The 60,948-nt window shown below is 43.4% G+C and overlaps 3 protein-coding genes and 1 pseudogene across 5 annotated transcripts in view; 2 read left to right on the plus strand and 2 right to left on the minus strand.

Moving 5' to 3' along the window:
* The window catches only part of POPDC2 (popeye domain containing 2), a 20,634-nt gene extending 20,475 nt beyond the window's left edge, over positions 1–159 (plus strand). Inside the window, exon 4 of one of the 2 annotated variants that reach the window (XM_059687747.1) lies at positions 1–159. This exon is cut by the window's left edge and continues 78 nt beyond it. In XM_059687747.1, the coding sequence (XP_059543730.1) occupies positions 1–8 (8 nt within the window). In that variant the 3' untranslated portion in view covers positions 9–159. The other variant, XM_059687746.1, reaches the window with a different exon arrangement.
* Positions 160–21,968: 21,809 nt separating this feature from the next.
* On the minus strand, positions 21,969–59,725 carry PLA1A (phospholipase A1 member A). 2 transcript variants are annotated; one of them, XM_059687766.1, is made up of 11 exons: positions 59,461–59,723; positions 48,789–48,990; positions 47,185–47,362; positions 46,609–46,717; positions 41,015–41,116; positions 38,709–38,798; positions 36,816–36,983; positions 35,337–35,426; positions 31,984–32,092; positions 22,970–23,134; positions 21,969–22,372 (listed from the first exon to the last, which is right to left on the minus strand). In XM_059687766.1, exons 1-11 carry the CDS (start codon positions 59,534–59,536, stop codon positions 22,288–22,290), a joined length of 1,374 nt encoding a protein of 457 aa, XP_059543749.1. In that variant the 5' UTR covers positions 59,537–59,723; the 3' UTR covers positions 21,969–22,287. The 2 variants fall into 2 exon arrangements, with proteins under 2 accessions (XP_059543749.1, XP_059543750.1); XM_059687767.1 differs by lacking the exon at positions 21,969–22,372 and having other exon boundaries at positions 22,994–23,134; positions 31,980–32,092; positions 59,461–59,725.
* Positions 23,143–26,233, minus strand: LOC132230385 (melanoma inhibitory activity protein 2-like). The gene has a single exon (XM_059687765.1). It carries the CDS (start codon positions 26,121–26,123, stop codon positions 23,976–23,978), a length of 2,148 nt encoding a protein of 715 aa, XP_059543748.1. The 5' UTR covers positions 26,124–26,233; the 3' UTR covers positions 23,143–23,975.
* On the plus strand, positions 49,060–49,777 carry LOC132231844 (ubiquitin-conjugating enzyme E2 variant 2-like; annotated as a pseudogene).
* Positions 59,726–60,948: the final 1,223 nt, after the last annotated feature.

Raw genomic sequence — 60,948 nt, forward strand, 5'->3', positions numbered from 1 at the left:
AACTCTAGGGATCCCTGGACCATGCTTTTCTCTGGCCATGTTCGTCTTCACAGGGCTGCGTGCACACCCTTTCCTCACCCCTGGAAGGCTCACAGGCAAGATGCCAGCACAACAGCTACACCAGGGCCCTGGGTGACCATTTCACCTCCACCAGCTCTCCTGCCAGCAGAAGGCATCTTCGAGGGCAAAAGGCACAGGGTCCATCCTTTACTAACGGCAGGACCTTGGCCGAGTTCCATAGCCTCTCGAGACTCATCTGCAAAGTGGGGACTATAAACCCACCTCACAGGGCTGTTGTGAGGGTCCCGAGGTGACTTAGGCAAAGCGCCCAGGACATGGCATGGCACCTAGGAAGCACTCAATAAATCACTCAGCTCCTTTCCCTGTGTTGTTTCTTTTAACTTTCTGAAAAGCTCAGTGAAAAGTCAGCTATCCAAGAAGTTCTCACTGTGATGTTGGTTTGTTTTTTAATTAAAATTCAATGTGCGGAAGTAGAAATTTTAAAACTTAGTTTTCCCTTAAGATTTTAAGTTCAATTTAAAAATCTATTGTTCTATTTATGACCCTTGTATTAAACAATAGTTTTTAGGAGGGATTTTTACAAATTCAGTTGTTTCCTTAAACATTTTAAAGTGGATTTATAGATTTAATGTATTCTGTTTAATTTCCCCCCTACGTACTTCAACCTAGACTCCAGTTACCTATTGCTGTGCACATTCATCCCTAAAACAGTGACCTAAAATAGTCACGATAATTTGAATGTGGGGCTTGAATGGACTCAGGTGAGCTGCTCCCACTCAAGGTTTCTCATGCTGTTGCATTCAGACAGTGGCTAGGGTTAGAAACATCTCAAAGGCTTCTCCATCCGGGGTCCAACCCCAGCGGGTCCAGGGGTCCCCAAAGGTGTGGACGGAGTCGGCGAAGAAGGAATGACACGGAGACAGCGTTCAGTTGATCAGCAGCCTAGCCAGGATCTCTAGCCCGGATCTCCAGCCAAGTTCTGGTCTGGATCTCCAGAGAGGTTCTGCTTCAGATCTCCAGCCAGGTTCAGTCACCAGGTTCTAGTCAGGTTCTCTTGCCATGTTCTATAGTCAGGTTCAGTCCAGGATCTATTGCCATGTTCTCTCCAGCGAAGTTCTTCTGTCTCCAGGCTCCGTGTAGGTTCTGTCTTCTGAATTCTGTCTCCTGAGTTCTGTGTCTTGCTGTCTTATTACATCTATATTTATACCAGTTGATTCAATCCTATCAATCTCTATTACAAAGGTTAGGGCGTTTCTTATCTCCATTCCAGGGAGTAAAGATTATGTAGCTTAAGCATGATTGTTCATAGTTAAAGTGATTAATTACCTGCCTGGAACTTAGTTGAGGGGTTTTATCCCCTCCCTGACTTCAGGGAAAAATCCCTACCTGGGGAAACAACCTTTCTCGGAGAGGTGACCTTGGTTAAAACATACAGCGCTAAGGGGAGCAAACATATTAAGAACAGTATGCCATATATGCCAGGTCCCTTGAAACAGCAAGGATGGACCGGCTCCCAGCAAATTCCCCCTTTTTTATTTTTTAAAAAGGCATTAAAAAGAAAAACCTGAAATGCTCTCTTGTATCCATTTTAAGAGTAGGATTGGCGCTTTCCGCTATTACCTGAGTCCTGATCTATCACCCCAGGGAGAGCTTGCCAATCCTGCACTTTCCCGGGGTGGAAAGGCTGCAGTGGGGTTAAGGATGAGGCTCCTTGGGCCTACCTTCTCCCATGCCTCTACATTTACCTTTCCAGCACCTTTCCTTCCTCAGAAAAGCATGGACGTATTTCTTGTATAAAATGTTCCATCTGACTGGGAGTAACCTTAATTCCTCTGCTAGCAAGCATATATGTTAAAAGATCAATACAGAGTCTTCTTTCTTTAGACTCAGTATGGCACATCTTCTTAATCTAAAGATTAATACAGAGTCTTCTTTCTTTGGACTCAGTATGGCACATCTTCTCAATCTAAGTTCTGTACTATCCACCTTCTTACCCTACTTATCCTCTGTAGGGGGGTTTGCAGCACCCTGGTGGAGTCCTATCCATCCTGAATGTGGGGGTTCTCAATGGGGGGGGCTTACCTATGGGAATCCTGTTCCAGGGGTTCCCAAAGGTGTGGATGGAGTCGGTGAAGACTATCCACCCTTTTCCTACGGTGGAGTCCTATCCGTCCCGAGTGCAGGGCGCTTGCCTGGGAGAATGGGGGGCTTACCTAAGGGTCCCTGTTCGGGCGCCAGATGCCGGGGTCCAACCCCAGCGGGTCCAGGGGTCCCCAAAGGTGTGGACGGAGTCGGCGAAGAAGGAATGACACGGAGACAGCGTTCAGTTGATCAGCAGCCTAGCCAGGATCTCTAGCCCGGATCTCCAGCCGAGTTCTGGTCTGGATCTCCAGAGAGGTTCTGCTTCAGATCTCCAGCCAGGTTCAGTCACCAGGTTCTAGTCAGGTTCTCTTGCCATGTTCTATAGTCAGGTTCAGTCCAGGATCTATTGCCATGTTCTCTCCAGCGAAGTTCTTCTGTCTCCAGGCTCCGTGTAGGTTCTGTCTTCTGAATTCTGTCTCCTGAGTTCTGTGTCTTGCTGTTTTATTACATCTATATTTATACCAGTTGATTCAATCCTATCAATCTCTATTACAAAGGTTAGGGCGTTTCTTATCTCCATTCCAGGGAGTAAAGATTATGTAGCTTAAGCATGATTGTTCATAGTTAAAGTGATTAATTACCTGCCTGGAACTTAGTTGAGGGGTTTTATCCCCTCCCTGACTTCAGGGAAAAATCCCTACCTGGGGAAACAACCTTTCTCGGAGAGGTGACCTTGGTTAAAACATACAGCGCTAAGGGGAGCAAACATATTAAGAACAGTATGCCATATATGCCAGGTCCCTTGAAACAGCAAGGATGGACCGGCTCCCAGCATCAAACAGCTGGAACAGCTGGAGATCCTTGGGCATCTTGCTCTGTTGATGGTTTGCTCACTTTTGTTGCTTTATGAGTACTATGTTTTATGAACATACCACAATTTATCCATTCTACCACTGATGAACTTTGGGTAAATTTTAGCTTAGGGCATTTAGTTTATAATAGCAGTAGTGCTGTTTTAAACATGCTTGCTTATATCTTTTAGTGCACATATGCATATATTTCTTAGGTATGGATCTAGGACTGGAATTACTAAGGCATATGTTCAACTGTAGTAAACATTGTCAGTTTTCCTAAGAGATTATGCCAGTTAATACTCCCACAAGCAGTGTATAAGAGTTCTAGTTGTTTTTCGTTCTTCCCAATAGTTGGTATTTTCATTTAAATTTTTTTTAGCCACATGGGTGTGTGTAGCAGCATATCATGTGATTTTAATGTTCATTTCCCTGAAGAATAATGAGGTTGAGTACCTCTTTGGGTTTTTATTATCCATACACATATTCTCTATTGTGAAGTGTCTGGTCTAGTTCTTGTCCATTTCTCTATTTGTTTGTATGCTTCAAGTTAAGTCCTAGCCAGTTTGGCTCAGTGGATAGAGCATCAGCCTGCGGGCCAAAGGAATCCCAGGTTCAATTCCAGTCAAGATGCATGCAGGAAGCAACCAATCGAACCAATCGATGTCTTTCTCTGACATGGATATTTCTCTCTGTCTTTCCCTTTCTCTTCCACTCTCTCTAAAAATCAATGGGAAAATATCCTCGAGTGAGGATTAAAAATATGTATATATTCAAGTTAAGAGTTCTTTGTTGCTTATATATTCAAATATTTTCACCCACTTTATGACTCCTTTTTTTCTCTAAATGGTGTCTTTTGATGAATATGAATTATTTATTTCAATGTAGCAATTTATCATTCTTTTTTCTCTATCCCAGTGTATTCTGTGTCATGATTAAGAAATCTTTTCCTCCCCTGAAGATATTCTATGTTACTTTCTAGATGTTTTGTTGTTTTACATTTCACAGATCTACAATCAACCTGAATTTGATATCTGTATATCTATGATATATGGATCAAAGTTGTTATTTTCCAGAGGATATCCAATAGACTGAGCACTATTACTGAGCTAATTATCTTCTCCCCACTAGTGATCAGTGCCCCTTTGCCACATACCTGAAGGTCTATTTCTGGATCTTTGATTCTGTTCCATTAGTCTATTTTCTATCCGTTGACAATACCACCTCTTGTAATTATTGAAGATTTACAATAAGTTTTGATATCTGGTGATCCTCAAACTTCGTTCTTCTAGTCTTTGTTATTCTTAGCCTTTCCCTTTGTCTTTCCATCAGCTTGTTAACGCCACACAATTATAAACTCTGCTGGAATTTTTATTAGAATTACATGCATATTGTGAATCAGGTTGGTAAATAATTGATATGTTTATAATATTGATTTTTAATCCATGAATATAGTAAAGCACTTCACTTACTTTGGTCTTCTTTGTTTTTCTCTCTCTCAATAGTGTTTTGTAGATTTCTATGTAGAGATCCTTGCACAGCTTTTGTTAGATTTACTTCTAGGTATTTGATTACTTTAATGCTATTATAAGTGTTATCATTTAATATTTTTTTACTTTCTAATTTTTTATTGCTGGTGTGCAGAAATAGAATTGATTTTTGTATCTTTAGCTTCCATCCAGTGATCTTGATAAAGTCATTTATCAATTCTAATCGTTAATCCATAGTCTTCAGAATTTTCTATAGATTCAGTTGTCATCTGTAAATAATGATAGTTTTATTCCTTCATTCCTGACCTATGCATACCTTAATTCTCCTCCTTATTTTTTATTTTTATTTTTTGGTTCCTTGTTATACTGGGTAGGACCTTCAGTATAGGGATGACTAAAAGGGATGGTGAAGACATTCTTCTCTCATACCTGCCCTTAAGGAAATATTTCACCATTAAGTATGATGTGTGCTGTTAGGTTTTTGTGATACCTCTATCAGGTTAAAGAGGTTCTATTCATAATTTGCTAAAAGCATTTTTTTAAGATCATGAATGAGTATTAAATTTTATCACATGATTATCTGCATTTATAGAGATTATTTTTTTCATTTATTCTGTTAATGAATTATATTAATGGATATGCAAATGTTAAAAACAAACTTGCATTCCTGGAACAAATCCAATTTTATTATGATGTATTTTCTTCTTTATGTGTTTCTGAACTTGATTTGCAAATGTTTTGTTTGGGATTTTTGCATTTATGTAGCTTGTAATATTGTCAGGTTTTAATATCAAGGTTATGCTGACATTATAAAAGGAGCTGGGAAGTATTCTTTCCTTTCTTCCTATTCTCTGGAAGAGATCTTTAAACCAAAACAGTGTTATAACTCTTGATTCTCATCCTGCCCACCTTACTGTCTACTCTCTCAGTCTGTTTCTTCACTCATTTGCCCATGCCCAAAACCTTGGAGTCTTTCCATGAGTCTTGTTACTTTTGTCTTTGAAATATATCCTGAATTCAACTCACTACCTCCACTGCCACCACTAATTTCAAGCCACTGTTATTTCAAACCTAGACTAACTTGAATAGTCTTATAACAGGTCTCCTGGTTTTTCCTGTCCCTCCTCCCCATAATCTATTCCACACACAGCAAAGTGGTCATTTAAATATGTATATGATCTCATAATTCTATTGCTCAAATTTTCAAATGACTTCCTATTACATTTAGAATAAATCCAAACTTCTTATCATGTGATATTAGCCAGGGTAACCTTATTATGATTTAACAGCATGAAGGTTTATTTCTCTCTTATTATTCCTGCATGACTTGGGGCAACTGAGTCCATGTTTCAACTCAATAATTCAACTTACTTTGACTTTCTGTTCTGTCATCTGAAAAAAGAAACATCTTGATATTTCTGTGCTAACTCTTTGATGCTTTAGCCCAGAAATTATACAGATCACTTCTGGCCACAGTCCATTGACTAGAGCTAGTCACTTGGGCACACTCAGTAATCAACTTTGTGCTTTGTCCGAAATGCAAATGCAAGGAGGCAAAAGGAATGCTTGATGAGTTCTGCTCTGCTAGCTGCCTATGACCCACAGGCCTCACCTGCCTGTCTCTTCAACCATGTTTCATTCTGTTCTCTTTCTTACTTATCGTGTTTTAGCCACACTAGACTTTTTGATATTCCTTAGTCAGACCTAGCCTCTTTCTATATTAGGGCCTTTACAGTTGTTTTTTCTCTCTGAGATACATTTCACTCCTTCCTTCTCCTGACTGACTTTTGTCATCTAGTTTTCAGTTCAAATGTCACCATCCCAGCTACAATACCCACCTCACCTCACCTCACCTCACCTCACCTCACCTCACCTCACCTCACCATCACCCACTGTCCCCTTGCCCTACTGGGACTGTTTTCAGAGTCTCCTCTCCTTATAGAATTCCAGTTATGTATCTCATATAACTCTATGTTCTTTTCTTATTTTTTTCTGAAAGTACTGTGCATTTATTTTCTTTCTTGTTTGATTTCTGTCTCTTCTATATATATTTCACAATAGGAGGTCCTGTCAGTCCTGAGAAATTCAATAGCTCTCTTGTCAACCCTTGAGAGCTGTTGTGAAGAATAAAAGGAGCAATAAACAGAAACAGAAAAGCTCATCCTACATTGTAAATTGAGACTCAACATTAGGGGGTCGGGGGGCCAGGGGCCACCCTCTAGCCAGAGGAATGTTGTTACATACACAGCAGAGGATCCTCAGTACAGGGACCTCTTTTAATGTGTGTGTGATGGTTTGTAAAAGGATCAGACCTAACATGGTGAAAGTTGTGCTTTTATTATCTAACTAGAGACCCGGTGCATGAAATTTGTGCACAGGGGTGAGGGGGTGGGAGGTGGGTCTCTCAGCCCAGCCTGCACCCTCTTGCAATCCAGAACTGCTGGCTCCTAACCACTCACCTGCCTGCCTGATCACCCCTAACCACTTGCCTGCCTACCTGATTACTCCTAACTGCCTCTGTCTGTCTGCCTGATTGCCCCTAACCACCTCTGCCTCAGTCCCGCCACCACAGCTTCATCAGGAAGGACATCTGGAATGATGTCTTGAAGGTCGTTCAGTTGTCCAGTCTAATTAGCATATTATGCTTTTATTATTATATCTAATGCTATAGGTAATGACAAAAGACATTTGAATTTTAAAAGGTTTTTAGATAAATTTGTTGACTTTAAAAACTTTAAAAATTAATCACAATAGTGCCCTGGTTGGTGTGGCTCAGTTGGTTGGGTGTCATCCGTGCACTGAAAGGTTGTAGGTTCAATTCCTGATCAGGGCACATGCTTGGGTTTAGGTACGATCCCCGGTGGGGAGCATGCAGGAGGCAGCCCATCAATGTTTCACTATCACAACGATGTTTCTCTCTCTCTAAAAATCCATTTTAAAATCTTAAAAATGAATTTAAAAAAATAAAAGTAAACAAAAAACTGTCACCTTTAATTTTCCTTTCAGTAAAGGGAAAAAAATTAAACACAATAGTATCTTTATGTATTTTAACGATAGCATTACATATATGTACTTAAAAGCATTGTGTTTATTCAGTCTACAGAAGTTATTGAGTGATACAGATTTGTTAACCTCTTACAGAAACCCCACACTAGAGGTCCATACATGTGAAAGAAAATCTTTACATTATACCTTTATATTTTCAGCAATAAAGCCTGACATATAGTCAGATTAGCTAGTCTTGATTTCGTGAATACTTACTAAATATCCACTGCTGTCAAACACTACACTGGCCACCGCATGCCCCACTAGGTGAGTCATGCACAGTATCAGTCCTGAAGGAACTCAAGATCTAGAAAAGGAGAGATAGGAGTTATAGGTCCGTCCCTACTCTGCACCAAGGCCTTATTACACCAAGCTCCGGGGCCTGACCCCTAAGGATTCACCTTTTCCCAGAAGACTCCTCAGTCTCCTATGTAAATTGGCTTAACAAGTGGCCCCTACCTAGTTTAAGATGAAGCGGCGTCCCTGACACACTGTCAGTCCATTGTGGAAAACATCACATGAGTGGTTGAAACCAATAGATGACCTACAGGCGCTCAGCAGATGTCACTTCCTATATCTGAGATCAGAAAGGGTTCATGGAGAAGTTGACTTTGAGCTGTTAGGCAAGGCAGAAGCAATTCAGAGGAAAGAAAAACCATCCGTCAAAGTGCCGGAAGGTACAGGAAGGCGTGCCTGGATGAGAAGAGAACTAGGGTTCTAGTGACCAGCGGGGGACTCTGAGCTCTGATCAAAAGGCAGTGGGGAGTGAATGGGGAAATGGGGCTCTCAGAGCAGCGCCGAGGGAGCCCGTGTTCAGGGCAGACTACAGAGTCTGGCATAAATATGCCTGTTTTGAAGGGCCTGAGTAGAGAGAACAAAGCCATGAAAACAGTTGAGACCACTGAAATGGTCAGCGGGGCTGTGAGGTACCAAAGGCCAGAACATATGTTGGCAATGGGCACACGGAGGCAGATGCGTAGTAGAGACCCTGGGGAGAAGTGCCTGGCAGGGGAGTCTTAATAGTCTGTATCTTCTTCCCTTTATGTTCTTATTTTAAAAATTCTCACCCAGCGGTATATTTTTATTGAATTTTAGAGAGAGGGGAGGGGAGAGAGAGAGAGAGAAAAACATTGATGTGAGAGAAAAATCAGTTGCCTCCTGTGCATGTCCAAACTGGGATCGAACCTGCAACATTTAGGTGTATGGGTCAATGCCCCAACCAACTAAGCCACCCACCCAGGGCATCCCTTTTATATTCTTGACACCGTAGTTTCCTGTAGACTCCCCCACAAATAGGTTTTTTTTTTTTAATGTTTTTTAATTTATTGATTTGAGAGAGAGAGATTGATTTCTTATTTCACTTATTTATGCATCCATTGGTTGCTTCCTGTATGTGTCCTGACCAGAGATCAACTTTGCAACCTTGGGGTGCCGAGACAATGCTCTAACCAACAGAGAAATGTGGTCAACACCACCAGGATCTTGATAACTGAAGAAATGTGAGTGCTCTAAAAAAAAGGAAAAGAAAGTTTTACTTTTACTTGTCATTAAACTTGTATTTCAACCCATGTTCCATGCTCAGAAATTCCCTGGAAATCATGAGATTTTAGTTCACTTTTAGTTCACTTCTCTGACGTGATTCTTCCCAAGAGTCCTCATTTGCATAGCACATGATTTCCAATCGCCAGCTGCCACTGGCAGATACTCAATAGCCTGGACTTGCCCTCTACTCTTTTTTTAAAATTGATTTTGAGAGAGAGAGAGAGAGAGAGAGAGAGAGAGAGAGAGAGAGAGATATTAGGCATTCATTGGTTGCTTCTTGTATGTGACCTGATGGGAGATCGAACCTGCAACCTTGGAGTATCAGGAGGATGCTCTAGCTACCTGGCCAGGTCCTGCCCTCTCCTTCTTGGCCCTTTGCCCTGAATCCTACTCATCCCTCAAGGCTAGTACAACTGGCCACCTCCTTCCACACTCCACACTCTCCCTGCCATCGACCCCAACCCTGTCAGCATTAACCTGTCCCCTTCGGTCCTCTCAGAGTCCTCGAGACCCCCCCCCCCCCCCCCGCCCACCCGCTGTCACCACCCTCTCTAGGCATCCTCTCAGCAATGTGGGCTGGACAGATTGTCCTGGCACTTAGTTGATAATTGTTAGATCTTTGTTAAACTCAGCTGCTCAACGTGGGTGAGCTTAACACTTGGAATTTTAAGTTTCACTTAAATTCTAGTTTCACTTTCCAGTTTTCTTTTCTTCTTCGCCCCCCCCCCCCCCCCCCCCCCCCCCGGCCATTCAAGCCAGAACAATTCTTTTTCACACTCATGTGATTGAGGAATGAGGTTCTTTCTGTCTGGGTTCTCCAGGTCCTGCGCAGAGCTCAGGCCGGATGTTCCCTGTGCCAACTCTTGCCCGTGGGCAGCTGGGCCTTCCCACCCTGCTCCTCCCTAACGGGTCTGAGAGGAAAGCACTGGCCACTCCACCTTTCTCCAATTCGGTTTCTCCTCTTTACCCTGAATTTTGTTTCTTGTAACTGATTCCTTATTATTCTTCATCATGTACCTCCTATTTTTCTTCTCCTTTCCCCCTCCCATAGTTTCTAAATTATGTTAACATCTGTATTATCTTCATCGCAAACATAAACATATTTTTTAAAAACCCGCACATTTATACTGTCACTTAATCCAAACTAGTAAACTCCACTTTAATGCAACTAAATAAATACAGTCGGCATGACAAAAAGCATCTCTCAGGCCACCAACATAGGAGAGAATGGGAGTCAGTTTATCACTAACCCTCACTGTTGTTAACGTCTTAGGAAATTGTGCTGAGAATATTTTGGTGATTTTTTTTCTTTGCCTTTGTTGCTGGCAAAATGGATGATCAGCACAATTTTAAAACATAAACAGGCCATCAAGAGTGCTAATGTGGCTACGGCTGTGAAGGAAACAATGATCACAGGAAATTGAAGAAATAGAAAAACTGCTGTTGATTTAGACGAACGGAAAGTAGTTAGTCTTTCAGAGGCAATGATATGTGAAAAAGCAAAGACGCCACACCTGACCTCCTGAAAGAGAGCCCTGGACTGAATGCTGAACGTGATTCATTTAAAGCTAATAAGGTAGTGACGGCGAACCTTTTGAGCTCGGCGTGTCAGCGTTTTGAAAAACCCTAACTTAACTCTGGTGCCGTGTCACATATAGATAATTTTTTGATATTTGCAACCATAGTAAAACAAAGACTTATATTTTCGATATTTATTTTATATATTTAAATGCCATTTAACAAAGAAAAATCAACCCAAAAAAAAATGAGTTCGCGTGTCACCTCTGACACGCGTGTCATAGCTTCGCCATCACTGTAATAAGGGGTGGTTCAATAAATTCAAGAAAAACAAACCAAACAACAACAACAACAACAAAAACACGGTAGATTAAACAGTACATTCGACATGCACTGTATATAAGAGAAAGGTTACAATGGAATCATTTGGAAGTCTGGAACAAATCAATTAAATGTATATCAGGTGTTTGGGCCGGTGAGCAGGCTGGGAAAGAATTCACAACTAAAAGAAGAGATAAATGCAGAGAGGAATTTTATTTTACTTTCCCTGAAGGGAAAGGGCGGTGCATTCTAATCACCGCAAAGGCAAAGAAATAAGCTTTGGCCCTGTCTTTTAAAGGGTAATGGCTGCTGTTGCTAGAAGGGAGGGGACTTGGGGGCTGAAATTGAGCAGACATCAGAGTGCTTGTCCTTGAAAAGTTTGCTGTTTTCAGTCTGGGCAGATGTCTTAGGGAGGTGTCTTTATCAACATTTTTACAAGCCTGTAAGACATTCTTAGAGTGAAAGCTACAAAGGGTTCAAAAAAGGGAGGGCAGGGTGGGTTTGAAAGGGAGGGAACAGAGCCCTTCTACTAACCAGAATACTAAATCCGAAAGGAGATAGGGTCTGCAAGAGCTTAGCCTTGAGAGTAACTTGTCTTGCAGTTTGAATAGAAGGGCTGTTTGAACCAGAGTTGCTAACAATCGTGGGGTACCAGGTGCTTCTCATAAATTGTGAAAGGCCACAGCAAAGAAAAAGAAAGCCCTCCCCCCCTCTTTTTTTTTCTTGTTCTCACACTCACAATTTACATTATTTCTAATGGGAAAAAATGATTCCGTTTTTTGACAAATCGCTTCTCAAACAGCCTTCTGAACGAATTAAGTTTGAGAACTGAGGTTCCACAATGTGTGTGTGTGTGTGTGTGTGTGTATATATATATATATATATATATATATATATATATATATATATGTATATATATATATATATATATATATATATATATATATATATATATTTAAGAAGGCCTTTCCCTCCCCCCCGCCGTCCCCTCCCCGTACATGATTCCAGCTTCTGGCGTGGGATCCAGGAAATCCTACCCTTTTCCCTCCGTGGTCAGAGTTTGTCATTCCCTCTCTCTGCTTCCACCAGGTTAGGTACATACCTCTGTGTTTGCAGTGATCCCACTGTAACTATTTCTTTCGAGCAGTGATTCTCAAGCCTGCCTGCATGCTAAAATTACCTGGGAAATTTTTAAAAAATACCACTGCCAAACACCATAGACAAAACAAGACAGCCGTGAGAATTGATCATTGTTGAAGGTGGATGACAGGTACCTGGAGTTTCATCTTTCTAATTTTGTATGCGTTTAAAATGCTCCATAATAAAAAAATTAAAAACTAGATATATAAAATATGTTTTATGTATTTTATATAAGTATTTATATATTACATATATTATTTTACATATAGTAATAAAACTGGGCCCACAGCAAAGCCATTAAAGCTGAATGTCTGGGGGCCCTGGCCTTAGGTCAGTAGTTGTAAAGCTTCCCAGGGACTCTGAGGGCTGGGGGGGGGGGGGGGGGGACATGGGGACTTGAAGAGGATGGAAGTGATCGTAGGAGCTACCTCTGGACTGTGAACTTTTGATGAAATGTTAGATGACTGCTCTGAGGGTACTTATTTCTAATTCGGATGGTTGATCAAACATTCCTAGAAGATAACTCATTTATCCCACAGTGTATGCTGCAGTGTTTTAAGTAAATTATAAACCACCAACATTGACACACAATAGCTCTTTTTATTTTTTTAATCTTTTTTTTAATTGTCTAAAGTTTTACATAAGTCTCCTCTTTCCCCAGTTGACCGCCCCCCGCCCCCCATCCAGCCATTCCCACCGCAGGCAAGCCCCCACCACCCCAGCGTCTGTGTCCATTGGTTATGCTAATGTGCATGCATACAAGTCCTTTGGTTGCTCTCTAACCCACCCCTCCCCTGCCATTTGTCTCTGGATCGATTCTTGGTCATCAAATTATGTTGATCATTACGTCCCTAGTAGCTCTTTTTAGTATTTGCCTACTAACGTGTGAGCTTCTGAAGACATAGTCCCTCCTGTCTTATTTGTATTTGCATTCTCAGCACCTGGCACCTGGACAGACACTTTACCAAGTATTGTGTGTTAAATTAAGTTTTTAAAAAAGGAGATGGGGTGACATAAGTAGGCATGGGGTTAGGATTCTCCGTCAACGTAGTGTGGGGTTAAGAATACAAGCCTCTGGAGCTGGACTACCTGGGTTCAAATTTCCGCCTTGCCCCTTAGCTTTGTGTCATTCATTGACTAGTTACTTAACTGCCCAGCACCTCAGCTTGTTCGTATGTAAAATGGCAATAAGAAAAGAGCCTTTCTCATATGTTTTTCGGTGAGAATTCAATCAATATACATATATGCTAAAGCACTTAAAACCACGCTTGACCCATAGTAATCATTTAATACATTGTAGTTGATATTTAGAGGACTGCCTTCAGATTAGTGCCTGGCACATAGTGGGCTTACAATAAAGGTTTGCTGAATGAATGAATGAATGAATGAATGAATGAACATTCTGGTTTTGTGATTGCTTGTCTCCAGTTTTACCCATTTTCCCGTACTTTCCAGATAAGAAATATAGCAGAGGACAGCTTCTAAATTTAACCCTAGGTTGAGAGTCACAGGAAGTGATCTTGAGGTTGGGGTGGATTGAGTTTCAAGTCCAAATCCAGAGGGCTGAGTGTTTATAGTTGAGAGGACTGGTAACTGTGAGGGAGAAGGGGCGTTTTTAGTTGAGTCAGCCTGACCTCAGTGCCACAAAGAGGAATGTTCACATATTGGGGTGCCTTTCCCAGCATATTTATCTAGATCTCTTTCCACCTCTCTGAAAGGGAAAAGAAGACATTTGGGGGGCGGGAGGGAGGGTGGCTATCGGAATCCGTGCCAGTAACCTGCATTCTGACACACACTCTTGCTTGATGATAATTAACCCCATTCTCATCTGTGATGCCTGCCCTGCCTTGCAGAGCCTGTTTCCTGGAATACTCCCATTTTACAGAGGCCCTAAACCACGAACCATATACAACCCCCAGAGGGGGTTGGCAGCGCTAGTACCAGACAGGCCAAGCCTCTGAGTGTAACCTCACTTCCCCCGTCCCAACTCACGGGGGGCTGCAAAGCCCGCAAAAAGTCCAGAAGCCTGATCCATATTTGGGGGACAAAGAAACTAAGGGGATAAAGGGAAAGCTTCATCCATAGTCATCACTCAGGCTTTGGAAACCGACTCCCCTGAGTCACCGCACTAGTGCATCTGCAAATAAAGGGTTTTTCCTGAGTGAATCTTCTGAGTACCAGTTGTGTGTTTTCCGGTCGCCTGGTAAATTCTGTAACATCTCCACCCTTCAGTTCTGTCCAAAATAAGAATCTGCCTGGCTGGTGTGGCTCAGTGGTTGAGCACTGATCCAAGAACTAGGAAGTCACAGTTTGATTCCAGGTCAGGGCACATGCCCAGGTTGTGGGCTCGATCCCCAGTGGGGGGTGTGCAGGAGGCAGCCGATCGATGATTCTCTCTTATCATTGATGTTTCTCTCTCTCTCCCTCTCCCTCTTTCTTCCTCTCTGAAATCAATAAAAACATATATAAAACAAAACAAAAACCTGTCTCCTGGCTTAGGCCTGGGCAGAGACCCAGAGCTTCAAAGCAGCAGCAGGAATTCACTTAAAGAACACAGTAATGATTATTATAGTAGATCAACCTAGTAGGGGCTAAGAATTTCTTTAGGGAAAGAGTAAGAGAGAAATCCAGGAAGAAAGACAAGGATCTAGACACAGAAATTCCTGAATTCCAGGTTAAGAAAGCCCTTGTTCTAAGGACACCAGGAGAATCCAGTGACAATGTTAGAGTGAGAAAATGATCCATTAAAGAGTTTGTAGAAAGAATTATCTGGCTCAGGTAAACTGAGTGGATTAGAGTGGAAAGAAGTTGGAAAAAAGAGACCAATTCAGGGGTTTGTGCCAAATCCAGGACCTTACTAGGAATCCAAGGCAATAGGCAGAAGGGACCAATATAGACACATTTTGAAGAAACTGAGAGACAGACTATCTGTGTGTAAATTGGGTATTGAGAGGGAGGAAAATGATGTCTCTCTCTCTATCTCTCCCCCCCACCCCCATTTTGCTTTCTTGCTTTCTTTTAAGCACAGTGATGTCTGTGTCAAGGATGACTCGGCTTCGAGCCTGGATATTGGATGATGGTGGTGGCTATGGCTGAAAGGAGAGGAGGAACAACTTTGTGGGGATGCTGATTTAATTTTGGATGGATTGGGCTTTGGCTGCTGTGAGGACACTGAATGGCTACGTAAAGCAAACAGCATAGTTTCATAAATGAGAGAGTGAATACTGAGGTCAGAGAGGATTTCTTGACCCTCATGGGGGCATGAAAAGACTCAAGACTGGGATAGTTGAATCACCTCTGAGTTCGTCTCTAAGTGGAAGAAGCCAACTTTCTCTGGGTAGCGGCAGGGCTGTGACAGTCATCCCAGGGCCTGAGTGTGCCCAAGAGTGAGGTTAGAGATGTGTTAAAAACTGGGGGGAGCAGTATGTCACTTTCAGAATGTCATTTAGGACCATTCAACAAGGAGATCCAGGGATAGATGAGAATTCAGCAGTTTGGGAAGATTTATGTTTCAATGTCATCTCTTTTATATACAACCAGAGGTTCCTCCTGTAGAGATTTTTTAAGGTTACAATGCAATGCTGGCAGGTGAAATGTTAAAACAAGATGAATAATGAAGACCATTCCTGACACTTATGAAAGGACACCAACCCCTCCTTTAGAGTTAAGCCGCTCTGTGCCTGGCCTTCTCTCCTTGCCGGTGTCCACATCATTAGGACACTGTCTTTACTTCAATGCAGGAGCTTTTATTGCATGCTTACAACGTAGAAGACACAGAGAATGAGAAAACACGGTCCCTGCCTAAATTTAAGGACCTTACAATCTCATCATAGAAGCCTGACAGACATGCAATAAGCTATTAAACATCCATTGCAAGGCAGCACAGAAATGGAATAAATGACATATGGTTGGTCAGACTTCCTGCAAGAGAGAGCCCGAATGACTGGTAGGATCTGAAAGGGGGTGGTGCAGGCAGCAGGTGCAAGGGCATAGGGCAGGCATTGTTCACAGTGTAATTTAGGGGAACATACTGGCTTCAGCACATTGGGGAAACTTTTAGTTAGATAGAGTGGGGCCAGACTGAGAAGATCTGGTAAGACATTTTTGTTAAGACAGCTAATACTAGAAACCAACTCAAGCAGGCTAATTTATATAATACTAGGGACCCAGTGCACAAATTTGTGCACCTTGAAAGGAACTGTGGGCCATGAGGCTGCAGTGGGCACAGGGATGGGTTTTGGCCCATCCTCCACGTCCCTGCTGCAGCCCCTGGTCCCCTGTTTGCTGGCAGCCACACTCCCACCACCGCTCCCATGCGCTCATGGCACTGGTCCTGCTCACACCAGCTGACAGGAGCAAGAGGAGGTGGAGAAGCCCTGAGGGGTGATTGGGGCTGGCAGCTGCTGCTCACACCCGCTGACAGCGCCAAGCGATCAGGCCAGTGCCAGGCGCCAGCAGCAGGTGTGAGCACCCGGTGGGACTGTGGCATGCAGGAGGGAGCAAAGAATTTTCAGTAACCACCAGAGGCTCACCTCAATGACAGCAACTGGCGCTCTGCCTTGGTCTGGGGCTCTTGTTCACCCGCTCCTTCATCCTGCTGCAGCTGATGCCCTCCATGTTCCACACTCTGCTGCCTGCTGCCAGCACCCACTGTGTTCTATGCATGTCCCTGGGTGGTCAGCACATGTCATAGCGCCCGGTTGTTCAGTTGTTTGGTTGTTCCGCCTTTCGGTCTATTTGCATATTAGGGTTTTATACATATAGATGGAGGTTAGAGCCTACATTCCAGAGTCATGTGGCTTAGTGTGAACTCTGATTTCACCCATTGCTAGTTGTGTGACCATGGGCAAGTTGCTTAATTTCCCTGTCCCTCAGTTTTCTCATATGTAAAATGAGGTCATACATGCAATTGTTGAATTACATACGATAATTTATATACCTGGCACATGCTAAATGCTCAGGAAGCTTTAGCTATCACGTTCTCTTTTATAACTCTCTGGATTGGCTGAAATTTTTTTAGATGAGTGGAATTTTACAATCATAAAGAACAATAAGCATGGCCAGCAGGGCTCAATGGTTGAGCCTCAACCTATGAACCAGGAGGTCACAGTTCAATTCCTGGTCAAAGCCCATGCCCAGGTTGCAGTCTCAATCCCCAGTGTGGGGCATGTAAGAGGCAGCCAATCAATGATTCTCTCTCATCATTGACGTTTCTCTCTCTCCCTCTTCCTTCCTCTCTGAAATCAATAAAAATATATTCTAAAAAAAAAAATCCAAACAATAAGACTTTATTTTTAAAAGTTCATCATAGCTCACCCGTAGGGAGTTTCAGTGCTCTAAAGACTCCTGTGTCTGAATGAATGCCCAGTTTTAAAAGGTAATAAAATCTTAGACCCCTATAATTCTGAAGGAAAGAGAGACATCCCAGTTTCACAAGTGGGTAACTGGTCAGCCAACTTGGAATCAACTGAACGTCACATGGTAACTCCAGAGGAGAGATTTGGGGATTTGGGTTATTTGTCTTAGGGAGAATAATACTGGAATAAATAATTGCAATGAAACAATTTCTTTCAACCATTGTCAGAGTGTATGTGAATCTGTATGGCATTTTTGGAAAGTAATCTACAGCATTACTAACCTTTATTTTTCTAAACATCGATTTCTTGTTCCAGTTATTTATGCATTTGTTGTTGTTTTTTGTTTTGTTTGTTTTATTTCAGAGAGGAAGGGAGAGAAAGAAAGAGATAGAAACATCAATGATGAGGGAGAATCATTGATTGGTTGCCACCTGCACGCCCCACACTGGGGATTGAGCCTGCAACCCAGGCATGTGCCCTGACCAGGAATAGAACTGTGACCTCCTGGTTCAGAGGTAAATGCTTAGCCATTGAGCCATGCCAACTGGGCTATTTATGCATTTGTTGATTCTTGTATGTGACCTGACCAGGGATTGAACCCGCAACTTTGGCGTATCAGAAGGCTACTCTAACCAACTGAGCTACCCAGCCAGGGTGCATTACTATCCTTTTAATATATTTGTTGACCTAGTAATTCTCACCGAAGATACCTACCACATAGAAATGAAGGCACTGAAAAAAAAGAAAGAAAGAAATGAAGGCACTGATATGAGAATAGACATACAAAAATATTTATTGCAGCATCATTTGTAGTTTAAAAAAAAATGAAAGCAACCTTAATATGCACCACAAAAAAAAAATGGTTGGACAAATTATAGCATATCTGTACTATGGAATATTAAATACCCAGTGAATAAACTAGACTTATGTATTATAGTACCAGGAGAGATGTTCATGATATATTGTTATGTAACAAAGGAAAAGTGTGGAGTAATACGTGTGCTATGATTTCATTTTTGTTTAAAAAAAACACCAAAAAACAACTTTGTATGTATATATTTGTATTAAAATGGAGAAATGTGTAGAAGGGCACAAACCAAGCTATTAACATTGATTACTGCAGGGCTGTGGTGACTATATGTCTATAGTTTGATTTGTTAAAATGAGCACGTACTGCTTTTATAATGTTAAATATATATAGAGAGAGTAAGCTGGTGTCAATTTTATGGGGAAATTAATATGAAGACCAAGACTGAGAAGAAATCAATGAGCTGCTTTAAATGAACCCTAGTATCCAAACCCTGAGTTACAAGCTTTAAAAAGGCCTCCTAAAAATACAATATATGTTATCAAGCAGTGACTGGGGTCTCTTGTTAGCTTTCCCTTCTTCCTTACCCCACAAACATCCCACCTACTTAGCCACGTTTCTGAAAGTGAGGGCCGTATACCCGACACTAGGCAAGATGGTTGAAGGTAGCACATAGACCCAGCATTAGATAACATTAAATCTCATGGTACAATTGCTTTTCATATTTTAATATTCAACCCATGGATTACATATAGAAGAGAGTCCTGGGCATTAATAAATTTTTTGACACCTCTCTCATCCTTGCTAATCTTCCCTTTTTATAAGGGCAGAACAGGCCTAGGGCATGGAGCCTTTAGCAAGCCACAACATCTAGTTAGAAGTTTAAACATTATTATTATGTTCTCATTGTAGTTGTTTTTAGGATTAATTTATGATAAGAGAAACTGGTTTATCATTTATAGTGATAATCTCAAATTTCTGATGGGGAGCTAAATAACTTGTGAGATAATCTAAAAGTGCTTTAAAGCCCTGGCCGGTTGTCCAGTGGTTAGAGTGTGGGCCCTCAAACCAAAGAGTCTTCGGTTCGATTCCCAGTCAGGGGCGCATAACTTGGTTGCAGGCTCGATTCTCAGCCTGGGTCAGGGTGTGTGCAGGAGGCAAGCAATTGATGTATGCCTCTCACATCAATGTTTCTCTTTTTCTCCCTCATTCTTCCTCTCTCTTTCCTTCCTCCTTTCACTCTCTCTCAAAATCAATGGAAAAATATCCTCGGGTGAGGATTTAAAAAGATTTTTTTTTTTTAAATAAAAGCACTTTAAAGTAAGACTGTTTTAGCCAAGAACACAGGGCTGTGCCCAACCACAAAAAGGAAAAACTGCCGTCTGCTCAGTGTATCAGCAATTAGCATCAGCATCACAGGACACAATCTTGATCACAGAAGCATAACATCATTTACACATACTTTGAAGCAACAAGCAGCAGGGAAAACTGAGCATTGTCTCATAAGAAGCAACGGTGTTACAATAACAGGAAATGAAGCCTAATATAGCTCAGGGTAAGAGATCTCTTGGGAGGTTCTTGCCAGGAACATGGGTGAGTAAAGGGAGAGAGTAAGAAACGAGATGGTTTTGGGTTTGAAAAAAGAACTCCAAGCCTGCATATTGGGGAACATCTAGATTTTTCAAACTGACTGTAGTGGACTGTGCAGAAAATAAAGCATGTAAGTGAGTGTGGTGAAAACCAATAGCAATGGGACCACTTTAAAATGGAGTTGGAGTTACCATCCAAGGAACTGCTTTGCACATCTTATTCCTCAAACCTTTGGAATGTTAAAGTGGACACGATAACCTTGGGACTGGGCCTGAAGCAACATTATACCCCAAACAACTGTCTGGAAATGTGACAAGAAAGCAGACATTATGACTACAGGACATTTTTTAGAATTAGCATCACTGTGTTAGCTCATCTGCATTTACAGAAACTCCTTCCTCCTGTTCATGTAATTGTTCCCCTTCCCTTTTTCATAAAACTCCTCCCCTTCGTCTCCTAATTGGAACACTATTTGGGTTTCTGCCTGACTCAGTGCTTCCTGGATAGCTATTCTTCTGGATCTCAAATAAATGCTTATTGCCTCTCACTTTGGCTTTTATTTTTAGATTAACAGTACATGGCATCCCCCGTCCCTTTGTCTAGGTCAAGAGCATTTCTACAGCTCTCTCCTGGTGACCCTAGGTGACTTGACTCAAATGGAGCAATGATAGCCTATTGCTTATATCAATTGCTCTGCTTTTACTTTGGAGAGTAAATCAGCAAATCAGCAGTTTCCTTTCAAAGCACATTTATGTAGGTTTTTATATAAAAAAGCCTTGAACAGATATTGGCACACTGATATAAATAGCAACATTATTTACAATAGCTAAAAGGTAGAAGCAACTCATACGCCCAATGATGGATGAATCAATAAACTAAATGTGGTATATGTATACATAGCATATTAGTTACCGTTAAAAAAGAAGGAAATTCTGACACATGCTACAACAAGGATAAACATTGAAAACATTATGCTAAATGAAATAAGCCAATCATAAAAAGACAGATATTGTATGAAGTACCTAGAATAGTAGAATGCATCTACAATAATAAAAGTGTAATATGCTAATTAGACCAGACAGCCCAATGACTTTCCAGAAGTCAGGGTTGTGAGGGCCTTGGCAAGCCACAGTAGCTGCAAGGGCTGAGCCATTTGCACAAATTTCGTGCATTGGGCCTCTGGTAGAGACAGAAAGTAGGATATTGGTTATTATGGGCTGGGTGGAGGCAAGTGGAGAGTTATTTAATGGGTAGAGTTTCAGTTTGGGATGATGAAAAGTTCTGGAGATAGATCATGGTGAGGGTTACACAACAATGCGAATGTGCTTAAAACCACTGAATTGTTGCTCACTTAAAAGTGATTAAAATGATTTTTAAATAATTAATTTAAAGGAAACAGTTAAGCTTAGAAGAATCCAGGTCATACCTGGCTATGGAGAAAGTGGTGAAGGTGTAAGCCATACCTCTCTGTTCCCCACTCCCACCCATCCATTCTCTGCTCTTCTCTGCCCTGCTTTTCCTCCTGAGCCACATCACTGTGCCTCTTGCCTTCTAGCTTCTAGTTGTAGCCACTCAATGGGGAGCAGTAGCAGAGGAATGAGGGAGGAGAGAAGAGTGAGGTTGGAGACTCTGCTTCCCTGGCTCCCTCCCTGCAATATTGCTGCCTGATGACTGTGTCCCTTGGCTGAAGGTCCCCAAGCCCATGCTGGCTCCAGGTTCTGGTGCTCCTTCCACTTGCCTCCTTATACCTAGAGAGAGTAGTGGCTCCCACTGCCACTAGCTCCACAGCTGCACTATCCTGCGTGGTTTCCCCACTTCCCACTAACACCTTTGTAAATAGTCCTTTTATTAAATTACCCAATTTGAATGCACCATCTGCTTCTTGCTAGACTGTGGCTGATACAAGACTATATATAAAGATCAAAGTTTAAGAAACACTGACACAAAGAAAATCTACCTGTATTTCCCCAAAGATCTCTCTGATCCCCCCCAAACTTTCCAGATATCCGGAAAAGGCGATGGTAAGGAGAGTGAAAGGCAGTATCTTCAGCCCCACCCTTCATCCCCTCTCTTGTTCCAAGCTCTTCTTTCCAATTGCTATTTTAACGCAGAGAACTCAATATCTACTGTTTTTCCAATCCCACAGACTATAAATCACATTATTTTTGGTAACAGAATTCCATCTCAATAAAATAATAAATAATTCAGATATTCCATGGAGTTTTATTTTTTAGAAAAGCATTTTTCCTATATATGTTTCTATTGTACAGAGCACAAGGACATGGGGTAATTGCTCTTAAGTATGAGTAAGAAAGCTGAAATGATATCTATATAAGGCTCTTTAAATTGGCATGCAAATAAAGATAGCTCTATAAACTGAGCCATCTTTCCCTTCTAAGGTAGTAAATTACGGGGGAAATAACCACGAGTCTTGCCTTCATTCTTAGTAGTAGTGGCCTAGAATAAGTTGAAACCCCGCCCCCGTCCCTACAATCCAGGGATATGTCCTGTCCAGGCTTTTACTACACACACGTCATTTTAAGGTCACGAGAAACAGTCACACTTGCTTGTAAGTTCACTGGCTCAGGTAAGCAGACGGTCATTTTACTGCAAGAGAAGGGCAACAAGAAGGTATATGTTCAGGGCAGGTTCCTTTTGGTCAGGAGAGAGGAGTAAGAGCTCTGTGTTTTAATGATGTCAGGTGAAGGAAGTCTACAATTGTCTACTGTAGGAGCCTACTGTCCTCCAAAGGACCGGGATGGTAGGACTAATACTATAAAGGCTAGAGGCAGGGTAAAGGGAACGGGGAGTCTCAATCCACACCCATGAATGTGACCAGTGGACACTAAGGAGGAGGAAAAATGCAATTAGAAATCTTTATTCTAATAAAATCTTATATAGAAATCAAATAAGATAGAGATAGATAGATAGATAGATAGATAGATAGATAGATAGATAGATCAGATAAAATGGGGTTTCTTATTTTGAAGTGGGAATGAGGATTTAGATTTCACCCTCTTTGGCTTCCTAACATTCCCAACCCAAGATAGCCCTGCAAGTGTGTCAGGAAAGCCTTGGGTTGTTGTCATCTATGCATCAAAGAAGCAAATCACTTATGATGAGATCGAACCTCAACAAGCATCATATCTAAGGTCAGGATTGGTCCTTATGGGTGTGTCTGGGGTAGGTGCATACTCGGCTTACTTGTCATTGACAGGCAAAGGAGCAGTGCAGAATTTCCCAACAATGATAGTCCGGTCCTTGCTCCAAAACTGGCGAGAAGCCTGAAACTTGAGGTTCACTTGGTGTATCTGGCACTGAGGAGTGGGGTGAGCTAGGACTCCTCTCCCCTGAAGTTTCTGTTTCGGTCTACAAGGGAAAGGGAGAGTAATTATGTAGCACTTTTGATCTTGCTGCCCTTGATCCTTATGAGGTTCTGCTGGTAGCACTGGTTAGCTGTGATATACAAGAGTCAGCTCCGTGAAGGTGGGGATCATGGTCCTTTGTATCACCCCAACAAATCCTTCTGCCCATACCCACAGTTTTGAACATGACTCAAAAAAATATTTGTTTTGGGCTTTTTTTAAGTAAACAAGTGGACACTGCAGCAAAATAGTAGCCCTTGGATTTTCACATCTGAAAAATGTCCCTCATTCTTAGATTCCTAGTTGGAAAAGGTCTACACTTTCAGATTTACCAGTCTTGCATTAGAGCCCACTTTTAGGGCATTCAGGTCAAAGGATTTTGTGTGAGGACTACTCCACCCTTTTTTTCTTTAATGAAAAAAAACTAGCTGATTCTATTATTATAGTCTATGCCAAGCAAATATTTAAATCAATTAAAATTTACTTAATTAAGCATAAAGTTATTTTCACATTTGTCTATAACAATAGGAAATACAGTTCTTGGCATAAAGACATAGCCTTTGGAATTTAAAACATCCCCAACTACAAGATCACATATAGGAAACTCCCATTATTGTTTATGTGATAGTGGATTTGTTAATCAAATTAAAATAATTACATTGTGTAGAATAAAATAAAATAGAAATAATTGATTAGATTCATATTTAAATAATCTTTATTTATAAAATACTATCTTTGAGAATGTATCCATTAAGCTCCCATTTGAGCATAAGTATAATCACTTAAGTAACAGCTGTACTTAAACTGAAAATGGAAGAAGTCAGAATTACTTTTGGAGACCAAAACTATTGTCGAGGCTCTTGTGTTTCTGGTTGTTCATTCAGCAGTAGGCTCACTTGAAGGCAGAATCGACACTGATGGGTACTTACATCTTCTTTCAGGATGTGGTGGTAAAATCCAGCTCTTGGGAGAAGATAATGAGGAAAAGCTCTTGGTGAACAGACATTCCCCATTGCCAACGGAGGAGGTGGTGGGCCAGAAAAGTCCCTTGGAGGAAAATAATCACAGGAAGCTCCATACATGCTTCCTGGAAGTAGAGGAAAAGGAGGACCTCGTCTCATGTAGGGGCCCCTTGCATCCATTGGAAACAAGGAACCTCTGATGGGAGGAACAACGCCAGGGCCAGCTACTTTACTTTTGGTGGGGAGAGATGCATCAGGCATATTTAAATTACCAAGATGATCTTTGCTATCATTCCCACTGGATTCCATTTTGGAAGACATTGACCCATCTGGCATATTAAAACTTCTGTGTTCTGCTGGTCCAGATGGCCTACCAATATTAGCATAAAATCTGTCTTGCCTATGTAGAGGAAGAGCTGGATCAGGATAAGGTTGGCCTGGTGGAGGAATTATCATCCTATGATCCTGTTCCCATGGAGGTGAAAGGGACCCAGTGTGAGAAGGTTCCCTGTGAAGATGAGTTAACTTATCAGAGCTTGATTCTCCTCTTTCATTAGTCACCTGATGGTCCTGAGGATTCCCTGGGCCTCTCAAGTCTCTCCTCCTTCCCCCTGGAAGCAAAGGTGAGAGTCTGAGTGAGCCCTCCAACAAAGTTGGAAGAGAGAGAAAAGCTCTTGTTTCAGATGAAGGTTGACCCAATGGTGACAGACCATATGGGGAATGCTCTCTGCAAAATGCTGTACTTGGAGCATCAAGTGCATACAGATCTTTTTCTAAAAGTTCAAATTTAAGCTCTGTTTCAGTTAATTTCTGTCTGAGGTAAAAGTTTTCTTTCTTTAAATCACCGAGATTTCTTTCAGCAGTCCAAGCTGCCAACCAATTATCATGGGCTTTTTTTTCATGGGAAATAATCTGCCCTTGATAAGAATGAATGGTTCTCTCTAATAATTCTTCAAGGTCTTTGGCTCGCTTTCTATAGGTCTCTAGATCTTCAGTTGCATGGGTGATCTTTTCATCTCCTTTAGAACGTTTTTTCTCTTTCTCTAGCCGGTAATTTTCTTCTACTGTTAACTTCCTGTTAAGTATCTTTTCGTTTTCTTGATACATTTCAGTCATTACTTTAAGTTTGTGCTGAAGCTTTTGATTCTCATTTTCAAGATGTTCATTTTCTGACTGCAAAGATGCGTGTTCAGCCTGGAGATTTTTAATACACTCTATAAGCTCTCCCTTTGTTTTATCTACTTCAGTTAATTGGTTGTATATTTGGTTTCTTTCTCCTTCTAGGGTTTTCAAATAAGCCTTTAACTTAGCAGTATGAATCAGCTTCTTCAAATCTTCTTTTGGTTCACTACCTGAGAGCGAGCTATTTTCTGAATCACTCATTTCCAATTCCAACTTATCATCCCTGACGTCTTCTCCAAGCACTGCAGTCCAGTCTCGCATCTTTAGCAAGTATTCAGTCAGAGATTTGATCTGGTTTTCTTTGTCACATAAAACTTGTTTTGCATATACTTTGGAGTCTTCGAATGTTATTTTCTGTTCATTAAGTTCACTAGCTTGTTCTTTCCATTCTTCAGCTTCTTGTAGAAGCTGTTTCTGGCTTTCCTGAAGTTGGGAACTTTCACTCAAAGTATCGTTTATGGCTATTTTAAGTAGCTCTTCATTCATTTGAAATATTTTGAAGGTGGTTTTGGCTTCAGCTACTTGTGATTTGAGTAATTTTGATTCATCTTCTAAGGACTGTATCCTTTTGGAAATATCCACCACCAATCCGTCTTGTTCGGATTCCTCTTCCTTTAACTCTGTTGCTAGGAAGAATATTTTATCCCCAAATTCGGATTTGGAACTGTTCAGCTTTCCACAGATTGCCTCCAGACTTCGAGTTTCTGTCGGCTCCTCCTCGAAGCTGGAATCCTGTAATGATTCGAAGCTTTCACACTCTTCTTCTCCGAGGCTGCATTTTTCAAGTGGTTTACAGTTTTCTTCCATTAGTGCAGAAAGTTCCGCGGCTCGCTTTTCCTCCTTCCACATAAAGCCGGCTTCTAATCCAACAAAAACTCACCCACACACACAGCAAAAAGAAAAAATCTGACCACGGCTGCACGTATCAGCAATTCCCATAGGACACCATAGGGATGAGGGGTTTTTTTCCCCCTCATACCTCCGGGCAATGCTGCCGAACCCTGCCTGGCCTTGCCAGGACCAGCCCCAGGGGCGCGGAGGGGCGGTCCGGGCTCCTCCAGGCACCGAGGCAGCCCAGCCGGGGGCTCCCAGGCCAGAACCAGGGCCTGAGCCACAATCGACAGCGGAGAATGCGGAGCTTCCGCACGTCACCCGGACCGGACCACTGCGGAGCCGACCGCAGGGGGGGCCTGGGGGGAACCGCGCCCACAGGCCTCCTGGGCTCCTCCGTGACGCCGCGCTGCCCGCTGAGAACCCTCGGCTGCTACTTAGACTTTGTGCCCCGATGATCCGAAGGCCCAAGCCCATCCCGCAAGAGCCTGCGCCTTGCCCTCCCCTCGCCGCCCCACCCCTCGTTTTGGTTTGGGCCAGGCCCAGGGTGGGAGGCGGGGACGCAGGGACGCAGTGAAGTTCCCCTCCTTATGGGGGAGATTCCTAGACGCGTCCTGGGAGCTCGCTCTTAACACCTTTGCAACCGCATAGAAATCTCTAAGACATATGCCAGGGACCGCACGTTTTTGGACAAACTGCCCGTTATTTAAATCATCATAACTACAGATCATAATGCACTTTAGGTGTTGTTTTTCAATAATTATAACATTTTTATTTACAAAAACAAACAATTAAAGTTCCTAGTACTTTTTTAACGTATGGTACTGCGTAAAACATTTTCCTCTATGAAGAGGGACCAAACGAAATTTACATAAGTATCTAGATTCGCTCCCTTTTCCATGGGCGGCACAGACTCTGCAGGCTCTCGTAGGAAATTTTTCTTTCCACTCGCTGGAATACACGTAGGTTCATGCTGCTTCATATCACCTGACAGCCTTTTGGGTGGATCTTTACGAGGTGCTCTCCTTGCACCCCCAGGGGAAGGGCTGGACAGATTTGTCTCTGGTTCTGGAGAGCCTTCATTATTGTCATCCGTTACCCAGTCTCTCGCCACCGATAGCAGAAACTGTTTATACTTCATTTTTGCTTGTGGATTGAGGACGTTGTACACTCTAAATGAATAGAAAAGTCCACAGTTTATAAGGTACAGCACTACTTTTTTTGTCCATTTCATAGTTTTCCTTAGAATGGACCAACACGAAAGGAAGTGTATCAGTTTCGTTGGTTTCCTTCCTTTTTCTGAGAGGGCATTTCTAAAAGCGCCAGGAACTTGAAGACAAAGACTATTCGAATGACCAAAATACAATGTAACTGCAATGCTTTATGGGTTCAAGCAATTATATAGTTTTTCGTAGATTGACCTGCACGGTTTCCACCAATGAGATCGCTTCATTCGATGTGGACAAGACAGTGTGTTGACATCTAAGGTCCATAACAGATGGCGCGTGAAACACGAGAAAGCTCGTGAGCAGTACAAAAGGTGTTAATGAAAGGGGCTTGGGGCTGCGAAAATGGGCTTCGGGCTCAGGCACCGAGCTGTGGCGGGGGCCGCTGAGTGCAGGGGATGAGGGCTTGGGCCCAGGACTCCCCTCCCCCATCGGTGGCCATGGGCAGTGAGGCTTCCCCTGGATCTCAGCCCCAATCCCGGCACTTTCCCCTCACAGCCCCCCAAGAGCCGCTATCTGCACCCCTCGGCAGCCCTGACGGCAGTGTTCCCCGTGGAACCCGCCGGTCTGGGAAAACCCACTGCCGCTGTCATTGCAGTTAGAAAATGCGAGGACTGCTCTATTTTAGACGGAGTCTGAATGTGTGGGTGGGAAGAAACAAAAATCAGGTCTGGAAACTAGACAGAGCTGGGGTGAGAGCCAGGTTTCGTCTCTTCCCAGCCGGAGCCAGAGGTGTGAACCCGGCTCTCCCGCGGCCGTGAGCTTGAATCACAGGGTTTGCTGGTGTTGATGAAGCCCAGAGGCTCCGAGTGAACACGGGATCCAGGACTCTACCAACGCGCCCCATTGGCCTTGCCCTGATTGCCCACCGGTTTGCAAGATTCAGGCACCACTTTGGACTCGTATCCTGAGATAACGATGGAGAGCAGAGTATGCAGTGATCAACCTAGAGAAGCGCCCCAGAAAGGGCCACAGGACCCTAGACAAAAGCAGGACCCCATGTGGAGAAGACGCCTGCCAAGCAGCACAGGCTTGGCACCGGCCAGGCCCACCCGCAGAGCCAGGAGGGCGCCAGGTTGCCTCCTGTGCTCTGGTCGGGTTGCCTTTCAGTCCTCACTGGGCTCTCGGGCAGAAGGTGGGTGAGGCCAGGCCTGGCTCAGCAGCAAGGTTTCCTTTTCGTTTCTGGCCTCCACAGAGATGAAATGTCTTCTTTATGTATTTTTTAACCCAGGGTTAGTCATTTAGTTTGTTCTCCCCTTTTGAGGAAGATCCAGTATAACTTTGTATAAAAGTTGTTCCTGTTATTTTACACTAGAGGCCCGGTGCATGAAAATTCATGTACTGGAGGGGGGGGTGGGGTCCCTCAGCCCAGCCTGCCCTCCCTCACAGTCTGGGAGCCCTCAGGGGTGGGAGGCAACCTGGCGATCAGGGGAAGGCGACGCCCCATTACAACTCTGCTGCTGCCACTGCCGGCAGCACAAGCCTCGGCCGGCCCTGGGTGGCTGGGCAGCCACCATCCAAGGCTTGTCTGTGCCTCAGGCCAGCCCTGGGCACTTGGGGGGCTGAGGGAACTGGGCGATGCCTGGCCTTGCCACACTCCCGCCACCCCAGTGGGGCTGAGGGGACTGGATGCCACCATCTTGTGGCTGTGGGCGCCACCATCTTTGAGTGTGTGGTAGTCAATTAACATATTCCATCCTTATTGGCTGTGGGCGCTGCTATTTTTGAGGGCGTGGTAGTCAATTAGCATATTCCCTCCTTATTGGCTGTGAGTGCCGCCATCTTTGAGGGCGGGACAGTCAATTAGCATATTCCCTCCTTATTGGCTGTGGGCACTGCCATCTTTGAGGGCAGGGCAGTCAATTAGCATATTTCTTCCTTATAGGCTGTGGGCGCTGCCATCTTTGCCATGGCAAGAGCATCAATTAGCATATTCTGTCTTTATTAGATAGGATGTGGGAAGTGTTTTTGAAATATTTAATGTTCACTGGAAGAAGCTGCTTGGATGGAGGAGCTTGCAAACTAGGAGTATGAAGGACGCTGTGAGCAGCTGGGGACTAGGCCCAGGTAAATTCTCTAATTAGAAGGAAATTTGGGGGTTTCACAAAATTACAGAAAGTTGGGGAAAGACCATCCACAGGCCCCCTCCCCCCACCTTTTTTTCAATTTCTGTTCTGCAAGAAAACAAAAACACCAAGGAATTTAAGGTAATCATGTTCTGAGAGTTGGGGAACCGTTTTTCTGCCAGGGGCCGTTTGAATATTTATAACATCATTCTCGGGCCTTACAAAATTATCAACAATCAGCCTGCTATGTTTGGTCAAACATTTCACTAACTCACCCCTAATGCCTTGGCAGGGCCAGACCAAATGATTTCCCGGGCCTTATACTACTAGTGGGCTGGGCGTTCCCCGCCCCTGCTTTAAAAGTATACCTGTTGGAAGATAGTCAATAATATTGTAATACCTATGTGTGGTGTCCCATGGGCACTAGATTTATATGGCTGATCACTCTGTAATTATATAAATGTCAAATCTCATTGGTTTGCACACCTGAAACTAATATAATATTGTACAACTGTAATTGAAAAATAAAAGGTTATTTTAAAAAAGTATAGCTATTGAGGCAATGCCCAGAGATTCTGCTCAGATTTTTCTGGGGTGGAGCTTAGTGGCAGTATTTTTCAAAGCTCTCCAGGTGATTCTAATGTGCAGCCAGAGTTGTGTGTCACTGTCACAGAGTTAAATCCCTCCTATTGGACTACCAATGGGCTGGAGAGGTGACGAAAACACCCATCTAGAAGGAACACACCTTTGAAGTGATCTGAAGAAGAAAAGCCACAATCTACAGGGCTCAGCTAGGCACCTGGAGATCTGGTTGGGGTCCTGCCTGCCTGCCATGTTCATGGTGTGGCCTTGGTGAGCTGTACCCTGGCTGTCGAAGGCTGTTTGGGGGCCGAGAAGTCCTGCTCCTTCCAGCAGAGACTTGTCTTCCCTGAAAGCACAGTGAATGTGCAGCCCTGCAGCCTGAGAAATGTTTTCAAACCCGAAACTGATCTGGCCACACTCCTGTTTAAAACTCCCAGTGGCTCCCCAACCTGGATCTCAGGATAAAACCAAAATCTCTAACCTTCAGGGCCTTGCTTGGAGTGGCCCTGACTTGCCCTTCCAGCCTCCTCACATGGGGCCTTGACCCCCTCCTGTCCCCTCCCAGGGCCATAGTCTCACTAACCCTGACCTGAGCAACTCCTGAGAATCTTAAATCTCTACTCAGCCCTGGCTGGTTTGGTTCAGTGGGTAGAGTTTTGGTCTGCGGACTGAAGGACCCCAGGTTCGATTTCCGGTCAAGGCACATGCCTGGGTTGCAGGCTTGATCCCCAGTGTGGGGCATACAGGAGGCAGTCAATCAATGATTGTATCTCATCATTGATGTTTTGATGTCTCCCTCTCCCTTCCTCTCTGAAATCAATAATAATAATAAAAATCTCTACTCAAATATGTCCTCACACCTGGTCAAGTGTCACTTTACATGTTTGCATAGCATCTGCCCTTGACAGTTGTGCACTTCTACCCTGGTATGTGCGCACACTGGTCATTTTCCCGTCTGTGTGCTTTCCATTCTTCTGCAAACCTTATTTCTCAGGCTCCTCTGCCAGCAGGTTCCAGGGAGAATCCAGCTCAGTTCTGTGCTCTGCCAACACCGCCCTGACTTTGTCCCTCTAGCCCTGGGGTGGGATGGCTCCTCCTGTGGCTGATTTCTGCGTTGCCTCCCATCCTTTTGGGTTTTCAGGTCTCCCAACACATTCATAATCAGTTCCCTGAGTTAAATCCCTTCTATTGGACCACCTGGCTTGGGTTCTGGTTCCCAGACTGGACCCTAACTGAGATGCTGTTTTATCTGATTAGTGAGTGTCTTGCTCATTTGTGAGTAACAAACCAATTACTTTTTGAAGAAGCATGCACTGCTGAGGTCCTTTTCCCTGCCTGGCTTGTAATGTCCTAGCGTTGAGGTCCTCTGCCTTCCCATCTCAAGCCTGGTCCCAACCAGCTGCTAGGCCCAGGTGTGACCACAAAGGAAGGAAACGCTCAGCCCTTGTTCCAGTAACTGGCACCACCCAGCATCAAGCCTGCTGGCCCTCCCTTTGCATTCATTTGCTACCTGACACTGCCTGCAATTCTGCTCTGGTAACTCACCCAGTGCTGCTCCCCTACTCAGGAGTGGGTGCTTCCCAGGCTCCGGCCAGCCCTTCCTAATGGCTGAAGTCCTCCTACTTTTGACATCCCTGATACCCCCTCCTGGATACCTGAGCACTGCTTCCTATCAGGGACACAATTTCTATGTTTTTATCACCTGTTGGGACACCCCATCACTGCTGCCTGCCTGCCTCATCTGCTCCTGTCTGAATGCAATATGCTTGAACCCAGTACTGACCCTGAACCCAAGACAGTTGCCCAGTATGTGTCTGTGGTAGATTCTCCCCTCACCCCCAGCCCCAGCCCAGTGGGCTCGGCTCACTCACCAATGATGACACGGTGCCTGTCTTGGGATGTGTGTGTGTGTGTGTGTGTGTGTGTGTGTGTGTGTGTGTGTGTGTGAAATAAAACTATGTCCTAAGGAGAGAAGCCAGCCAGCCGTGAGGGACACTTACTTACATGGTGATCTTGCCTGAAGAGGTGGCATTGCTGCTAAAGAAGGTGACCACGATATGGGTGTCCTTGTTTCTTGGCTCCTGCAAGTTAAACTCCACAAGGGTGTGATGCGCTAGGAAACCAAAGTAGAGCAGACAAGTGAGCTAGAGGTTGGTGGGTGCAGTGCCCAAAAAGCCCCCAGGAGAGCACAGCAGTGCGATTAGAAATCTCGGCCCTACCTCTTCGTAGCTGTGTGACCTGGAACAGATTACCTGTCACTGCAGATCCTCAGCTTCTTCGAGTGTAAATTGAGGAAAATAAAATAGATCCCTCACAGGTCTCAATGAGAATTAAATGAGTGACTACATATAAAGTCCATAGACAGTGCCCGTGCTTCAGAAGCATTCAATCCATGTTAGTTTTTATTATTACTTGCAATGCTAGAATGTTCCACTCTACCCTGTTTGGTGATGTTATCTGGTAGTGTGATTTTAAAAGAACCAAAAAGAGTATCTCTTACACTAAATAATTAAATCACAAATATAGTAACGCCCCTCCCCAACCCCACCATTCATATACACAGTGTCGGGGAGCAGAGGGTGCCTATGTGGCATCTCCCCCTGCCAGGCAGCATGGTCACTGGGGCTCTCAAGGCTGGTGTCATCGACACAGACTGTGTGAGATGCCTGGCTCACGGCAATACCCCTGTCTAAGTCACTGAACCTGCTAGAACCTGCTGTCCCTCTGGCAGGAGAGGTTAAGGAGTGCAGCCTCCCTAACACCCCACTATTTTCTTATTAAGAGGTAGGCCCATCTGGTGGCATTTTGTAGTAACTTTGGTCTTGGAACATTTTCACAGACTCCTTTGGTGACTGGGACATAGCTGGAGAAGCAGTCCTTCCCCTTTCCCCTGCCTGTGGTCCCTCCAGGCTCATGGGGTTAGTGACAGGACTCAGGAGAGATGCCAAGAACTCACCAGAAGAAAAGACAGCACTACATGCTCTCCCCCACCCCCATACACACACCCAAGAAAGTGCCACACCCCCGCCATCTCTCTTTCTCATTTGTTTACTATGGGACGTAGATTGTTACGGTGATGGACAAGGTTGAACTGAAGTGGATAATTGTGATGTGAGGAAATAAAAGCTAACCTACATGAGCCTTAGGAATTTAATTATACCACTTCTTTGCCAGAAGTTATCATTGATCAAGAAAGTTTCCTAAGGTTCTGCTTCTCCCTGCTCTACATTATCTGGAAGGCCCAGGAGGACCAGGTCTGCTAACGTTGAGTCAGTGGGAACAAATTTGCGTAGGAGTATGACATGGGAAGCAGCACACAGAGCCCTGGATGGTTGATCAAGAGACGGGATACAAGGCCCAGCCCTGCTGCTTACCTGCTGTGTTGCCTTGTCTAAGTCACTGAACCTCTCTGTGCTTCATCTGTAAACAATAACTCCAGCATCACCTCATAGAACATGATGAGAATTAGGTAATAGAGAAAAGGTTCTTCTCTATTACCTCATTTCATCTTATCTAGAGAAGATTGTTCTGCCCTGCTGGTGCAGGCCTGGCAGGGGTATAGGGTAATCCCTGTCCTGGTAAGCACTGCTGAGCCCAGCCCAGTGCCATGATGGCCTGGGAGTGGGTGAGAACAGGGAGCTGCCAGCTGCCAGCACCACCTGCACTACCAGGTGGAAGACTATACCCCGAGGGAATGGAAGGTCCCAGCTTGAACACTCAGAATAGAAGCCTCAAAGCACAAAGGCAAAAAGGTTTTCCTGAACAGACAGGACCATGCTTCTGGGGGCATTAGGAGGAGGTCTCACAACAAATTTAAAACAGAAAAATGATGGCTACACGAATCTGCCTCAGTAGCGACCTTCAAATGCCTGTAATCTCCTTGTGCTCCCTGTGCAGACAGGGAGGAGCCAGTTCAGGTGGCCCGGAAGCTGCCTGGGAAATAGAACTGGACGTCTGCTCCCCACAGCACTGCCTCCACCGCTGGACTAAGCAGGCTGACCTCCAAGGGGTGCTGAGGACAGGTGAGTAGCTGAGAAATACAGCTGTAAAGAGCAGGTTCTCAGAAGAGGAGCCAAGAAACAAGTGTGGAGGCAGGTGGCATAGGAAGAGTAGATTTTGGAATCAGAAGGCCTAGAGTTGAATCCTAACTTTTTCACCCAGCTATGTAGCCTTGGGCAATCACTCAGTTTCTCAGAGCCTCCCTTTCCTCACACCTACCTCTCAGAGTTGGGTTATCAAGGGAGCTGATACATGTGAAAAGCCCACAGTTAACTCTTGTAACCTACTTTGTTCCTAACAGGGAGCCATGAATTCTCTCTGGAGTGAAACTGGAAACACCTGCATCTACTTTCCCAAATTGTCTGATTGATAAAGGGAAGGGAATTATTAATTATCGGGTTCTAGTCACTGAGCTACTAACTTTCTATATACTATTTTATCTGTGTAATTGGTTCTTCAAAGTAGATACAGTACAATTATTGTTCCCACTTTCTACATAAGGATATACATTCAGAAAGATTAAATAACTTGCTCCTGGTTACACAGCTGGTGAGTGGAGAAGTTGAGATTCAAATCCTGGTCTGTAAGACCACAGAGTCTGAACTTTGATCTCCCTATCACACTGCACCAGACCTTCTAGTACGAGTAAGGTATGGCCACAAAGATCCCTCCAGCAGCCAGACACAGTTGATCAGAAAATCAGTTAGAATTAGCATTAGCATGATAAATTTATCATCCTAACCCAGCCTACTTCTGTTCTGTGCACACAATAAATCAGATGAGATCCCAGGATAAAAACACAAACCAGGAAGTAGGGTCACCCTAGTTAAGATGCAAATCATATAGGGAAAGATGATGTTTCAGCCTACAATGTAATTCATAGATTCTAAGGCTCACTTTTCTCTCACATTTAACATCTTTATAATCACTGGCACCTTAGCTTCAATGAAATGCTAAGGTTGGAAGCAACAGTGAACAGTTGGGATCTATGAATGGGCATCACCTTCAGGAAGGAAGAAGCCAGAAGTACATTCGAATACCACTCTAGAGAGAGCCCACACTGGAGGGGCAGATTTGGGGGTAGCTGAGGTGGGGGACTAGGATCAGTATATAAATAGGAAGATGCTCCCAAGTCCTCATCCTTAGTAGAGTAATGGGTTAAACTGGCTCTGAAAGTTCTGGTTCTAACTGAGACCAGTAGTGGCTGTGCCCCACCCCTCCCATGACATCTTTGCCCCAGTCCTTCACCTCCCACCTTGGCTACCAAGCTGGGCTGGACACAGCCCAAGCCAGAGCCCTGGACTCTGCTGGACAGCACACTGGCAGACCTGAGCTGTGCATTTTATTCCCCAACTCACCACAGTACGGAGCCCTGGAAGTGGTCAGGAGGTAGACTTTCACTTCCTTGGGAAGTGGCTCTATCTTGACACCACCTTGTTCCACCAGCCCTAGATGTCAAGAAACAAAGACAGCAGAGTCCTGAGACGGCCATTTCAGAGTCCATGGCATCCAGCCACATATTGATTAATTCATGCACCTATTCATTCTGCAAGCAACCACACTGCATGCTCATTACATGCCATGCCCTATGGTGAGTCCCAGGGTACATGCAACTCAGACCAGCTGCGGATAAACACACAAGTAAACAGGAAGTTTAGATCACCTGGCCCATTCTCAGGAGGTATTTCTAAGAAATTTGAAATTATGTCTCCAACTTGCAAAACAATCTACATGACAGTTGTTTAATGGCATTTACCTCCTGGGTAGTAGGAACACAGGAAATATTTGAGCTGAATAGTGGTTGACAAGTAGGGAAGGGCATTCTGGGCCGAGAGTATAGTTTCAACAAAGGCACAAAGAGTACGGAAACATACAATGCTCTCGGGAGTACAGGAGTTAGCATCCCCGGGATGTGCCATGTCAGTGAAAGTACAGTGAGAGATGAGGCTGTTGTGAGAGAAGTGGGTGTTACACCAGCCAGTCTGTCACATCTGAGGGAAATCATGACATATGCCCAACAAGCAGGCAGTAATATTGATTTGCTTTATTGTGGGAAGCTAGCCTTACTTTACCATTTTGTCAAGATGAAATCAATTTCATTCATGTGAGCAATGCCAGGCTGTTGTAGCTCTGAGCCAGGGGTGGGAAGTGGGAGAGAGAGAAAGGGGAAGGAACCATTTACACTCCCCAGAGTTTTTCCTGAAGCCCTTCATTCTGGAAGAAAACCCCAGGATGTTTTCAGCAATGATCTGCACAGGTGAGGCAACACCAGATCCCTCAGCCTTTCCTGAGCCCTTCTCCTCAGAATGGCCTGGATCATCCAGGAACGTGCCTGAGCCGACCAGCAATTAGGCACCCCTCCAGCTGGCACATGGCCACCACAGCCTCACACCTTTAAAGTGGGCCATGTGTGCCAATCTTGGGGACTTCCCCCACAGCACCTTGATTTAGGGACTACCAGGAATTCAAGAATGGCTGGACCAACTCAAAAGACCTTTGTCCAGCATCCAGTTTACAAGTGGAGTCAGAGGCTCTGGAATATAGCAATGTTTCTAGAGAGTATCCTGAGTCTGGTCCTGCAGGGGATGGGCTGTGTGCATGGTAAGGGTGTGTGCAGGGTGAGTATGGGATAGGGAAGCAGTACAGAGAGTGAGGGATGGTACACCAGGCCAAATGACACCCTCCAGGTTAAAAGAGGCTGAACACCCCATCGATTAAGTTTTCTTTATCACAGTTAGGTAGATTTCTTGACCATTGATTAGGACCTAGAGTGGTGACAGCTAGCAATACTTGGACTTCCCCCAAATTGTCAAAGAAAACAAAGAGGTAGCATTTACCAATTCTTGGACAGGAAAGCAGAAAAGGATTAAAACAATCCAGACAGTGTCCAGCAAGGAAGGCCTTGTAGCTACCACAGGGAAAGGCCATCAGAGGACAGAGATTCTCCAGGGCGCTGATGTAGAGGTCCACAGCCCTCATATGATCACAGATCAGATAACTATAGCCTGAACAAGGGAAAGAAACACAGCCACATTTTCAATGAGAGGCAAAGGGAAACTCTCTCATGCTTCTTACCATAACTCTATTGAATTTTCTATTCCAGTAGGCTATAGATACATAGGATGTCCCCTGAGCCACATTTAAAGAATATGAATAGACATGGTTACTGCATTCTTTCTTTCCCTTTTCATTTTACAAAGATACATATACTTAATCTATGGGAAAAATTGTTGAATTTGAGACCCATTCTTCTGTGATCATGTTAATTCTCTTTTAGAAAATGAGAGCATACAGACTTGGCAATTCTAATCCCACTTCTCAAAATGGATATCTTGTCGGCACATTTTACCTTCATCATCACTCACACAACCAATTTTTTACAAAAAAAAAATTACAATCTCATTAAACCCAACCCAGTAACAAGACTATCAAAGGAGTCAGTAGCAAGCAGTTCATAGTCGACCTCTGAAGCCAATGTGCTGGGGTTCACCTGGCCAACTGACTGATATGCTCACTTTGCCAAATGTCCCAATTTATCAAAAACTCGGTTTTCTATTGTTATTGTTTACTATTTAAAATTTTGCAGTAACTCATATTGGATGAATTGGCTGGGGCTAAGAGGTCTGTAGTTTGCCAAAATTTCAGGGTTCGGGCATCTTCAAATCTCCCTTCATCTTGGGACACCACCCCTCCAACCCTGAAATCAGCAACCAAGTTTGAGCTGTGTGCTGATTCCCCGCTTCCCCAGCCCCCGGTTGGGATGCTCTATGGCCAACCTCCTTCTAGCTGCAACAGGGAGCTGGGAGAGACAAACTAAATCCTTCTCCAAGTATGCTATGAAGAATAAATGAGAAGTGGCCAACTAAATGCCATAGAAATTTTCAAAAGCCATTAAAACCATACTATCCCATCTGATAAAAATTGCCAGGAAATATATAAGTTGGAAAATCAGTAAATTTGATTAGTAGTTATTCAATACAATGGTCAAAATAATCCTTAAAATGAAAATGTCAAAAATTTGGTAAAGCAGGAAGAAACTATAAAGATAGTCAACAGAAATGAGGATAAAATTCCTATATGAAATGCTGATAGTTTGACTATATTCATACGAAGAATATAAGAAGACTAAACAACCCTTAATACTTAACTTTTGACAAATTTAATGTTTTTAAAATGCTAAGAATATGTTCAATGAATATGAAAAATAACATTCATAAAAATATACTTAGAAGAGAAGAAATGTATGTTTATTGATGTACTCAAGAAGATTATCTTGAAAAGAGTTTTGGAGGACTGTTAAATTTAGTAAGTTTGGGAATATGGTCACTCAGTGAATTGATCCTTTGGCTACCTAGCTTTGGGCATGTTGGTCTACTTCTTCCACAACTAGGTCTGTAAAGAATGTAGCTAGTGTGGACTCTTGCCACAAAGCAGGACCCAAGAAGAATAGAGATTATTGCCTTGAGTGATGTCATATCATGGCAGTGCCTAAGAAGTGGGGAGGGCAGTGTATGCATGGGGAAGGCTTTCAATTTTAGTCACTTCTCCTCAGAATTCGTGGGCTCCAAAGACATCCATTCAACAAGTGCTGAGCAAGACATTACGGGACATAGCAAAGGACACTGGAAGGAAGACCTTCCGTGGCCCACACTAGCAGACTCAACACAAAGGGTATTGGCGACTTCTGGCCTCTGGGGAAGCCAAATACCTACTCTCTGAGGCTTTCTGACCTGCATGAATGAAGGTGGGACACCCAGGTTGGTCTTGGCCTCCGTTGACAAAGTAGTCCACATGTCCAACAGGAATCCGAATACCCAAGTCTGAAAGGAGGCAGAAGCCCGTTACCGTCTTACTGCAGGGGCATATTGCCCAGGTCCCACAGCAGAGTCCACTGGCAGCAGAGCCTGAGGTGTGACCTTATGAGCCCACCTACTCTGTGTTCTGAATGAGCACCCACCTCACTCCTACATGCTATGAGAATGCAGGACTAACCCTTACGTTTCTAAAGAGGGTTTTCTGGAAGAAAGCACAAAATAAATCCATAAGATGCTCATATTTGCCTAATGAAAATCAAGAAAACTATCCCTTAACATAAGTTTTAATAAATCAGTAGGTGTTATAAGCTTGGTAAGTTTCCTTGTGGAATAGTTTCTATTTTATTTCAAGCAATAGTTCAGATATATATGTTTGGGGCCACATTTGCACATTCTCCCACATTTTTTTGTGCTCTCCCGATGGAGCAGAAATATGACCTGGCTCTAGAGAGAGGAGTTTGAGAGACTATACACCTCATTTCATCATCATGACCATGTCTGATCCCTCAGACTGGGTTGGATCCAGCTACTAAAGACAAAAATTTTCTCCATATCATCTACCATTATTGTAAGCAATTGATTGTGTATTATTTGTTTAATGCCATCTATCCAGGTATTAAGCAATGACCTAGGAGTTATTCTTGATTCCTCCCTTTCTTTCATTCCCTACATTTATCCCATCACCTGTCTGGTCAGCTCAAAATATATTCAAAAATATATTTTGAATCTTTCTACTTCTCTCTGTCTCTACTGCCACCACTCTTGCCACCGTCATCTCTCACCATCACCTCTCAGTCTTACTGCAAACACCCTCTAATGTGCCTCCAGGCTTCTCTTAATGCTCCCCTGCAAGTCCATTCTCTGCTTAGTAGCCACAGTAATCTTTTAAGGATATTCAATCACTGCCCTATTCTCACTGATCATACAAGAATAATTTAAACTCCTTGCCATGGCAAGCTGGTTCTGCTTCCTCCTCTTCAACCTCACTCAGTGCCTCACTCACTGCACTTTGCCCTGCCCCCACCCATATCGAGGCTTTCACTTTGGCTATCTTCTCTCACTAAATTGGTCTTCTCCCAGCTCTTCTCAGGGTTGGTTCATTCACATCTGCAAAGTTTCATGTCAAATATGTCTTTGGGTAGACTGTCCTCAATAATTCTACTTAAAGTAGACAGTCTACCCAAGTTACCCTCGAACTCAGATCCTTCTTTATCATAATCACAATGTGTAACTACCTTGTCTGTTTATTTGTATGTAAGCTCCACACTAGCAGGGCCTTTACCTGTCTTTTTTCTGCTACATCCTCAATCCAGCAGAATACCTGGCACATCTGAGTACCTAATAAATACTTATTGAAGGAATAAATGAATGAATGTTTGCCCAGTTAACCTGTAACTTCCACATGGGCAGGGCCTAATTTACTGTATGTCTGTTCACTGCAGTGTTCCCAGTATCTATCTGTGAGATGAAGGAAGGAGAGGTTTGAACACTATGATTGCATGGGTTTCGTCTAGAATCATCAATCTGTTAGTCTTGGATGCTAAAAGAAGACTTCTGAGCAAAGGGAATGAGACATGGACATCTCTCACATGAACTGCACACACTTTGGTAGGGACAGATGCTATTTCTTCCTTTACCCATCATGCTGAGCACAGAGCCTGGCATAGATTCATGACATTTGATAGGGAGTTGAAATGAGGAGGAATGCCCACTCCCTTTCTAACTGGTCAGAAGAGCTTAATTTGGCCATAGTGGATTCAGAGTTGGGATTTTTTCCTGGGCCTGTCACTACTGGAGAGGGGACTTTTCACTCTTCACTGGGACTCATCCCCTGGAGGCCTGAGAATCTGTCCCAGGAGTAAAATGTCCCGTTCCCCCCGGGCCAGGCACAGTCACCCTGAAAAGGCAGCATGACTTTCCCATATGTCAGCCAAACAGCAGTGCCCACCCTGGCATTACGTCAGCACAGGGTTAGTGTTGAGTCAAAGAGTGAGACTGGTCCATAATTGAAAAAAATCTCCGGCCTGCTGCTAGCTAAAAATAAAACCATTCATCTCAGTGCTACGAAACTGAGAGAGCCTGCGGGATGCTAGGGAGTGCCTCACTGTGCAACAGAAGTTCCGCAGGGGCGGGAATCTGCCCATAGCCACCCAGAGATATGGCAACCCCCTAGCCCTCACCCTGCGCTCATTCCCCCACCCCAGGAGGAACTCCCAGCTCACTGTCGGTGTCTGTGTGGATGGCTTCCACGAACAGGGCGTCTCCAGCATCCAGGCGCTCCTCCAGGCTGGCTCTGGTATACTCTGGTCCAGCAGGGTCCAGGCCTACAAGGACAGACTGATGGTAAAGACCCCTTTCCCCTCAACCGCAGGACCCCTCCCAGATCCACCACACACCTACCTTGACAGCCCTTTTGGTTCAGAGTCCCCCAACAAGAACCCAAGAGTGGATAACTAACTCAGAACTCCCATACCTAGGAACCCCTGTTCTGCTGTCTCTAACCTCTTAATGACCCAAGTCTCTGGCTCTACAATAAGCTTAATAACACCAACTATTTGTTAATGTGAGTGATATTAATCCTCATGGAGTAACAACAATAGTATAATTTTTGAGCAGTCACTATGTGCCAGGCCATCTGCTGAGCAGTTTTACACACTCTACTGCAGGAGGCTGAGTCCAACAGGTCATAATAAATGCGAAAAGTCCTCAAAAGGCTAGTGGGCCTTTTGAATATCAGCATTATATTACCCTGCTGCTGGCCAAACAGCTGAGGGCAATACCCCTAACCTAGCGGTTCTCACCCTGTGGGTCGCAACCCCTTTGGGGGTCGAACAACCCTTTCACAGGGGTCGCCTAAGACCATCGGAAAACACATACATAATTACATATTGTTTTTGTGATTAATCACTATGCTTTAATTATGTTCAATTTGTAACAAGGAAAATACAGCCTGCATATCAGATATTTACATTACGATTCATAACAGTAGCAAAATTACAGTTATGAAGTAGCAATGAAAATAATTTTATGGTTGGGGGTCACCACAACATGAGGAACTGTATTAAAGGGTCGAGGCATTAGGAAGGTTGAGAACCATTGCCCTAACCTGATAATCCTTTATTGTTTACCAAACCTTACCTTTGATATGTATGTTTGCTTTGCTAAAGGGAAAAATGTGTAAATAAAAAGCCGTGTCCGAAACCGGTTTGGCTCAGTGGATAGAGCATCGGCCTGCAGACTGGAGGGTCCCGGGTTCGATTCTGGTCAGGGGCATGCACTTGGGTTGCAGGCACATCCCCGGTGGAAGATGTGCAGGAGGCAGCTGATCGATGTTTCTCTCTCATCGATGTTTCTGGCTCTCTGTCTCTCTCCCTTCCTCTCTGTAAAAAATCAATAAAAATAATATGTTAAAAAAAAAAAAAGCCGTGGGTCCGAAGATTTGGAGAGCCACTCCACTAGAGAGCTGGTTTCCACCTGGCTTTCCCCATGCATTCCAAATTTATATTTCTTGTCTAGTATATCCATTTATGTCACAGCCCCTTCTCCAGATTCCTGAACCCTTGCTGCAAAAAGACTGCGGCACTCTAGTCCTCACAAAAACATAATGAAGGAAATATTACTATCCCCATGTCTTAGTTTGGACCCCTTGCTCTCTCCCTCCCAAAAAGCAGACCCTGAGATAAGAATTCAAAAATGCAAGCAGTGACTTCCAATCAAAATGATGGTATACATAGATCTGGTAGTCACATTCTCCCACAACCACATCAAAATTACAACTAAAATACCGAACAACCATCATTCAGAACTATCTGAAATCTGGCCAAACCAAAGTCCTACAACTAGAGAATTAAAGAAGAAGCCATTTTGAGACTGATAGGAAGGGTGGAGGTGCAGAATGGGCTGTGGAAGTCTGCATGAGGAGCAAGGGATCCCAGCCCCACACCAGATTCCTCAGCCCAGGGTTCCAGTGCCGGGAAGAGAAGTCCCCATAACTTTAGGTGGTAAAAACCAGCAGGAATTGTAGCCTGGGGGTCAATTCCTTCAAGTGATGCCAACAGCAATCAAGGATCAACTACAGCAGGACTGTGCACACAGCTCACACAGGGACTCATCTAGAGTGACCAGCTCAGATGACTGGGAAGGCTAGGCCCTACAGGATATCTACTACACAAGGCCACTCTACCAACTCAAGGAGACATAGCAGCTCTACCTAATCCATAGAAATAAACACAGGGAGGCAGCCAAAATGCAGAGGCAAAGAAACACATCACAAATGAAAGAACAGAAGAAAGCTCCAGAAAAAAAACTAAATGAAATGGAAGCAAGCAAACTACTAGATACAGAGTTCAAAACATTGGTTATAAGGATGCTCAAGGAACATAATGAGAACTTCAAAGAACTTAGTGAGAAAATCAAAGACATGAAAAAGGACCAGTCAGAAATAAAAGATACACTAACTGAAATGAAGAATAATTTACAAAGATTCAACAGTAGAGTAGAGGACACCAAGAATCAAATCAAGAATTTGGAATATGAGGAAGCAAAAAACACCCAATCAGAAGAGCAAAAAGAAAAAGAAAAAAAGAACCCAAAAATATGAAGATAGTATGAGGAGTCTCTGGAATATGGAGGTGCCAGAAAGAGAAGAGAAGGAGCAAGGAATTAAAAACCTACTTGAAGAAATAATGACAGAAAAATTTCCCTACCTGATGAAATAAATAGACTTGCAAGTCCAGGAAGCACAGAGAGTTCGAAACAAGAGGAGCCCAAAGAGGCCCAAACCAAGACACACCATAATTAAAATGCCAAAGGTTAAAGACAAAGAGAGAATCTTAAAAGCAGTAAGACAAAAGCAGTTAGTTACCTTTAAGAGAGTGCCCATATGACTGTCAGCTTATTTCTCAACAGAAATTTTGCAAATCAGAAGAGAATGGCAATATATATTCAAAACAATGAAAAGCAAGACCTACAACCAAGATTACTCTAGTCGGCAAAGCTATCACTTAGAATTGAAAATTAAATAAAGAACTCCACAGACAGGAAAAAGCTAAAGGAGTTCATCACCACCAAACCAGTATTACATGAAATGTTAAAGAGTCTTCTTGAGGAGGAGGAAAAGGAGAAGAGGAGGAGGAGGAGGAGGAGGAGGAGGAGGAGGAGGAGGAAGTAGTGCTGGAAGCTAATTCCAGCAGGTCATAAATGCAAGAAGTCCTCAAAAGGTTGATGGGCTTCTATATTCAGCAGGCTGGATCATATTACCTGCTGCTGGAATAGCTGAAAGCATTTCCCCAAACCTAAATATTTGCAAATATTATTGCCTGTGCCTGACAGCTGAGGGCAGTTCCCCAACCTGACAATGCCTACTGTATACCAAATCTTACCTTTAATATGTATATCTGCTTTGCTTTAGGGCAATTTGTGTTAATAAAAAGCTAAGGGTCTAGAGATTCAGAGAGCTTGGTTACTGAAGTTAGGTCTCCTCTGGCTCCCCAAAATGCCTTCCAAATTTATATTTCATGTCTAGTTTATTAATTTACTCATAGCCCCTTTTCCAGATTCCTGAACTCTTCTAGATGCAGGGAAACACCCCAGCAAGAAGAAGAAATATGAACAATAAAATGACAATAAATACATATGTATCAACAGTTGAATCTGAAAATTAAAATGAACTAACAAAGAATCTAATGAACAAAATAAACTGATGAATAAAATAGAACCAGAGGCATGAAAATGTGGAACAGACTAAAGAATCTCAGAGGGAAGGGGGGAGAAGGGATGGGAAGAGATTAACCTAAGAGCTTATATGCATATATACATAACCCATGGACACAGACAATAGGGTGGTGAAGGCCTTGGGTGGGGCAGGATCCAGGTGGAGGGGGAAATGGGGAAGGAAACTGGGGGGATACCTGTAATGCTCTCAACAATAAAAATTTAAAAAATGCAACTGGCTTATTTGAGAGATGACAGAAAGCTAGTGAGGGAGTGGAAAATAGAGTGACAGAAGGAAGGACATTTTTAATGAATGGAGTATCACTTTGGGCAAGTAGGTCTCATCCCACTGGGGCTCTCTGACAGGCTTGTAGAACATGACTCAGAGTTGTTCTGCTGGATGGTAATTTCCACACAACTCTAGCCCCTAATCGATTAACAGTAGTTCCTGAAGCATAAAGAATACTGCACTTTTGCAAGTATTTAGCATACTGTTTAAAGGTGATTTCCACAGTGGACCAAGAAGATATGAGCTATTAACCTAAAAATGAAAGATCTTTCAAAGTGAGAGGCAACAAGCACTTATTTGATATAAAAAAGAGTAGCTATTCAGAACCACTGATTCAGGCAGAAATCTACATAATGTTCTGATTAGGACACAAAGCAAGGGATAGTTACAAGAAAGGGAAGAGGAACCATTACATCACTGGAAGGAAGGCATTTCTATTGATGCAGATAAGCTAACATAACGACACTAATTCTTTTTTTTTTAATATATTTTATTGATTTTTTACAGAGAGGAAGGGAGAGAGACAGAGAGTTAGAAACATCGATGAGAGAGAATCATCAATCAGCTGCCTCCTGCACATCTCCCACTGGGGATATGCCCGCAACCCAGGTACATGCCCTTGACCAGAATCGAACCTGGGACCTCTCAGTCCGCAGGCCGACGCTCTATCCACTGAGCCAAACCGGTTTCGGCGACACTAATTCTAAACAGTGTTTCTAATTCAGTCCAGTAGTCATCAGCTGGTAGACATATACCTACTTTCCTTTATCCTTGCCAACTGTTCTTTGGGACACAATGTTGCTTAAGGCCCAGTCCAAAGGTTATTTTGCCCTGTTTTAGCATTCCAAAGGTTTTAGGCATAAGATGTGCAAGGCAGTTCTTCTAGGACAGGGGTGGGCAAACTTTTTGACTCGAGGGCCACAATGGGTTCTTAAACTGGACCGGAGGGCTGGAACAAAAGCATGGATGGAGTGTTTGTGTGAACTAATATAAATTCAAAGTAAACATCATTGCATAAAAGGGTACGGTCTTTTTTTTTCTTCTTTTTTTTTTCATTTCAAACGGGCCAGATTTGGCCCGCGGGCCATAGTTTGCCCATGGCTGTTCTAGGATGACAACTCTGACTCCATTTTAAAGTGCCTCCATCCTATGTAATAAAAGGCTAATATGCAAATCGACCAAACAGCAGAACAACCGGTTCAATGATGCACACTGACCACCAGAGGGTAGGTGCTCAATGCAGGAGCTGCCCCTTGATGGTCAGTGCGCTCCCACAGGGGGAGCACCACTCTGCTAGAAGCCAGGCTCACAGCTGGTGAGTGCAGCAGCGGTGGTGGGAGCCTCTTCTGCCTCCACCTCAGCACTAAGGATGTCCAACTGATGGCTTAGGTCCGCTCCTCCCAGGGGGAGCAGGCCTAAGCCATAAATTGGACATCTCCTGAAGGCTCCCAGACTACGAGAGGGTGCAGGCCGGGCTGAGGGCCCGCCCCCACCCCGCCCCCCCCCCCGCCCCCACCCAGTACACAAATTTCATGCACCGGGCCTCTAGTTTGTTCTATTTTTGCATCGCAGATGTAGAAACTGAGGCTTAGCAATAACTTCATGGCTTCTTACACTGATATTAGAGCTCATGCAATAACACAATATCACTTTATGCAAAAGAGTCCCAATACATAAATTTTAGTGATCATGGATGACTTCATCATAACACCAAAAGGTTTGACACTTCCCTCTGCTTGCCTCAACAAAGACATTTTCAGGGCATTCTTTCTACTTTTCTCCAAACCTGGGAGGATGGGCAAGGAAGAATGTTACCTGTGATCCATCCCAACTGGCCTTTGTAGAAATGTCCCACCATGCCCCCAACGTGGGCCCCCAGGCTCACACCAATGATGTGGATGGAGGACTCCGACACACCCAGCACCTACAACAGACATTTACAGTGGGTTACATTTGGGACCCAGCAGCCCCTGGTCTCACAGGGCCGCACTTTCCCCTGAGGCTTTAGCAGCAGAGGGCCCTGGGCATGACACAGGTGCTCCACATGCTGAGATCAGGGGTGAGCGGGTTGGAGAGGGCAGAATCCTCATTCCGGTAAGCCCTTGCCCTCTTGCTGGGCGCTGCAGGGGTAATCCCCCTCACTTTCCTTTTGGTGCCCAGTGTGAGTCATGAGCACTTTCTCCATCTGAGAGATGACCGAAGCCAGCCACTGGCTCTCTCTACCTGATATGCAGGGGCCCAATTTACAGAGGAGAGGGGGAGAGGAGGAGACGGACAAGCCCCTTGGGTGGCTCTACTTCCACCCTAAATCTCCTCCTGTATTGCTTCACTCCTGCTAACCCCTCTCCCTTCCAATGCAGCTGAAATCCCCATCGGCTCTTCTGCACCCACCAGGAGTTTACTGAGGAAACTGGAGATCTTGAGTCCCAGCTTAACCACGTTTTCCACGGCCGAGAAGTAGGCACCCGTGGAGCCGTACACCCAATCCACGGCAATCACGTTAGCATCTGCTGCCCTCAGAAGGGTCCCAATGAGCTTCTCAATCCAGGAAGGCTTTGTTCCTAAAGCCCTAGTCATGGGGCCAAGAAAGGATAGAATAAATTATCTGCCAAATTGATATCCATTGTCATGGGAACCTCTGCTAACAGAATAAACCCAGAAAAAAGTCAAGACTAGGGAAGGGGGATACAAGGGCAGTAAGTCACGGCAATTTGAGCATAGGGAGGACAGTCCCAAAGTGACCAGGGCTTCTGCCTGCACGTAGGGAGCCTTTGTGTAAATTATGATAGGATGCCTCTTGTCCGGGTAGCTGCGGCTCTGTGCTAGACTCAGAACGCAGGCTGCATTTCAGCCTCCTACCCCCCAGCCCTTAGCCCCCAGCCCTGTGTGCAAAGCTTCAACTACACAAGCCATGTGCACTGGCCCTGCTTGTGTGATTTGTGGGAAAGAAAGGATAGATTTGTACATTAGAGTTAAGATTTGCAATCTTAATTCTAGAAAATAGGTACTTTCTTGAGGATGTTTTTATTTATCCACTCACTTGTTTATTTCTTCAACAAATGAGCCAGGCAGTGTGCTAGGTGCTTTGCAGAAATTTAAAATAAAATGAAATAAAATACAGCCCCTATCATTCTGGAACTTACAGTGTAATACCACTTTTCTAGAAAAAGAGAATGATTTTTAAAATTTCAGAATGCTTTCTTCCCAAGCAATTGGGATCAGGAAAGAGGTTTTCTCAATGGCCTGTCACAGCACAGGAACAATCAGAGCACATTCTCCGAGTGTGTGCTCATGGGACAGAGGAGCAGACTGACATTCGTCATGGAATGTGACTTTGGGGGATCTGGGAGCACACACAGTGAGGAGCCCGATGAGCTTTTCAGCTCTATTAGCTATCCCTGGGTTGAGGGCACACACTCAGCCTTGGATAGTGGCTAAATGTAGGATTTGCTAGGGGAGAGACTTTGGCACATTCCTGAGAAATGCCAGCCTCTGGGTGGGACAGAAGTAGCATCCATAAGTGGTAGTTTCTTAGGTCATAAAACCAGGGAAGAAGTGAGAAAAGAAAATTCTGTATTTAAAACACAACACCAGGCTGTTACCCCTGGGTAATTGTGCAAAGCCCATGACTTCATTGGCTGAGATGAATCATACAACCACGCTTCAAGGAGGAAAGGTCCCTGAGATCATCTCTACAAACTCCCTTCTTCTCCCTTAGGCTCCATGGGCTGGAGTGATCTGTCCAAGCTCACACATATTTATTGTTCGAGAGTATGTAGACAAGGCTAAGGGAGGAGTAACATATATAACCAACAGAAATAAACAACATAATATGTGTTCATGTTGACATGAGACACCTTTACAGACAGCAGGAGATGAGGGATGGGACCTGTGACAGTCAGCCAATTCCTTCCTCCTCTTACTCCCCCACTACCTTCCCATGATCACTTTCTAGCGCTTAGCACAGGCAATCCTATTGATTGGTTAGCTCCCACCTGAATCCATGGATTATTAGTTTGGTTCCCAGAGTGACATTGAATCCAGAGTTTTGAAGGTCACTACTTTCTTCAACTAGGTTCCCACAGCGAGGATCTGAAGGGGTGAAGAGGAGGAACTGGACTTTGAGATTGGTGCCTCGGAAGGGGTTGGCATTCTGGAAGTCAGTGCACTTTGGCTGTTCGGTAGGAGGTGTGTCTCCTGGAGGGAAAACAAAACAAAACAAGAGCAATGTAAGGTGAGGTCATCTGTTCTTGGGAGGACAGAAAGATGTTCTTGAAAGGAAGGAAGAAACGGGCTGACAGCTGCATCGGGGTACAGAAGAAGACGGCGGTCTCCACAGGAGTTAAAGTTCCTCATAATTTTCGCTCATTGGAAGAACTTGAAAAAGGACAAAAAGGAGTAGGTGTGTGTGTGTGGGGGGGGTCAATTGGGGGAAAAGGAGATATATGTAAAACTTTAGACAATAAATAATTTTTAAAAAATAAAGTAAAAAAAAAAAAGAGTAGGTGATGGGACGGTTAGCTGGGGCCTTAAAGATGATGAATATATGACACAAGGTGGACAGGCATGATTATTGGGCCACCAAGGATAAATTATGAAAACAGAATATATATATATATATATATATATATATATATATATATATATATATACATATATATATATATATATATGGCCTAAAAGTAGAATGTGGACCTAAATATCCAGAAGCTCCTCCATCAGTTAGATTTGTAATAAAAATTAATATGAATGGAATAAATAATTCCAGTGGAACAGTAGGTGCATGGAGCTTATCTGTATTAGCAAAATGGCAAAATTCATATAGCATTAAAGTTGTACTTCAAGAACTAAGACGTCTAATGATAGCCAAAGAAGCTTCCACAGCAATCAGGACAAACATACAACAATTACTTTTAATGGATCTCAAACTTGTCTTAAATCAACAATCTTCTACTCATGTTAATGTCTTGATGAAATATCAGAATGCCAACTGGCAAACATGACCTGGACATTTGTAAGAATATACTGAATATATGTATACACGTTATGTTTTCAGGAGAAAAAAAAACACGCAGCACAATTTTTTAAGGCACTGTCATTTAAACATAAAGCTGGAGCGTTCAAAATAGAATTCAGGTTGACAAGGTGAAAGCGTGGTGATTTTTACCAAAAAGTAAAAATCTCAAGAACGAAAAAGAGAAACGGCATGCTTTATCCATCTTGCTTAGAGGAAGAGCTTCCATTTAAATTGTCTACAGTAGCAGTTACAATGCATATTGTCTCAAATTGTTTTAATTTTTAAGTGGTGTGGGTGCTGACTACCAATAGTATCAAAAATATGTTCAGGATTGTGTGGATATCTGTATTTATAATAAAAATAAATGTCATGGGGAAGGTCAATGAATTTCTGTTGAAAGCTGTTCCTGTGTGTTACACGTAACCGACATGGTAAATATTTGTTTTCCCATGTCTTTGTTGGGCAAACCATGCATTTAAGTAAGTGAAATCAGCAAAAAGGAAACGGGTGAATTGATATGTGATTTTTGAGATTAAAGTTAGTCTTAAAATGTAAATAAAGTGTAGATCGTGTTCTCAGAAACTGCCATTTCTATTTTATTGATGTAGTACATGGAAAGTACCTTGCTGAGGTAGCAAAGACTGGAATTGTAGCTTTTCATCCATATAAACTTTTTATTGTTAATCATTTTTTATATATTTCTTGTGAATTGGAATTTGCAGAGTATTTTAGAGAACAAATACTTGATTCATTTAATTTCATCTTTGGAGAAGGAAGAATCCCAAGTATTATATTTCGACTTTGATTTCACCAGAAATGTATTAAAGATGTTTGAATTCTAGCAATTTTTATAGAATTATAGATTGTAATTATTTCAAATATACATTCTATTTTGATTCATAACATCCTTTTTTGGTGACATTTTTTCTCACAATGCTTTTAATACTGACTGGGATTAATTTATACATTCCACTTGTCTGTCACTTCGGCATCTGTGTAATTTTGAACTAATGTTCTGCTTTTACCAAAGTGAGAGGTTTTAAGTTACTGATTTTCATTTCAAAGCACTAGGTATACTACTTTGTTGAAAATACTCTTTTCTCACGGGTTCATTGCATAAAATAGAAAAGTCAGGTAACAAGGACAAATTTCTTAAACATGCCTTAACATGTTTGTGTCAAGTTCATTCATATCGAAGGCTTTGAGCTACCATTTCTTAGTCACTAATATATCAAAGTCAGTGGTTTGTCTAGTTTGTCTAAACTTTTAATTTCAACATGAGTATTCTATTTTAATTATCAAAGATATTTAAAATGACACATAGAGAATATATATATATATATAAATTAGTGCATGTGTAATTTATTAAAATAGGTTTGAAATGAATTATTACCTTGGGATACATTCTGAAAACTTTTAAATTGGTAAGGGAGCTTAAGTTGAATTACACTGATGTCATACAAAGGAGTCTGATGGTTACTAATCATCTAAATCAATCTCTTTAAGAACTTCTGTTCCACTTTGAAAATGTGTCGTATCATTCATGGGTTCTGAATGCTGTTAAATTATTCAAATATTGGGTACCTTGATTTTTTGTCCTCTTTCCTTTCCCCATATCCACTAATTGTGGAGATTTTGTTGTTGGTGTTGTTTTTAAACAAAACATAATGTTTATTTCCCCTTTTTGTTTTGGGACTATGGATAAATCTGCATGCAAAAGCAAGATTCATTTTGCATGTCACAATCAAGATGTACACGGCAATCTAAGACACACTGGTTGATTATAGAAGTTAATACAGAACCAATCTTAATTGTAGTAACATTTCTAAGACAACAGTTTTGAAGCTATTTTTCTTTTGTCTATTTTGTAAAGGGGCTAATGTTGTAGGAGTGTGTGGCATTAAATTAACTGTAAAATTGCCTTTGAGATTTGTTTAAAAAGCTAGCAGATGAGCCCTAGGAAATGATGTTATATTAATAAAGATTACCAAAAAAAAGAAAGAAAGAAACAGGGGCTTACAGGCATTGTAAATCAGCTAGATTCATGTGTATAATATACATATTAGATTACATATATTATATATTTATATCTATATATATAAAAGCCCAGCAACCATTACAGTGGAACAACAGAACAACCAGAACAACCAGTCGCTATGACACACACTGACCACCAGGGGGCAGACACTCAATGCAGGAGCTGCCCCCTGGTAGTCAGTGTGCTCCCATAGCGGGAGCGCCACTCAGCCAGAAGCCAGGCTCACGGCTGGAGAGTGCAGCAGTGGTGGCAGGAGCCTCTCCCACCTCCATGGCAGAACTAAGGAGCAGTGAACCAAGCAGTAAGGAGCGGCAGGCGGATGGTAAGAAGTGAGCAGGCAGGCAGTTAGGAGTGAGTAGGCAGGTCATTAGGAGCAAGCAGGCAGGCGGTTAGGAGTGAGTAGGCAGGTCGTTAGGAGCAAGCAGGCAGGCGGTTAGGAGTGAGGGGTCCTGGATTGCAAGAGGGATGTCCGGCAATCGGGCCTAAACCAGCAGTCAAACATCCCACGAGGGCTCCCAGACTGCGAGAGGGTGCAGGCTGGGCTGAAGGACCCCCCCCCCCCTTGCATGAATTTCATGCACCGGGCCGCTAGTAAACATATAATCAGATTTATTTATTAAAACCTGCATAATTTCTGAAATCAAAATCTGTGAATATTTTTCACATCTAAAGATAAAATGCCAGAGATGACTATGAATATTACTCAATGATAGAAGGTTAAAGGCCATGGTGAAATGATACTATTATGGACTAAACTGAGTCTCCCTATAAATTCATACGTTGGAGTCCTAACCTCCAGTACCTCAGAATGTGACTGCATTTGGAAATAGGGTCTTTACAGAGGTAATCACATTAAAAGAGGCCATTAGAATGGGCCCTACTCCAATATGACTGGCATTCTTGTAAGAAGAGGAAATCTGGACACAGACACAGAAGAAAGATGATGAGCAGACACATGGAGCAGATGGTCATATACAAGCCAAGGAGAGAGACCAAGAAGAGATCCTTCCCTCACAGCCCCCAGGAGGAACCAACCCTCCCACTGCCTTGATCTTGGACTTCCAGCCTCCAGAACCATGTGTCAATAAGCTTTTGTTGTTTAAGCCATCCAGTCTATGGCATGTTGTTACAGCAGCTCTAGCAAAGTAACAACAAACAAAACAAACAAACAAAACAAAAAAACCCGGGCAACAAGATAAGCATTTGGGCTGGGATGAGCTCACTCTGGACGGAACCCCAGTCCAGCCCCATCATTATCATCCTTATGAGCAATCTGGAGCCTCCGTGCCCGGCCCATGGCCACCTCGCCAGAGGTCAGAGCAAACCTGTCACAAGCTGTACCCACTCTACAGCACCTCACAATAGATACATTTAAGTGGGATCTTTTATGGTCAAGGGCATTGAAGGGCCTTTAAAAATACTGAACTGAAACAGGCAGCATGAAACTCCTACTTTCCCAGGGAGATGAAAATCTGGCCCCTCTTCAATACCCAACATTGCAACCCTTGTTTACTTCTGTGGCAAAGAGGTGTGGCGCCCAGCTCCAAGCCTGGCTTGCAGGGAGGGACCAGCAGCAGCAGCCACAAGCACACACTGACCCAGGCTACACGGCCCCGGTCATGGCACTGTTAGCGGCTACCTCGCATTACTGCCATGGGACAAAGCCATTTACAGAATTAGAGGTCCAGACTGCAGACTTTGGTTTGTGCAGGTTCCTTCCTGAAGAAGACAACAATTTTAGTTTTCTGGAATGGTTATCTGCCTTCAGAGGTCACCGGGGAGCACATATACAAGAAGCATGTGGATCTGGGTGCAATGAGATGTGGCCCCCTGAGCCGATAGATGGTGGGGACCCCACCCTTAGAGAGTACTGAGGTGCACCGGCGTTTTCACCACCTCTACATCTGAGCTCCAAGTCCTCTTGCATGACCCTTCCTGGACACCCTGGCATGAAGCCCCCACACTCCTCAGCCTACAACTTGAGATCCCGAAGGACACGAAAGAGAAAGATGCCTGGCACTACAACAGCTCTGCCTTTCCCAGCTTCTGGCTTTTTTAATAAATACATATTTTTATTGATTTCAGAGAGGAAGAGAGAGGGAAAGAGAGAGAGAGAGAGACATCAATGATGAGAGAGAATCATTGATCAGCTGCCACTGGGGATCGAGCCTGTAACCTGGGCATGTGCCCTTGACCAGGAATTGAACCGGGGACCCTTCAGTCCACAGGCCGAAGCTCTATCCACTGAGCCAAACTGCCTAGAGCCAGCCTCTGACTTTTAAACAAAAAAAGGGAAAGGCAGCTCTGGTTGAGCATGAGACTTGGACATCATAAATGAGTAAATTTGCTCTATTGTTTTAGGGCAGTAGTTCTCAACCTTCCTAATGCCTTGACCCTTTAATACAGTTCCTCATGTTGTAGTGACCCCCAACCATAAAATTATTTTTGTTGCTACTTCATAACTGTAATTTTGCTACTGTTATGAATCGTAAAGTAAATATCTGATATGCAGGATGTATTTTCATTGTTACAAATAGTTGAAGAGGCTCCAATGTCATGAATCTAGTAGTTGCTCTTTAAAGGAAGAAATGGGAGAAGAAACAATATTTTGAAAGGATAATTGCTAAGAATGAGTTCACTAATTAAAATGATACTCAGGGTAATGACCAAGATTAAATAAATAAATAAATCTATACTAGGCAGATTAAACAGCAGAATATTAATGATTAAATGATATCATTTTAGGTATTTAACCTTTTATTAGTGTTCTTTTTATCCCTTTAGTTAAATAAACGTTCTCTTTATCACCTAAAAAAAAAAAAAGATATCCTTTAAAAATCCCCAGACAAATGCATTGAAAAACTATTAAAAAATGGATAATTTTCTAGAAAAATATAATTTTCTGAAACTGACTTAAGAAGAAATAGAAAAACCTAAATAAATCTACTAGAATAAAAAAATTGAATTGTCAATCAAGAATCTTCTCTCCCCTAAAACACCAATGCCAGATGATTTCATTTGAGAACTCCACCAAGCCTTTGAAGTACAGATACTCTTTACCTTATATAAACTGTCTCAGGGACTAGACACTTTTTTATGAGGTTACTAGAGGCCCAGTGCACGAAATTCATGCAGGGGGGTGGCCCTCAGCCCAGCCTGCACCCTCTCACAATTCGGTACCGCTGGCTCCTAACTGCTCAACTGCCTGCCTGCCTGATTGCCCCTACTGGCCCCCCCACCAGCCTGATCACTCCTAACTGCCTCTGCTTGCCAACCTGGGTGCTCCCAACTGCCACCACCTGCCAACCTGGTAGGCCCCAACTGCCCCCCCCACCAGCCTAGTCACCCCTAATTGCCCCCCACACCACCAGCATGATTGCCCCTCACTGCCCTCCTTGGCAGCCTGGTCTCCCCCAACAGCCCCCCTCTGCTGGCCTGGTTGCCCCTAACTGCCCCCCGCCCCCCCACCCCCGCCAGCCTGATCACCCCTTACTGCCCCTCCTGCTGGCCTGGTCACACCTCACTGCCCCCCTGCTGGCCTGGTTGCTGCCAACTGCACCCCCTGCCAGCCTGGTCGCCCATAACTGCTCCCCTCTGCCGGCCTGGTCACCCCTCACTAACCCCTCTGCCGATCTGATTGCTCCACGCAGCCTGCTGCTCAATCGTTTGGTCATCTCTCACTACTCCCCTGCTGGCCTGGTAGCCCCACGCAGTCTGCTGCTCAGTTGTTTGGTCGTCCCTCACTAACCCCCCTGCTGGCCTTGTTCTGTTGTCAATTTGGTCATCTGTTTAGTTGCAATGGCCCCTGGCTCTTTATATATATAGATAAGAACCTTATTATGAACACCAGACAAAAGAAATATAAGAAAGAAAATAATAAATTCCTCTATTAATATATATGCAAAATAATAAATATAAATATGTACAAAAGTAAATGTTAGTAAATGAAATTTAACATTGTATTAAAAAATATGATGGAAGGATGGAAAATATGACTTTGTGGCAAACTCACAATGCAATATACATTCGAAACCTGTATACTTTTATTAACAAATGCCACCCCAATAAATTCAATTAAAAATTAAAATAAAAAGCATGGTCTGGCCCTGGCTGGTGGTCTCAGTGGTTAGGGTACAGACTCACACACTGAAGGCTCATGGGTTCAATTCCTGGTCAAGAGCACATATCTGCGTTGCAGGTTTGACCCCTGGGTCTGGTCAGGCACAAAAACTAATTAATGTGTCTCTCTCACGTGGATGTTTCTCTCTTGTCTGTCTCTCTCCCCCTCCCTCCTTCCTATCTACTCTCTCTGAAAATCAATGGCAAAAAATATCCTCTGGTGAGGATTAACCAAAAAACAAAAAGAAAAAAGAAGTATGTTCTAAAATTTAAAAAAAAAAAAATTTAAGTATGCCATGACCAGCTGCAGCAATCCTGAGAAAGAAGAACAAAGTAGGAGGGATCACAATACCTGATATCAAGCTATATTACAAAGCCACTGTTCTCAAAACTGCATGTTACTGGCACAAGAACAGACATATAGACCAATGGAACAGAACAGAGAACCCAGAAATCGACCCAAACCACTATGCTCAATTAATATTTGACAAAGGAGGCAAGAGCATACAATGAAGTCAAGACAGTCTCTGCAATAAACGGTGTTGGGAAAATTGGACAGATACATGTAAAAAAATGAACTAGACCACCAACTTACACTATACACAAAAATAAACTCAAAATGGATAAAGGACTTAAATGTAAGATGGGAAACCATAAAAATCTTAGAAGAATCTATAGGCAGCAAAATATCAGACATATGTCATAGCAGTATCTTTACCAATACAGCTCCTAGGACAATGGAAACTAAAAAGAAAATAAACAAATGGAACTACATCAAAATAAAAAGCTTCTGCACAGCAAAAGAAACCATCAACAAAACATCAAGAAAGCCCACTGCATAGGAGAACGTATTTGCCAATGTTATATCCAACAAGGGTTTGATCTCCAAAATTTATAAGGAACTCATACAACTTAACAAAAGCAAGATAAACAATCTAACCAAAAATGGGCAAAGCACCTAAATAGACACTTTTTGAAAGAGGACATTCAGAAAGCCAAGCATGAAAACATGCTCAAAGTCACTAATCATTGGAGAGATGCAAATCAAAACAACAATGAGGTACCATCTCACACCTGTCACAATGGCTATCATCAACAAATCAACAAATGACAGGTGCTGGCAAGGATGTGGAGAAAAAGGAACCCTCGTGCACTGCTGTTGGGAATGCAGTCTGGTGCAGCCACTGTGGGAAACAGTATGGAGCTTCCTCAAAAAATTAAAAATGGAACTTCCATTTGACCCAGTGATCCCACTTCTAGGAATATATCCCAAGAAATCAGAAACACCAATCAGAAAGGATATATGCACCCCTATGTTCATAGCACCACAATTCACCATAGCTAAGATTTGGAAACAGCCTAAGTGCCCATCAGCAGATGAGTGGATTAAAAAACAGTGGTACATCTATACAATGGAATACTACGCTGCTGTTAAAAGGAAGAAACTCTTACCATTTGCAACAGCATCCAGGATGGACCTGGAGAGCATTATGCTAAGTGAAATAGGCAGTTGGAGAAAGATAAGTATCACATGATCTCACTCATTTGTGGAATATAATGAACAACATAAACTGATGAACAAAAACAGACCCAGAGACATAGAAGCATTGATCAGACGGTCCAACCAGGGGGTAAGAGAGCAACCAGAAGACTTGCATGCATATAAGCACAACCAATGGACACAGACAGTAGGGTGAGTGTGAGAACATGTGCTGGAATGGCTAGGGAGAGATCAATGGGGGGGAAAGGAGGCATATGTAATACTTTAAACAATAAAGAATTTTAAAAAATAAAATATGCCATGACCAAAGGATTTGTCCCAGGTGATTTTAGTCTGATTGGACTAGTCTGTAGGATTTAGAAGAAAATATGAGAGATTACCTTTAGAGGATAATTGCTTAAGCAAGACACCAGAAGCAGAAATCATAATAAGAAATAAGAATTAAGACAGCAATATAATACTATTTTCCTGTTGACAATATGAAAAACTTTCAATATTACAAAGTGTTGGCAGAGATGTGGGGAAATGGTTTGTTCACATACTAATAAAGAGTTATAACTTCTTTACAGGGCAATTTATTTCATGTCTATCAAAAATGTGTAAGATATAAATCCTTTCAGATCTAGAATATAGTGTATAAACAGCCATTAGAAAAAACAAAATAGCTCTGTATATTGATATGGAAGGATCTCTCTCACACACAAAAAAATACATATATACTAGTATATATATATATATATACATATATATATATATATGGAGAGAGAGAGAGAGAGAGAGAGAGAGAGAGAGAGAGAGAGAGAGGTCATTTTACACACACACACACACACACACACACACACACAAATGACACGTGAAGCACCCTTTAAAAGCAACCCATTAATGCAGATAGTAAATATACTCATGCAAGCTGAACTTTGGAGGAGGAAGGAAAGCTGAGTAGAGGAATGAAGTATTGCAAGGGAGATAGGAATCATGAAAGCCCTCTTGGAAGTTGTGAAGAGCTGAAATGAACGAAAAGGTAGTACGCAAAACTCCAGGCAGAGGGAATGCCACTCTCTAAAACTGGGGAATGAGGATTAAATGTCTGTGGGGCCCTAGCCGGGCGCACAGTAGTTAGAGCGTTGCCCCAGGACTGAAGGGTCTTGGGTTTGATTCCAGTCAAGGGCACATACCTCGGTTGCAGGTTTGATCCCCAGCCCTGGTCCGGGTGATTTTGCGAGGCAACCAGTCAATATGTCTCTCTCACATTGATGTTTCTCTTTCTCTCTCTGTCTCTCCCCTCCCTTCCACTCTCTCTAAAAATCATTGGGGGAAATATCCTCGGATGCGGATTAACAACAAAAACATAAGAAGAATAAAAGCAGTCTGCTGTTGGGCCCAGGGGAGGGGAGCTTTCTAAGGGTGAGGCCACTGCTGGGGGCAGGCTAGGATCTTCACCATCAGAGGATCTCCACAGTAGGGTTTCGATTTGCTATCTTAAGCGCGCTGTGGGTGGGGTTTTTAACGGGAAAGGTAGAATGCAAATGGCATCTGCGGGAAGTTGTCTTAGCGGGCACCAGGGTTGGCCGGGGCTAGTTATTGCTCAGAGGGGAGATGAGCCTGGATTTGAGTTGGGGCAGCAATATTAAAAAGGATGCCCAACAAGCTCAGCGACAGAGTCATTACTTTGGAAAATGTGTAGCTTAGAACAGTGACTATTTAGTGGGTGAAAAAGAATCACACGTTGGAATTAATTAAATTTTGTTTTCTTCTAGTCACCTTATGCAAGGTGAAAATGAGCAGTGAGGTTTTTAGAAAAAATGAGTAGAACCACTAGGGAAGTTCAATCTTTTGGCTTGAGAAAGATTACATTCCCATTATGATTGTAGGCTTTTTCTCCCTCCTGTAAATTCATCTCAGGAGAAAGGGCTTTTAGGGGGCCTTCCAAGGATTAGCAATGCATGCGTAATGGTTGAGTCATCCCACCCAAGGCCTGAGTCCCCGATTTACCTGCACTTCCAACGCTGAACCACAAAAAGAGCCCCCATGCCCAGAAGCAGCATCGGTCCCGGAGGCCTGGGCGCATGGCTGAGCCCACTCTCGGAGCTGGGGGAAAGCCAACCCTGATGCCAAAGACATCACATAACCCAGCCACTCACAGTTTTGAACACCAAACACCCACGTGGGTCTCGGTAATCATTAACTAGCCTCATGACCTGTCAGAGAAAAAAATAAGCTCTCCTTAATGGTTCAACCTCCACCGTTTTTTTTTTTTGTTTTTTTTTTGGTTTCTTCTTCTCAATGAAAATAAATACACTTTTCTTTTTTCAAAGTGGGGGACATTGAAACACATTGTCCTTCCTCTCTGAGCCAACCGTCATCAGAAAACTATTTCCTGCCCCTCTCCCACTTCCCATTATAAAATGCTAGTAAAAGCCAAAGCAGAAGTCTTTCATCTCTTGATGATTACAAAACCGTCATTGTTCTGGAATTATCTGTGGACATGTTTGTCTCCCTGGGGAGACTCTGAGCAATGTGAGGGCAAAGACCTCTTGTAGTTGTTTGAACCCCCGGTGTCTGCCGCAGAGCTGAGCTAACAGTGCGTGTTTAGTGTGCGTTTAATGGGCAGGATGGAAGAAGACCACGTTTGCCCCTGGAGAGTACTAGCCTTTCGGGGAGTCTTGGGGCTACAAGTGAAATTCAGTCTCTAGGAAGAGATGTTCAACTTTTTTTTTTCTTCAACTTCTTGATTCGCAAATAAAGCAACTGAATAGAAGAGAAAGAAAATGACCTGCTAGCAACCCTGCTGCTAGGGTGGCAGAGCTAGCCTGGAACCAGGGCATTTCCAGTGTACCCTGTGGCCTCTTCCTCCCAAAGGAGCGGCAGAAACCACAGAGAGCTGGTTCTAGGTATTTGGGGGGAAGAGGAAGGGCAGGGCGCTTGCCCAGATCCTTAAATTATAACACATTGCTATGAGGCAGAGAACCCACCAGCAGGGCCAGTATCGAACTTTGTGGGAAAGTGAGTGTGTGCTCTGAACCCCTGCACCAGACAGAACATTCCCTGAAGAGGCATCGGTACCATGCCAACGTGGACGGGCCAGGCCTGCAGAAGATGAGGATGCAATGACTGGGGAGAGTCCAGCCCTTGCTTCTCCTGTTGCTTATGATCCCACTGATCAAGGGTGCTGCTCCCAGGAAGGGGCATGGCAACAAATGGGCCTCAACTGAAGGCTGCCCTGATGTCAGAGACCAAGTCAGGTGCATACGTTCGGGTCCTCAGAGCAGCAGATGCCGAGATGGGACTAGATGGGCACGAGAATTACTGGGAATAACACTTGTGGAGAATAAGGGAAGTGAAGAAAGCAGGGGGAGCCTTTAGACTGTGATGCAGGCCTGACACCTGTGAAGGAGAGGGGGAAGGAACGAAAATTACCAGAAAGAGATTACCTCACAACAAGTCAAATGAGGGAGGGTTTGGTGCCATTTCCTTAAAGAA

This window comes from Myotis daubentonii, chromosome 3, assembly GCF_963259705.1.
Source record: "Myotis daubentonii chromosome 3, mMyoDau2.1, whole genome shotgun sequence".
NCBI lineage: Eukaryota > Metazoa > Chordata > Mammalia > Chiroptera > Vespertilionidae > Myotis > Myotis daubentonii.

Excerpts from the sequence above, each read along its gene's own strand:
- PLA1A (XM_059687766.1), bottom strand. The coding sequence starts at position 59,536 with ATGCGCCCAGGCCTCCGGGACCGATGCTGCTTCTGGGCATGGGGGCTC. Across the intron at positions 41,117-46,608 it reads CCAGTTGGGATGGATCACAG|GCCTGGACCCTGCTGGACCA; the intron begins GTAACATTCTTC and ends CTGTCCTTGTAG. Across the intron at positions 22,373-22,969 it reads CCTTTGCCTGTCAATGACAA|TAAAATGACCGTCTGCTTAC; the intron begins GTAAGCCGAGTA and ends CTTCTCTTGCAG.
- LOC132230385 (XM_059687765.1), bottom strand. The coding sequence starts at position 26,123 with ATGTGGAAGGAGGAAAAGCGAGCCGCGGAACTTTCTGCACTAATGGAA.